The 72089-nt window shown below is 39.8% G+C and overlaps 1 protein-coding gene across 1 annotated transcript; it reads left to right on the forward strand.

Annotated features, from left to right (window-relative positions):
- The first annotated feature begins 9865 nt into the window (after nucleotides 1–9865).
- Nucleotides 9866–48369, forward strand: DKK2 (dickkopf WNT signaling pathway inhibitor 2). The gene is made up of 4 exons (XM_059470451.1): nucleotides 9866–10167; nucleotides 44498–44648; nucleotides 45290–45439; nucleotides 45968–48369. The coding sequence occupies exons 1-4, from the start codon at nucleotides 9910–9912 to the stop codon at nucleotides 46216–46218; spliced, it is 810 nt and encodes a 269-aa protein (XP_059326434.1). The 5' UTR covers nucleotides 9866–9909; the 3' UTR covers nucleotides 46219–48369.
- Nucleotides 48370–72089: the final 23720 nt, after the last annotated feature.

A 72089-nucleotide genomic window follows, 5' to 3' on the forward strand; every position in this document is an offset into this window, starting at 1 on the left:
GTGATTCTATTTAAACTCTTCTCACCTCCCATAAGTCATACCTAGATTATTATCTGGTTCACTTTTCATGTTAAATCTCTTAATATTTACTCTGTTTCTTAGATTTTTCTCTCTTCCAAATAATTTGAATTCCACTGTTTTAATAATTAATTTTCTCTCTACTGATACTTCATGCAAAATTGAGATGGTCAGTAGCACCTTTTGTTACAGTCAATCTTCAGTTATTATTATGGAACTAGGCAATATGAGTGATTTTAGTACCTTTTGTGTCAGGACACAAGTTTATATTTTAGACTATGAACTAATGCTTCAAACCTCTAGGGAAGAATAAAGGATCAAGTCTGGGCTGAAAGAATCAGAAACTTGAAATGAGAATCATTCGAAAACCTCACATTTCCATGTTTCCATTAATTTGTTATGTTATGCTCTGAAAAAAGGAAAGTCAAATTCAAAGACCAAAGTCCACATAGCTTTCTGCACACAAACTAGCATTTCATCTAGATTATACATGTAAATAAAGTTGCAGCTTGCTCCTAAGACATAAAAAGCAAAGGTCAGATGATGGAAATAAAGGGAAAAACATGTAAGTCTGTTTGTTCTGCATTTCTTGGCAGCTAATATAGTCAGTATTCTGGTACTTGTTATGTAGAAAAATAGAGCTGCCTATTGTGGATAACAGCAAATAAGGCAAAGGACCGGTTCTGTTCCTCTTGTAACTCAATCAGTGTCAGTGCACTTGAACCAGGAATTCATTTAGCAGGGGTCTCTGAGTCACCAGCTGAGGTTCAAGTGCTAACTTCTTCTAAGACCCAGAGAAGTTAAGCTGAGTAAGGCTGGCAAAAAGGTTCAATTAACTCTTTCATCTAGAAAACTCTGGGACAGAGGAGACTGGAGCACAGTGATAGATGGAGCCAAGCCTTGGGAAGGAAGCTGAGGCTGAGGTTTACATAGTCATTGTCTTTGAATTACCAAAGGCTGTGAGTGAGGCTGGTTTACCAAGCCAGATGAGAGTAAATTTAGATGCTCCCAGGATTATTTGGGCTTTGAGCAGTGAAGCAAGCTCCCTTCTCACTAGCAAACTGGGCTGCACACCAAAGAGGAGAGCCTCCCTTTTCTTCTCCTCACCTTTATTTGTCATTTTCCTGCACCAAGAATAAAATGGGGAAATAGCTACAGCCAGAGAGCTGAGTATAAATATACACTGGCAAGAGGAAAACTGCAGCACCTTGTTCTGACTGTAACCATCGAGCTTCACAGTTGCTCTCCCTCGCCTGTGCATTAAGCCAGAAATGAAGCCTGCACAGTTCACTAAATGGCTATCCTAATTTTACCTTCTTCAAAGATTTTAGGGGGAAAAATGTACCATAATCCTGCACTTTGCTCCTAGTCTATTTAGAAGATGTGTTTTATTGCTGTCCACTTTCAGTGACAGATAGATCAAAGAGCTATGCTATCTTTAGTGCTGCCTTGAGGTTCTTTTTTCTCTGCTATGCAATAAAATACAGTTGTATCAACCTGTTAGTAGGACCGATTTTGAGCCTGTTTAATGAACTAGCCATTAAGCATTAATTCTTTTATTATGGGCAAGGAATTTTTTCCGTCATATTAGAATCTCCAGATTCTAAAGCAATATACTTGTGGTACAAAAACTGAGGGGTGGGGGGATGGAAGTGGGCTGTAAAGAAGCTTATTTTAAAATATTTATCTCTTTATATTTTAGGTGTTTTTTGAAAAAAAAAGACAGGCCATAAATTGAACAGTCATACAGAGAAGGAAGCAACCACAGTTATTTATAAAGCAGAGGGTCTGCTCTTGCCCTGAGAGTGGGATATCTACAGCCTCTAGATTCACCATCCTAACTCCAAAACCATATATAAGGTAGGTTTGAAAGCCAAAGCATATGCACAAACGTATTTTTACTTTTGGTCTTTTATACAGTCTTCAGTTGTGACTGCTGAAGACAACATGAAAACTGTTTATCAGACAACATGAAATAAATGTAATAAACAACAATCAGTTTTTTCAGTCCTTATTATAGCTAAGGTTGCACAATGGTTTCCATTCTAACCCTTTTTAACCTCATAATTTTCTACTGCTTTCATTTTCCCTTCCTTTCAGAGAAGGGAATTTTCCTTACAGTTATTTTTCTTCGGAAAGTTTGAGTAACTTGGCTCAATATTGCTAAAAATATTGCAAAGAAAATGGGTGTATGTAGGCTTGCTAATTATAGATATTTTTCTTGTTTTAACAACTCTTCAACATATGCAGCTGGGGGAGGGAGAGAGGCTGAAATTTCAGCTATTTCCATATCAATCCAGCCGCCTTTCTGAGCTACCGCGGATTCGTGTTTTGGTTTGTGAGTTGTGATCCTCTGGAAAAGCACGTGCTGAGCGTTCCCAGTGTCGCTCACAGACATCCTCCCCACAGCTCTTGGTGCTGGGGAAAGCTCTGGTGGGGCCAGCAGCATTCCTGCTCACACACACACGGCAGGAGCACGGGGAGTGCTGCCTGGCCATTGCTCTGCACGTGTGGCTGGCACCCAGGGAGATTGTGGGGGAGACGGGGGGTTTAGCTTGTGGTGTCCCAGGGATGGGACCTGCCCCCTCATTGTGTTTGGCTGAAACTTTCCTTTTGGAAAGAACTTCTTTGTCTGATCAGTGCTAAAATACAGGTGGCTTTGGGAGTGTGGTCAGATGGTGTTTAGTTCGCTGACATGGTGAAGGTGTTTTGGACAAAAAAAATAAATAGCTTGAAATAATTTAAGATGACCTATTATTGCATTGGCTTTTGAAGCAATGTTTATCAATGGTTATTAATTTTGATGGGCTGAGAGTGCTTTGCCATCCTTCCAAGAAGTTGGTTATTCCTGCTCCAAAGGGTTAATTGTTGTCAGAGAGGCTGATTGAAACCCTGGACTGTGAGCAACCAAGCTAGTCACAGCACTCTGTGTTGTGAATTAACTCTGACACCATCCTGGCCTGTTTTAATCAGCAAAAGGAGTTATTTATGAGGAATAACTGTAACATTCAGTACTCACCTTTTTCAAAAAATATCAGCAGGAGAAAAAAAATATAAATAAGAATTTCAAAACAGTTTTATTGCATCATTTGCCTTCCTGCTCACGAGGAGCGTGGTGCTAGGAATTAGACCCAAAAATACAGAAATCAAAGGACGTGATATTTCTCCTCCTGTCTCCGTGCCCGGGGCTGCACGCTGTGAGCCTGCCTCTTCCAGGCTGTGGTTGTGCCTCCTGCTCGGGCTGCAGCTGGAGCCTCCCGTCGCGACCCAGCCGGGTCAGGCGGCAATTACAGCAGTGGCTGTGCCTGCTGACAGTTTTGGGGCGAGGGGAACCTTTGGAGAGGAAGAGGTGAGCCGGGGCTGCTTGATGTGGCCGGGCACGGCGTCAGCAGGGGGATGCTCCGCAGCCGGCACCGAGCTCCCGCCAGGCGTGTTGTGGTGGCAGCGAGAGAGCGCTGGCAATGCCTCCGCTGGCAATGCCACTACTGGCAGTGCCCCTGCTGGCAGTGCCACTGCTGGAAGTGCCACTGCTGGCAATGCCACCGCTGGAAGTGCCGCCGCTGCCGGCCCCTCCCTGCGCCACCCTGCAGGGCACCGACAGCGTGTCCCACCGCACTGAGCCCTAAGGGATGAAGGCAGAGGAGGAGGAGGAGGAGGAGGAGTTTTACTCCTATGGCCGTCTGTCCCAGCATCTGCAGCAGGGTCTCCGTGGCACTCTTGACTCGCAGGGTTATGGCTGCGGCTTTCACATACCCTCTGTCAAGAGGGAAAGAGGAGGAGGAGCGGGGGACAATTCCTGGGGCAGGAGTCCCACCTATGGACTTCAGTGCAGCGTGGCATAAGCTCTAATGAGGGCTGTTGATACAGAAATGCTGCCTGTGGAGAAGAGGTTTGTGGTGGCCATGGGTTGCATTACTGTGGATTTCTGGACAGCCATGTCATGGCTTGAGGCCCCAGCTTGTCCTCTGGGGGCTCTGCTGGGGCCACAGTCCCAGGCCATGAGACATTTGCTGGAAGTGCTGGAGTGGGGGCATCCTGTTGCCCTTGGTCCCCATTCCACCAGCCTGCACACTCTAGCCTGTCTAGTGCAAAGCCTTTTCTGTTGAGAGGGTTTGGTTGTGACCTAAATATAGAAATGGTGAAAAAAGGAAATCAATGAACCCAAAAGTCATCCTCAAGGAGGAGATCCTTAAATGTACTTTAGAAAAAAAATAATATTGTTGAGCTATAGCCTTAGCAAAATCTAATTATTGTTTGATGGTCCTGATTTAATTTTTTAGTCAAAAATATAATAAAAGACATAATAGGCCCCAAGAGCAATGCTAGGAGAGATTTGGCCATATCCAAATTGTTACAGTTTATGTGAGGGGCAATGGAAATTCAGTGCAGCTGTAAACCTAAAAAATAATAACAAAAAACAATACACCTCTATGTAATAGAATGTCTTTTGTATGACAAGTATTCCTAAATGCTTTATATAGAATTAAAAACAGATTTAATTTGAAGAACAGGTAATTTTGTTTGTTTAAGGGAAAGGAAAACATAGGACATTAGAGTTAACTAAAGCTGATGTAAATCAAAAAGGGTTCAACTAAAGTCACATGGCTTAAAATATAGATGCTGTAAAATATACAGGATCATAATTGTGCCCATAATATTTTACATTTACAGTGTGTAATTTTGCCCCTTTGGAGGAGGTCAGGTAAAGGATCTCTTCATTACATCCTATTTCTCTTTTGTCTTAAATTTGGTTTATTAATTTCTTGTGTTCCTTCATTTCTTGCTTTTCTCTTGACTTCTGCTAAATTCTGCTCTTTCCAAATATTTAGTCTCTTAAAACTTTCAGAGTCAAAGGAGGGGGAAGCAAGAGGACAAAAGGTTGCTTTTCTTTTCCATGTCTCTCCTGATACCCTCCCCCCACTCAAATCCTATTCTTCTCCCAAGAAAAATGAAAAAAGGCCTACAATTAACTAAATGGAACTCCCTGGCAAAGAAAAACAAAGAGACAGTAAAAAAGGAGTTAAAATATTGACATCTGTGAATGAAAATACCCCAAATTTAAATAAATTTTATGCCTTTTCTTGTCAAGAATAAGTTGTATAACTGGAAAAATTCTGTAAAACTTCTGTTTGCTTAAGGCCACTCAATTGTCCCATTAAATTTATAAACAAGTTTAATTAAAAGAACCAAAGCATTTGTGAAATAGAAGTATGTGTTTGAACCATTTAAACCTCCAGCATTTGTTCAGGGAATGAATACCGGCTTTAGAAATAAAGAGAATCTGTGTCCTGTCTCCTCTCCATGGGTGCAAGTGAGACACATGAAAAACTCTATATTTCTTACAGAAAGCATGCTAGTTTAGCTCCAAAGAGATACAAATGCAGACTTCTGTATTGCAATAAATATGGTTTTTATAATGAAAGGAGAGCTGAACACTTGTGGCCCGCTGATGTAGTTCTCAGTATTTGCACTGGAGGTCTCACTGGCATTTAATGAGCGTGGCCCTCTTGGCTGACAGGCTTCTGTGCCTGGATTGTAACCAGCTCAGCCTCTCCTTCTGCCTCCTGGAATTCTTCAGGAAGAAACTACAGTTAATGTGGAATGTACCCAGAGTCAAGGGATAAGTCCCACCTCTTGAGCATCCCAGGAGGATTTGTGGTTATGTATGCAATGGTGAGGAGCAGACTCAGGATGGCACTTGGTGAGAGATTTCTTGTGACTTTCCCACATGTGATGTAGGATTGATGTAGGATTTGCCATTCACTGGTTTGGTTTTTTTTTTTTTTTTTTTCTTTGGGTAGTGCTGCTTCCATTATTCTGTATGGTTACTTGCAAAGTGTCCTTTTGGACACAAAATACTGAATTGCTCTGGGTGGAGTGACTAACCACACACGAAGTATGTGGGCCTTAGCTTCTCCAGAATAGGCATCAAACTGAGTGGAGAACTTAGAGGTAGACTATGTTTCTGCATGATCTGTAGTGTGGCAACCTCTGCTTAGTGCACTCCATGCACTTGGTTCTCTGGTAGAGGAGCCCCATGGCAAAACACAATGTGCCCTGTGGCATTTTATGTTTCAGAAGTTCTTGATGTTTCTCAAAACCTAAGTTGCAGTGACACAGTCATAAATCTGGAAAGCAGAGATGCTTCTTCATATTTTGCCTCCATACTGGCTTGTTTAAGTGAATATTGTGAAATCAGTCTGTGTACAGACTCTGATGTGCATCAGGGCTGCTGAAGTGAGGAGCACAGGTAATTTACACATCAGTTTGGAAGTCTGTATTTGAAGTAGAAAAGGCATGGGTTGAATGCTAGGTAAAAATGGGGGGAAAAAAACAAAACAAAAAACTCCCCATCAAACTACCAAATAGCTAGTTTCTCTACAGGTACTTCTCTACAAGTACAAGCTTTTGTTAAGGGGAGAAAAACAAAAGCTCCTCCCTAGCACAAATTTGGTGTCCTGCCCATCTACATCTGCTTTCTGTGGTCTTGAGCATCCTGTTGGCCTGGCAGCAGCTGCCCTGCAGTTCCTCTGGAGGGAAATGTCTGTCAGGCTAATGAAGCAATACCTGTTCCCAGTCCCTCAGAGATGCTGCAGAATATCTGCCCTTCAGGGCAGTGAGTCACAAGATAGGTCTTGCCCTGTTGGAAAGTTACCCATTTCTTTTCCCACAAAATTTAAATTAATGCTTGGAAACTTAGTTGAATATAACTGACTGATGAACTTCATACTTCAATGAATCCAGACTGATTGACAAAATGAGTTTGGAGCACCTGTTCTGAGATAGCTGAAAAGCTTTGATCATTCCTTCCCAGTTTTCTTTAAATTTCTAAGTATTGTGGATGTACAAGGACTTTGTTTTTACATCTAAAGATTTGTAATGTGGCTTGAGTTTTCCATGTATTAATGTAAATAAAAATTTTAATAAGGTATTAATAGATATATATTTAATTAATTTAGAGCCTACTTACTATCTGATCCGTTATGTACTGTGTGCCTCTTTTAATACCACCCATGTCCATTTATTTCAAGAAGAGCTGTATGACATTGGCATGCGGTCATTGTATTGTGTTTTTAATGGCATGAATTCTCTTTGCATGTCTCATCAAATTATTTTGTTTTCTTTAGAATCTTCCCTTATTCCAAGAAACTCTGGTGGATAGTACTCTACCACTGACTTAAAAATTTGTGTTTGTTCCTGGGTAAGAGAAACACAGGTGAGATAAGAATTTTCCATGACATTACCTATTAGAGCTTTTCCTGTGGGCATGGATAGCTGTTTGCTTTTGGGTTTGGGAGGGCTGAAGCGCCATGAGGCCTGGGTGTCAAAAGCCAAGTCAAAAACAATCAAAAAAGACTGGCTTACATCTCTTTCCTGTGAAGTAGCAAATTCCTTTCTGATTTTTCAGAAACATTTCCTTAAAAATGTCTCCAAGCATTACCAAGGATTAAGTCAGAAAGGTAATTTTAGTTTATTTGAAGCTGCCCAAAGATAGAAAAAAAGGAAATGCTACAAAGACAAACTTGAGGGCTTTTTTTTTTCATTCTTTGCTCTTTGCCAAGCTGAGTACAAAAAAAAATCAATTTTAATTTTGAACCTAAGTTTTTGAAATCAAGTCCAATAAAATTTATTTCAGTTTCAAATCCAGTAAATACAAACTCGTCTGAAGCCTGAGTCAGAGCAAGTGCCGTACTCTGTAGAAGAGTTTAAAACTCAGTCTTGACACTGATATGTCATTTCAGTTGTTCCTTGAAAACAAAAAAAATTAGTAATTCCCTGAAGAGATCTTTAGATAAAGAAGATAAAATATCCCAAAACTGCCCCAGGAGATGTATTTAAATTCTCTCAAACAATTCTAAGGTTTGAGCTGTGGATAAAGACGGAAATTACTCCATTCTTCACAAGGTGCTCTGTTTAATATAATACAGCCCATGAGGTTGGGACACATTGCTACCAGTCAAATGACGCTAGCTAGACAACATTTGACAGACCTTATCCAAGGTGGTGTGGTTCCTGGGGCATTCCTGCAGAGCTCCCAAGTCCCCAGGAGGGCTTCTGCTCACTGCGAGGGAGCAGCAGCCCTGGAGGCCACAACGGTGCCTGGCTCCTTTCTGGTTTTTCTTGCCTTGGCAGCTGCTGTTTGCGCAGCAGTTAATTTACAATAAATGAAATTTTGAAGTGCACATTTCTTGTTCCCCCCTTTCTGCTATGTAAAGGGTTAGAGTAAGAGGAAATGATTGATTAGAGGAGGGACCCTCCAGAAGAGGGGAAAAGCATGAAAATTCTCTCCACTGTTCCCAGACAAGGTAATGTTCATACAAGAACATGTGGAACAGCAAGAACGCTGTTCCCCTCACCATCTTTTGTTCCCTCCACTCTCTTTCACATGCCCAGGGGAAGGACAAGGGCTTGTAGCTGCTCCATGGCAGTAACTGAGTGCCTCACAGTGATGTTCTCTTCTTTGTTCTAGAGCTTTTGCAGGGAAAAGTTAAGAGTTGTACTGTTCTGCTAATTTTGTGCTCTGTGTCCCTGTATACCTTCTGTTTCTGAAACACGCTGTTTTGGTGCTGCAGCGAGGTGATGTCTTGGATGGTGTGAGTATACTTCGTAGCACCGGGGGTTTTACAATCGGATGTGTGCTCAGGCCGAGGAAATGGAGAAGGTGAATACGAAGTGTTTTGGGTTGATGTTGGCACTGTGGTGTGAGAAGGGGCAGGTGTGGAAGAGTGCAGCGCAGCCTTCTCGGCTGGCCGTGCCCTGAGCTTGGACATCTCTGGCTGGGGCAGCGGGTTCGGCAGGGCTCGCTTGCCGCCCCACGCCCTCCAGCTCTGCGCGTCCGAGCGTTCCGGGGTTTGCCGGGGCGCCTCGACACGCTTGTCCCGGTGCGGCAGCCCGGTGTCGGGGAGGGGGCCCGGGGGGCTGAGCCCCGAGCGGGGCCGGGCACGGCAGGAGCGGGGCCGGGAGCGGAGCACGCCCGGCCCGGGCTGACCCCGCCGCAGAGAGGGGAACCCCCGGGCTGGGGGGAAGGGGTCGGAAGGCGCTGCCCGGAGTGTCCCCCCCGGGGATGGGATTGCTTGCGGGCTGCCGAGGGGCCAGCGAGAGACTCCGAGACCACCGAGTGCGAGGGGCAGCGGCGCAGGAAGCCCGGCGGGGGCTCTGCCTCCCCTGCCGGGTCCCGGCGGGCCGGCCCCGGGGCTGCCCCGCCGCCGGATGCCCAGAACCACTCGCCCCGCACCGACCGGGCTGCAGGAGGAGGAGGAGAGGAGGAGGAGGAAGAGTAGGAGGAGACCGGGCGCTTTCACTCCTGCTGACTGCTGAGGCAAAAGGCAGAAAAAGGAGGAGGGGAATAAAAAGTAAAGAGGGGGGAGAGAGAGTGAAAGAAAACTAAGCCCAGCTTTTGCCGGTGCTGCTTGGATTGGATCTGGTTTGAGTTTCCTCTCTGCTGGCTTGAGCAGCAAGAGAAGGAGGAGTGGGGGGAAGTCGCTCACTCTTCCTCTGAAGCTCTGAAGCTTTAGCAAACGTGCTGGTGCCTGTGCTGCCGGGGAGCTGCCCGGGTGCAGTTCCTTCGCAGCATATTGCTCTCACTGCCTGGACTTCTCGAGGACCTGGAGGAAAAAGACATCACAGACCTGACAGTTGCTCACTGCCTATAGACTTGACACTTTTTTTTTTCTTTTTTTTTTTTCCCTAGGAGATTCTTTTTTAAAAGTATTTTTCTCCCGTGTCTCAGAGCAGCAGTTCCTTGAGTGGCTTTGAAATCCATTGCTTCCTTATCAACTTCAGGCGATATTTAGAAAAACTTTTACCCCCTCTCTTCTGTTCTCATAGCCAAAAAAAAAAAAAAAAAGATAAAAGGACAAAAAAAGATAATCCTTTTTTGGGGGAGGGGAGATGATCGTGCTGATGTGGAATAAGTGCTCCTGCTGTCTCCTCTTACTAGCCGCGGTCCTGATCGTGGAGAGCTCCCAGCTAGACAGCTCCAGCTCCAAGGTGAACTCCATCAAGTCCACCCTGATGGGGGAGGCTCCAACTCAGGCAACCAACAGATCTGCAGGCATCCACCAGGGACTGATGCTTGCTAGCAGTAAGAAGGGCAAAATGCTAGAGCAGATGGGAAAACCTCCCAAGCACTATCACCGGCAAGGAGAGGTAGGACGTGGCTTCATTGCTTGAGTGTCTGTCCGTGTGCTGTATGTAAATAATTGCTGGTCTTCCCCCTCATATTATTTTCAGAGCTTTAATATCCTAAATTAATTAATTTACTTCATTGGGCTTGCCTGGGACAATATAATCTCATAGTAGATGTTAAGAACTGTGCAAGTGGGAGGTTTAAACCATTCATTTTTCTCTGTAGGGTTGATAACTGATGGAAGAAAGAGCAATCTATAAAACTATCATCTTTTCTTTTTTTCAACTCCTTCAAAAGGCTGCCAGAAGCAAAGGAAGAAATTTCTTGATAACTCTCAAGACAGTAAATGAGTTGAATTTGAATAGGTGGGGAAAATTTGAACGTGAAGTAAAAAATTCACAGCAGTGTAACAAACTTGGTTTTAGAAATCACACCTGGCAAGTTGATCTCTGGTATCTTTATCCTTGATGAGAATAAAAAAGCATGCTATCCCTGTGGTATACTTTAAGGTACAGTCCTTTGTTTAATAAGACAGAAAACTAATTCTATGTTCCTTGTCCAGAATATGCTCCAATGATTGTGAAAGTTTTGTTTGGTTATGAGAGTTGGAATGTAAAGAAGATAGAAAAGGTTATAGAAAAGAAAAAGAAGGTTAAGGGGAAAAACCCCAACACTCTGACTTGCTTGTGCAGTCTTCTTTCCTCCCTACCCTGTCTGGAAACTTGCAAGTCTGATAGAAAATAATCTTCATTCAACTGGCTTTGCGCTAAACTATAAAGCAACATTTAAAATCATCAGTCGTGTTCTTCCTCTCAAGTCTTGACTTGGATGGCACGAATGTTCGTTTTGTGATGTTGAAAGAGGTAGACTTCTTCAAAAAATGTAGATTTTATTGGGTATTATTAGTATCTCTAAATACAGCTGCTTTTCATAAGCAACATTGTAGCAGCAAGAGAGTGTGCCAACATTCAGCACTAAAAAGGCAAAATACTCAATGTCTGAAGGGTCTGTACTTGCTTAAACTTTTCTTATAGCAGCAGAGAAGCTGAAAATTCAAGTAATCCACTGAATTTGCTAAAGTGTTTCACAGCAGCTTCCTAATAATTGAATGTTATAATTTGGTTTTGTGTGCAAGCATAGTAACAGTAGTGGTAGTTTTGGTTTTTGTGTCTGAGAAATTTCCAAGCTTTCTTTCCCTAGCCACTCAATTGCTTTATAATTTGCGCAGATTTTGGTTGCCTCTCCTTACCTCTAAGCAAAGTTTAGCAAGAGATGCTGTGATGAAGTTTCATATTACTAAAGTGCTGTGCTCTTCTCTAGTTCACATTTTACTAATTGCAATTACATTGCTATCACCTTCAGGAGATAGAGGTGCCCAATGCACCTTCTTATATGTTCTCCTTGGATTTTCTTTTGTTTTCTACGTATTCACAAAATGTCCAAATACAAGTCCCGTTTTCCCCCTGAGTGTTAGCAGTCTCATGAGTTTTGTGAGTCTCTGCTGCCCAGCTTTTGCCTTTTGGAGAAGTCTTGCCACCTTCCCCCATGTACAACATCCTCAGCACTTCACTGTGTATTCAGTGCAATGTTGAGAATATTTGATTATAATTCACCCAGTTCCTGAAAAACAATTTGTGCTACCCACTGGTTGTGTTTGCAAGATTTGCCCCTAACTTGCCAGCCTGGACTGGGATTTCTGGGTGCTTCTAGTTACTGGCATGAGCTCACAAGGCACACTTCAAGGGAGAGATGGCTCTGTAAGTATCTGTAGTGGTAGAGGAGATGTCATGCCTATTAAGATTTCATGTTTGTAGCATAAGCAAAGACCCCCAGAGAATTGGTGGCTGTGACTCCCAGGGAGTGAAGCCTGACCTCCCATCAAGGGCTGTCAGCACTGAATTTACCCTCTCTCTCTGAGATTCTGTCCCCAGATCTGGCATGGCCTCACACAGATGCATGTGAAAATGACACAGATTTGCTCCCCATAATTCTAGATGCTACTTTTGGCCATCTGCCTGAAGCAACACAGTTAATGCAGAATTGCAATGGAAAGAAGAAAAAAAGGAAAAGAAAAAAATAAAGAAAAGAAAAAATAAAGAAGAGAAGAAAAGAGAAAAAGAGTATCTTTTCTGAAAAGGTTTTCTCTTTGGTGATACTTCCAGCTGTAGGGCTGGTAAGCCTCTGCATTTTTAACAGCGGGGTCATGCATATCAACCAATTAAGACATGATATTTTCATAATCTTTTTTGAAATACTCTCATATTAGGTTAGTATTTAATTTGTTTAGATTATGGGACTTTGCACTGAAGTTTACCATGCCACTTGCAAAAGAGCAGGCCTCTGCATTTCTTTCTAAAACAATCTATTGAATTAGTGGAATTTCTAATTTCTTACTCAAAAGTAAGAGTATCTTTTATATCTTGGCAACATTAGACGGTGAGTTGAGTGTCTTGTTTACAACTAGGAAATAGTTTTAATAAGGACCAAGGATATGCATGTTAAAGATAAATTAATAGAATTTTGCTGTTGTAAAATCTCTGAGCTGTGCTTTCAGCTCTGGATTTACATGTGGTGGAAATCACCAAAACTGATGAAAGTCCCATCAGCCTACAACCTATTTGCTTTTCAATTATGTTAATTCTAAGGACTACAAACAACTTCGGAGTGTTTAATCAGCAATAAATCAACTGATACAATAGTTGATGGCTTATCTGGAGTGTTGATGTTTTTCAGCTGGTAGTTACAGTGCTTCTGCCCAGAAAGGGAAGATCCAGTGCTCTTTTGTCAGGCAAAGTTCCAGTTTAAATTAATGAAAATACTCATATGAGCAAAGCAAGTTGATCCAGCTTGCAGAGAGACTGGCGGGGCAAATGTGGATTTTAGTAGACTTAACATTTTTATGTCTTTCTGAGGAATATTATTTATTTTCTGGTCTTATTCCCTTTACTGCCTTGGATCAGCAGGGAATGAGAAGCACTGATGTGCTAAATCGGTGAGATTTCATTCTCTTCACTGTTCTTTACTGTCACTGCTGCTTTTCCTCTTCTACAAACTGTTAATGTTTCCCCAATTTCACAGAGAATCAGAAAGTGTCTACAGCATTTGCACAAGGGAAATTTTTGCTCAAAGCCAGTATTTTACGGTGCATGCTAATCTAGGTTACTTTGAGGAGGTCAGTATTATATCCTGTCAGCTATTTATTTCCTTTTAAAACTTGATTTAGAGAAATGCTTCTAGGGATATCCAACACCTCAGTTCCATGACCTGTCTGTGAAAGTATTCTGGACATATCCCCTCCCTAGGAAAATATGATACAGTGAACAGGGTCATAATTGAGAGTGAAGATAGATTAATTTTTCTGTGTGTTAGCTATAGCTTCCACTGTGTTTGGGCAAGGTCTCCCACGTGAGTGCTCTAGCTCAGCTATAGAGATGCAGCCTGAAAGGAAAGATAGAACATACTGTACAATGCTTGAAAGGCCATGCCACAGATTCCTGGCATGAGTTGATGACTTTGTAGCCTCTTTAATTAACTTCACCATCTTTTAGACTTCCTGCCACTGGGTTTTAGTCCCCTCTCTCCTCTGAGACATGTCCCTCTGTCAATGCCAGGGTTTGCGCGCCTTCACACTCAATTGCCTTTAATGATCTGGCAGGTTGTGACCTACCAAGCTTTATTTCAAGTTATTTTCTCTCCTTAATCTATAGGTGTTATTATCTTCTTCCCTTCCCACCTCCTGGCCACAAGCTGTCGTTTCAGTTCATCCCCCAGCAAGATGTGTCTCTCATTCCCTTTGTCCCTTTGCTGCTGCATATCTGTTTGGGTTTGTGCTTCCCCTTGGGACTTTCCTTTCCCCATGAACATGTTGGGAGCAGTAGCAATGAAGGGAAGAACTGGGACATCCAGTAGAGGGAACTGACACATCTGTGGGGCTAAGTGATAATGAGGTCTGGAAAAGGGAGACAGGAGTGAAAAGCTGGGACAAGTTTTAGTGCTGCAGAGGCACAACAGACAGCTATCAGATAAGCCTTAGTATTCCAAATGCACTTGATTTAATGCTAAGATGTGTTTATTTTTTTTAAATTCTATTGCAGCTTGAGCTAAGATGTTTGAGACCACAGAAGCCAAACTAAAGAGGCATTTATTCAAATTACTAATTTGATACTGATCTCATACCTATTAACGCATGGACATACATGTGTTTCTTGGACAGGACATAGTTACCCAGAAGGACTTGCTAGAAAATGTTTGGATGATGCTTTGTAGCGAGTAAAACAGCATGAGATGTAGTAATTGAATGCAGTGCCCTGACAATGTTACAATAAAATGTACCAAAGACACCAAAAATGTAACCACAATATCTTAAATAGCTAGCAACCAAGACAGTAAAAATTATTTCTTCATGGGATTAAAAATAAATTAATTAAAATAGCTAGAAATTACATCCAGCAATAGCTGCCTTTAATTTTTTATTTAATAAAAAAAATACAGAATTGCTAAATCTGCAGAGGCTACCAGAGGATTAATTCCTTGTTCTTGCTGTTTGGTGTTAGAAATCTGGGTGACATACTGGTTTACTGGCATCAGTCTTGCTAAATAACCTACTGGCTTCCCTCTTAACTGCAAAAAATGGGGTGCAGAGTATTATCTCCTTCCTGGGTCATGCTTGGTGTCTCCTTCAAATTGCTATTATTAACTAATGTCATAATATAGAGCAAAAGCTCCTATAAAGTAGCTTTACTACCAGTATTTCCTATTAGCTTTGCAACAATGCCTAGAAAATTTCTAGAACTCTGATGTGCTGCTGGGTGTGCAAGTACTTAGGAAGAGTCAGTTTCTGTATGGAAAGTCTGTCAGTGCTTAATGACAACACAGAAGATGATGAAGCATGATTACATTTTCCCCTCAGAAAAGTGAGTCTGATTAACTCATTATGTTTGATTAACTGATGCTTTGCAGATGCAAATATAGCACAAGTTTAATTTTGATCTTAATTATCTCAACACCGGATGTATCTTGCAAGCACTTCGTATCTCATGGCTTGTCAGTAGAGCCTTTGGTCCTTTTACACTTGTTCTTACAAATGCCTCACCCTGGAAATGTTGTTCAGGAGGAATTTAGCTCTGCAAAGGAGGAGCCCCATGAAGCTTCTGCTTCTGTTTGGTTTTCCAGCATGGCTTTCCTCTCCAGGTTTTGTATATCTGCTTATTTTTTTTAAGTATATCCAAACAAGTTTTAGATATATGTAAAAATATTAATTTGGAGAGCACTTTCAAAACAGAGAGCTTCCCCTCCTGCATGTGCTTGCCAAGGTCCCTACCAAGTTCATGCTACCACCTGCATGCACACACGAGCTGTGGCTGGCAGGAATCAGGGTGTGGTGGGACACACCTGGAGCCACCAGCCCCTGCTTGGCCCATCATTGCCATGGGGCTTGTCACCATGTCCTGTCGAGCTTTGTGTTGGTTTTGGCACTGCAGTCATGAAATGTGTAAGATGGATTTAAGGAGCTGGAGTTTGTGTGACACCATAGACATGGTGGAGGCAGCTAGAAGCCATCATTTTGCTCTTCCTGCGCTGGTAAAATTCCAAGTGTATTAAGAATTTTATATTTATTTTTTTCTTTTAGTGAACTGAAGATAATCCTTTTGAAATCTTTATCTTTTACTGCTGTGTTCTAGGTGGTGTTTCTGGTACTTTTAGGTTGAAACCTATAGGAAGCTTCTATGAGCTTCATATCCATGGATGTGAAAGGCCAATAGAAAAGCCAAGAAGATCAGAAGATTTGCTTTGCTCCTCTTTTAAAATGATTCTTGCCTGCAAAAGTTTTTATTTTCATTAGAGACCATGAACTTCATCTCATCTTTTTTTCACCAAGTGTAGGATGTGCATTGGCAGTGTGTGTCCCCAAAACATCACTTTTCTTCAGTGTAACTTTTCCCCTTTTTGGTTGAAGGTCAAATTTATTCTAATGGAAATTGTAATGAACATTAAGCAATTTTCAAATTGTAATGAAATGTGGAAATAGATGATTTATGGTATTTCCCAGCTAATTGCAGAATCCTTTGCTCCAGAATGGGCTACAGAATGTAGTGCTAGAGAGCGAGCAAGATGGCTTAAAAGGATACATATGTTCATACTAAAGGACAGCATAATACTAAATCACAGCAATCTTCAAATAAAATAATGAGTTTTGTTCATCTTGGTTACAGTTTTTGGGGGATAGGCCTTAAATGCATCTATGATTTATACATTTTTGTTCACACAAATAGAACCTGAGTTATGAAAATAAATGGAATACAAACACGCAGTGGGAACATGGAGTTCACTCATTCAGCAGCTATTTTGTTCTTACTAACGGAAAGAGCAGAGCAATGCTACAAAAAAGAAAAAAAAAACTTAAAAGTTGTTGAGTTTCCCCCCCCTCAAAGCACATAAGCACACGGTTCAGTCCCTTGGGACTTTCTTAAAGCTAAGCTTTGATATGATTGAATTTTCATATGCATAGTAATGAATCTTTGAGACATGCATGTTGCACATGTGTAGTGCAAATGGCACTGGTTTAGCATTTTTAGCAGTAAGCAAAGGCAGACTGCTCTGCACATGCTTGGGAATGAGGTGTTGCTTCACTCTGCAAGCCCTCTGCCTCATTCTCTGTGCATCATGTAAGTGTGAACCAGGCTGTGCATGCTTTTAAAAGCATATTTATCGGTCCAATGAATGAGAGGACAGGGTTCAGTTCTACGTGTTTTGGCAGCTTGCCTTGAGTAAAGCAGTGACTTGCTGTCAGCATGATCTCCTCTCTGCAATCTGAAATGACTACGGTGGAGATCTCTTAAAGGAACTGCGAACACAATGCGTTGATGTTGCAGCAGGAAACTTTTATTCTTGGAATCTCATTCTTAACTGGAACAGCATCAGGGAAAGTACTGCATCTGGTAGGGGAAGATCTCCTTTACTTTTCCTTTTGCACAGAGCAAGGTAGCTTCCCAAACTGGGTTAGTTTTTGAGATTTTTTTTGCCATATGTCCCTACAGAAAATGGTGCACCTCTTCTTGGCTGTCTGAAAAGAAACTAAACTGGACATTCTGCTGTGGCCTGACCAGTCAGGATCAGTACATATTGCAGTGTACTTGCCATACTTCTTTGTTTCTTTTCTTCTGGCTTGAAAATGAGAGCAGAGACCCCTCCCACCCAGTTTGTTGTGGACTAAGGATACTGTTTTCTACCTCAAAAATTAAAAGTTTGTGTTTCTTTCTGTCTTCTGGGGTTTTTGGTTGCCCACACAGAGACTGAGCTATGAGTCTTTTACTCTCCCTCTGGCAGGAGTACTAGGTGCGTTCTTCCTTTCTTTTTTAAGCATCATCTCCCTCTCGTTTTTCAGGAGGGAGGGAAGACAGGACATAGCAAATGGTCATGATTTACCAGACCTGCCATTCTTAAATTTCAGTTTATCATCCACTGAGGTAGCAATAATGACACCATCTGGCTCACATAACCAACCACTCTGTGTGAACTGAATGCTATGGCATTGCCCAGTGAGACTGAAAGTTGTTCTTTCAGACCTGTACAGTTGCTGTTACTCCCAACAAAGCTAAATTTCCATTTGTTTATTATTCAAAACCAATTCCTTTGGTAGGGTGAGAGAGTGCTGGTGTAGGTCAGAATTCAGGAATGGAAATTTTTGGAACCAAGGAAGAACCATGAAAATAGGAGGTTGCCATCTTCTCTCCACACTTTCTCCATATGCAGCCAAATGTTGATGTTGCCTCGTGTCATCTTACAGGTAAAGAGAAAAACTGCCTAGGCTTGCAAGTCTACTTTATAGTTTGGTGGTTAGTACTAAACTGCTTAGCTGCATACAATGTTTTTGTAATTGTTTAAATAAATACTTAGTTCTTAAAATGCTCTTTAGGAATGCTTGTAAACTTCTGTTCTTGGATTTGTCCCCATTGCTATCTTCCAGACATCCCACTCCTCGCCAGGAAAATGGCTTTTTAACAAGAAGAATACTCTGGAAATTACTTTCTGAGAGGGTCCTGGCCACAGCAGCTGCAACAAATTGCCACTGAACTTCAGTCCCAATTGATTTTTATTGCTAAAAGGATAAGTGACCAAGTGTATACTTGTATTATAGCTTCATGACAGTTTATTAAGTATCAAACTGTAGTGTGTGATCTTGTCTAACCAGAAGATTAAGGTTTTCCCTGCGAAGAAAAATTTCCCTCAGACTTTGTACTGATGCTTAAGCTGCAAGCAGGTGTGAAAGTCCTGCCAGTCCCAAACTGTTCTGTGGTTAGGCTGGCTTAGGGTTAGGCTGTTCTGTGGTTAGGCTGGCTCTTCCTCTGCTGGGGCTGGCCGGTGATGTGAGCACAAGCCGAGCTATAACAGCATGAGGCAGCTGAGAAGTTAAAGCACTGCAATCCATTGCGTGTTGGTCCACCTCCTGCTGAGGAAACAAGTCCATGGGGGGCATTTCCTGAGCATGAGGGTTTTGAGTGGCAGCACAGCTTCAGCATAGCTCAGATTGTGCTAATTGTGAAGCATTTTTGACATGATTTTCCAAATAAGCAATACAGAGCCCAGGAAGGTAAATAAAGGATGAAGCAAAATCTTGAGATGGTACAGGAGGCATGCTTGTGTCCTTGAGCAGGATTTGCCCCCTGGAAAGGAGGTGCAGGTGTGCTTGCCCTTGTCTCAGCCTCTCTACTTTAGCTTTGAGGATCCCTCCTTCCCCAGACACGCTGGCCTTGCTGTCACTGCTGTAGCTTTGGGGCTTGGGTTTGGTTTTGTCCAATGAATTTAAAAGGCTGATGCCTTTTCTTAAGGACTATTCTCTCAAGTTATCAGTGAAGAATAGATAAGAGAATCTTTATTTCAGGCATACATGTGCACTCCAGGTGCAAAGGGAACTCTTAAACTGTTTATGAGTGCACAAAGCCCCATGAACAAAGAGGGCAGAAAAGAACGTTGTCATTTTGAGGAAAAATATGTTTTAAGGCCCTGTTAAAAAATAAAGCCAAAACAGAGCTGCAAATGGGCTTCAGATTGTCTATGTAAGATAGATTAACACCCTAAAAATCTCTGATAGGCTTGTGCCACAGATAGTCCCAGTTAGCCAAGATGCCATTTGAGTGGTTATCCACTGTCAGGCTCTTGTCTTGGAGAGGTACCCACAAATGCCTTTTCCAATAGGCATGCACAGATAAGCAGGATATCACTGCCTTGACTCTGTTTTAAAGGTTTTAGATGACTAGAAGTCAATGGAGACATTGTATGAAAGGTGTGATAGTGGGGTGTGAGTTCTAGATCTGGGTGCCCTTGTCACTTTTAAGTTTGGTGAGGTTGAAGTCTATTTTACTGTTAAAGGGTCAGAAGGGTCAAGGACAGTTAAAAATGAGAGAAAACACATTCCTTTAACAGCCATGTGAGGATATCTTAATTTGTTTCTAACAGGTTTGAGGTACACTGAGGGTAGCATCCATAGTGATGGTGACAATTCACTACCCAAACAAAAGTGATGAACTTGCTCCCCTCTTGCACTGTTTTCCAGCAGATGCACCAGAAAATTTGGCCATAGACACAATTTCACGCTGCCAAAAATACTACACTTCAGTTCTTTGCTCTGCAAAATATGCTGCTTTATTGCCCTTCTTATCCAAGAAGTGCCACACACTTCTGCACAGAAAGCCATCTCAAAGGTTTGGCCCTGTTTACTGATAGGATGAGTCTGAAATGTATTTATGTACCTACCTCCCTGAATGTTTTCAGTGGGAATTAGGTTCTTCATGCATTTAGGGAGTGTAGTCATGGTCTTTTCCATGCACAAGAGTAATTCAGACAAAGTCGTCTGTCTGAGACTTGGTGCAAGGCATGCTCAGGGACAAGGACCTCTCTTCTCCTTCATCACCTATGTAAGGTAATCCAAGTTTGGTCATCAGAATAATTTGTTATAATTATTATTACAGAAAGTTTAATCAGAATAATTTATCCTGTTCCCTCAATGATGAAATAATTATGTAAAAAATCAGTTATAGGTCATATCTAATGTAGCAGACACGGTTACACCAGCCCTTCTCTCTGGGTTACAATCTTCATCCAGAGTAACTTATGTCTTAAACCAGCATATCTTTTTAAATTTTTTTTTCCTGTAAAGCTGGACATGGATGCAGAGATGTTGCAAGGAGAGCTGTAGTGCTTGTCTTTAATGAGCCTCTTCCTGACCCACCCTGTGTAAAGCAGTTGACACATCATGTGTTGTGCAGCTGGGACAGCTACCCTGGCACATATCTCTGATATGTGAACTTTTTGACTTTGGCCTTTTGGAAGCACTGGTCCCATGCTGTTCTCTAGAGTCTTGTTTAAGTCATTTTCCAGATACTGTGGATATAGGGCCGGTAGGAGCAAAAGCTGCAGTGGAATTCACGAGTACAGATTTAGCTGATTCTGTGAAAACAGATTGCACAACACAGACCGACAGTTTCTGGATTTGATTTTCTCTCTTTCCTTGGTTTGACCTCCAGCGCTCCTTCTGTCAGCTGGTCAGTATTTGGTTCTGTAGTTGTAGAGCTTGTGCGTTGTGTGTGTATGTGTGAATAGGGTTTTTTTTGTTTCTTCAGGTTTTTTTGTGGGGTTGTTTTAATTTTGCAATGTAGCCCTTTCAATTTGAATTTTACTCCCTGATCAAAAGGCAGGCCAGTTTCTGTGAGGCAGTAACTGGAGGGCTTAAAGAGTGCTGAGGTGGCACAGGGGTGAATTTCAGGCAGGGTGATCCACACTGCTGAGCAGTCTGAGGAGACAAGAACAGCCATGGACAAAGTTCATGTCCTGTCAGTGGAACAATGAATATCTCTGTCCCTGTGGTACAGGAAGCTCAGCTGCTCCTGATGCTTTTGACTCTACTGGAAGTGTTGGTTCTTGTTTGCTTTGACCATTTGTTAGTAAAATGGCCACTGCTTTTGCTTTTGATCCCCTTCTGCCCTAAATGACCCTATTGTCAGGAAATCAATTTAAAGAGTAGCTACTAGAGAACATTATGTGAACATTTGATCAAAATCAATTGCTCCATCTTTGGTCTTCGGATACTTATGCCAATGGAGCTATAGCTCAAGTACAAAAACTTTAAAGAAACAGAATTGCCAAGATATAACCCATTTCATAACTGATTAGAATAACAGAAAATTGATCAAAAATAAGCAGGATTAAACAGCCATATTTCACTATACAGGGAGGTTATGAGCAAAGCTTCACATAAACATTTCAGCACGGATGCTGTTCAACTTACTGGCAAATTTTCTGGAAAATGGGCACAGAAATTTTGACAAAAATTTATTCACAACAGTAAAAACTTAAGTGAACCACAGAGTTGCAGTAAATGCCAGTATACTGACCATCTGAGAGATAAATCCCAAGGGTAAAATTCAAATAGTGTAAAGTAACATAATATGGCACCGTGTGATGGCAATTTGGCACATAAGTGATAACCTGTAATTTAGAGTAAATTTAGCCATCTTTAACGGTGAAGCTGCACCAGAGAGACAAAAATTAAATACTAAGAACATATTAAAAAAAATCCAAGTGGAATATCAGGAAGTGAAAAAAAAAAACCAAAAAAAACAGAGGACATTTTTAAACTGGTTCTAATCTCATGGTGCTGAGTAACTGTGAAAAGATATAAAAGCAGTCAGGATTAAATGAAGATGGGACGATCATAACACCAGAATTGCTTAAAAACAGGAGAACGTAAATAGAATGCAAAGACCCAGTTTGGAAAAGGGATGCCCATGGGAGAACAGGATCGAGAGTAGTAAAGTACTGAAGAGTCAGAAGGTGAGTGGGGAACAATTGCTCAGTGTTTGCTGTAGAAGAAGAGCCAAGAGCAGACAGTGTGAAATTATCAGACAGCCAGGAACTACTTTTTCATGTTGTGGATCTCATTGCCACATGATGCTGTGAGAGCCATGTGTGGGAACTGCTCACGTGGAGAGGAGACAGGCACAGAGATGAGAGATGGCACTGGTAGGTGCTGAACTTCCAGCCTCAGATGTGTCTAAGGGGCTCTTGGCTGAAACTGAGAGAGTGCAACTGGGAGAGATCCTTCTGTGTTTGCCTATAACCTTATTCCTCTGAGTATTTGCATATAGCTGGATGCTGGCCTGGCCACTTTTCTCTGATAGGTTATAGCAACTTTTATGTACTTATGCAGTTAATAATTTTTATCCACATAAAATCAATATTTTTTTAAATCAGTATCATAAGTATCCCAGCTTGTTGCCTTAATTTATCAGGAAATGTAAGCATATCTGGTTCAAAGTAAGCATTTGTGTTTTGTGTACTTCTGTTAGGATGTGCATATACAAATAAGATGCAAAAACTTAACTTCTGAGCTGAACCCAATCCTTGGGTCTATGACAGTGGGCACTGATTTTCTTATCCTCTCCAATACCCATGGACATCAGTGCTAACACTCCCATGAATGCCAGTGTGGCTTTGTTATACACATTTTTAGACAAAATGTTAAATAGTCCAAAGAGATTGCTGCAGCAAATGGAAAAGATGACTGCAATGAAAAGGAAATGGAAAGAAGAAGAGGCAAAGAGGCTTAGAACAGATTTACAAAGTATTTAGGATACATAAGTCAGGGGAGTCTTTTGAAAGATTTTTGCTAAAATTTAATCAGCTGCAGAAGTAAATACTTTCCAAAAAGGGTAAGATTTTCAAGTCATTCATTACTCAGAATAAAGATTTTTGGGGTTTGGGGAGGGGGGTGGGGTGGGGGGAGTTGGGGGTGGGGTGTGTGTCTTTTTGCTTTTCTTTCTAATTTCCTCAAGAATTTTGCTAATGAATAAATCCTTCCCTTGCAAATTATCATTATACACAGGGCTGAGTATCTTTAAAGTTTTGAAAAGTCCAATGTTTCCAAAGTTGTTGCAGTTTTGATGGAAACTGCTCTGATGCCAGGGAAGTACCGGGTTGGTTGGCTCTGTCTCCAAATAGATTAAAAAAACTGAGGACAAAGAGCAACTCAGAATTACAGTCAAACTCTAATAACCACCTCTTTTATCTCTGAAGTAAATTTGACCAGAGATTTTAGGAGCCTAAGTAGAATTCAGTGTTGTAAGTCCTGGTATATGTATGTTTGTGCGCATGTCTTTCCCTGCTTTCACCAGATCCTTCTCTGCACCAGGCAAAAGTTGGAGTTCACAAAATATTGTGTTCCCTCTGTTGTTTTCCCCTTGCAGCAGTCTCTGGTCACCATCTCTGACTTAACGAGTATTGATAGTATTAAAAAAATAAGTTTTAAACCCTCCTTTGATTTTCTCTTCCACCTGTAAACTCCGAAAGAGTTAAAAGCCATGGTTAACACACATGTTTAAATACTTTGGCATTCAAACTTGGATTCCAACCATGCAGGTTCAGTAAGAGACTTGGCAGGACTGCTGCCTCTCCACTGTGCTTGACAGCAAGGTGTGACATCTTGTGACCAGTTGATTGATGTGAAGATACTTGGTGCATTTATGGCTAATGCAGCACATGAATTTTGGTAGATGAGACCAAGTCCAGTCTGCTCCTTTCTCTAAAGCACATGTGGAAAGGAACTTGCTATCCTGAACTTGTCTGCTTGCTAAAATCTCTGACACCTTTTTTGCTGGTAAAAAAAATCCCAGCTAATTGTGTGTTATTTGTTAGTTCTGCTGGTTTTGTGCATATGGTGTATTAGCTATCTGAGCAGAGCATTTTCAATGGCTCTGTAAAATCTATTTACAAGGGCCACAAATGCTTTGTTGGTTGGACTTCAAGCATAATACTTGGTTGGCTCAGTCATCAGTTATGCTAAATTTCTATGGCATTGATTCAAAAGAACCTGTCAGTGTATGCCATCTGAATTTCCCCATCAGAAAAATGCTCCTCTTTGAAACAGCTATATGATATTTTAAGGAACTAAAAGCACTTGGAAGATGATAACATAGATAACCAATCCAAACATTTACACAATAGGGAGTATTTTTAGAGAAGAGAAACACAGAAGAAATTAAACGTCATAAAGTTTAATAGGAAGTGCACAGGTTGAATATGGCCCTGCTTAAATCAATATGCTTTTAAACAGTAGTTTTTCTAAACATGCCTTGGAATATTTTTATTTTTAAAAATGCATATCTAACAAAAAAATCTTGGAATAAAAAGAATCTGGGTTTTTTTGTTTAGTTGTTCAATGTAAAAAAAAGGTGCTGTTTTCACAATTGGTACAGATTCTAAGCAGAAAAATGTCATCATTTATTGCTGAAAGGAAGAATATTTGTTTTGAGAACCTGCATTTGCTCTTGAATCAGCAGGTTATGCTGCATTCATTTCATATCCTTCTCAGCTTTCATGCTCTCTCATCCATCTCTTTCTGATATTATATTAAACTCTTGAGTGTATAGAAATTTAGGTTACCAGGATTCTGAGTTAGACTGGAACTCAATTCATCTGACAGACTTTGGAAACTGGGACTGTAATTCCCAGTTCATTTAGATGCTTAATGATCATTCAGTCTTCTGTCTGTGTTTCTACTTGCTCACTCACTTTTTACACAGTAGGAGTCAGTCAGTCTTCAGATCAGAAGCATATGGTATCCCTCCAGCAGACAAACATTTTCCACCAACATTCTGAAGAGAATGAAAATCTAAATAAATAACCCCCAAGGCTGAAAGCAGCCTATTCACCAAACAGCAATTCCACAGGAAAAATAAATGTTCAGCAAAGTGATCTTTCATTTGAAAATTGGATCCAGACTCTACAAACCGAGAAGGGTGAGAAACTGTGTCATATGTGGTGCAATGCAGTTTGTCTGCAAAGTGTGCTGCCACAAGGTACTGATGTTCTGCTTATGGGGAAAAGCAAATTGGGAAAAAGTTAAACAGTTTGTTTGTCAGCAAACTGTTGAAATCATGATACCATGAATATTATCCCTCATGAATTATAAATGGTTAATGCGTATGGACCATCCACCAGCTAGTTCAGAATGATGCAATTCAGAACAGATTCATCTTTCAACACTTTGTTTTGAAAAGTGTAGATTTTTGTTCTTTGAAGAAAGATGGTAAAATCTGAAAGGCAAACAAAAATTAGTCTTTTGGAAGGTCAGACACATAGTTCCATGTTTATCTTTTGCTCTAATATTGTAGTTTCTTGGTAAATTAATCATTGTTGCCTTGTTTTGTTTTTTTTGCAAGGAATTCACTTCTTCCATGGAGCTAACTTCAGTAGTAGTAGTAGTATCTTATTGAGGATGGAGGAAGGAAAAGTACTGTAAGGACTGAAGGGCCAGTTATCCTGTCAAAATGCAGTGTTATAACTCAGCTGCCTTTTCAAGTAGCCATGTGAATTTGAAATCAAAGGGATCTTTTCTGAAAAGAAAAATCACTGTAAGTATTATAACTTAGAAAATACCATTTTTCCTCAGTTGCACTGATTTTTTTTCCACCTGTGCAAGTCATCTGAATTGAAAGGAAATTTCAGCAATATATAAAACTAAATCCCATATCTTTGGGCTTCAGGCTAAGGTGAATTTATGCTTAAATTGATTTAGCAAGTGATCAGTCAGAAAAAAATTTTATGAAGGTAACTAAAGCATTTCTACCTTTAAAATACTTACAAAATTTTGGCCAAGGACATAATTTTAGGAGTGGTATAGTAAAGACAATATCTATAATTTTCCTTCTGTAATAGTATATGCTAGTATGATATTTTTTATATTATATATGGCTTACATATCTGTATATATGTGCCTATATACTAAGACCATTTATCATATGTGGATTAAGCATGAAGTTTAAAATTTACTCTCTGGGGGTTTTTGCTGATACTGTGTTGTTATTAGAACTGCATTTTGCAATCTCTAGTAACAAGAAAACGGAAAACACCATAAAAGAAGTTCAAGAAGTATTGATAGAAACACAAAACCTTCAGTTCTTGTTAGTGGGAAAAAACCCTTAAAGAAATTTGGTCTTTTGAAAACAAAATTATTCATGATTTTAAGATTAATTATTCAGTCTTACTAAATGCTAAAAGCATAGCAAATTTCCTTTTCTAAATAGTTTTGAAGATAAGGTTGGAGTCTGGAAATAAAGTAAAATTATTGTAAAACAGGTTGCTTTAAAAATGGCATAATGTGCTTTCATGTGTATTGTTTTCTAAAATTTAAATTTAGTCAGTTCACAAACAGGATGAGAATTTTCAATCTCTTGGAGATTAAACCTTTCCTGAGATCAGGCTGTGCACTTTTTCTGGTTCACTCATTAACAATAGTCATAATTTTGTGATTGCTTTTTGGTCAAGAACTTTGCTGTTCATGCACATACTAGAGAATATTACTTTCTGGATTCAGGTTAATAGGTGTGATAAATGAGGGGAAATATTTACTGTGTTAAGGAAATTCAGAAAACAACTGATTTTAGATGGATCTGATGGCACAATTTAACATTATCCCTTACTTCAGCAACCTGATTTCAGATGGAAAGACTAATCAGGACATTTGTAGCACAAAGCTAGTGTTTCTTTGGCTAAAGAAGCTTTGTTGAAGCATAAAATAATTTCTGCTTGAAGGGACTGCTTTGACTAGAGTCTCCCCCCCAAAAAATAACCACAGTAATAGGAAGTGTAAGATTGGTCTCATATGGATGTGCAGAAATGTGAATTGTTAACTTCAATCTGATTCCTTGTTACTACTTGTCATATTCCTGTGGAAATTAGTGGAAGATTACAAATTTCTACCAACAGGAAGTCTGGCTCTGCAAATAATTTTATATTCTTTTAATTCCTATCATTTTAAATCACAATGGCACCAAAAAAGCCTGCATTAATTCTTTCCTCTTATAACTGTGCATCTTGGCATATCTGACATCCAGCAGTAGTTAAGAATGCCAGCCAGCCTTCCATGTCTGTTTTTATGAAGTTGTATGCCAGTTGAAACTGCCCTACAAATATGTGTTGGCTTTGTCCTACCCCTCACCTTCAGAGCCACATTTTAAAACATGGCTATAATGCTTTTTTGCTTGTATAGATAGATGTGTTAACTGGTGTTTCTGTGTTGTGTTTATCATAAAAACTCGTTGGAAAACTCAGTTATATCCAGTTATTTCAAAACCACTTCCTACTTGGTAAGGTAAGGATGGGATTGATAAAACAAAGAAGTGTTCATTTGATGTGTGGTTTTGTGACTCACTGGGTAAAACTATTTGTGCTGTGTGACTCCAGTAGGTTTTCAAACAACATCAAGGAGATATTTATTGGCACTGCTGGTTTTGTGGCACTGAATAAAGAATAAATAAGTGTAAAGGAACAGCTGTTTGAAGTTCTTCTAGGAGAATTTAAATCCCATATTTTCCAACAATGTGAATGAGTCTGCATTTGAATGCTAAACCAGAAAGGTTTATGGTGCATATGGTACCTATTTGAATTTTTTAAATGTCTAATTTCTGCCATGGAAATGGAGGCCAGCTTGAGTTATTTATTGTGGGATGCAGAAGGAAATCACGACCCTTTGCAGGGACACGTTAGAATCCCTGCACCATTCAGCCAGTTTTCTCCTGTCACACCTACTTAAATTTTCAAAAAGAAGCTTTAATGTATTGAGTGTGCTCTGGATCTTACTAGTTGCAAGCACTTATGACAGCTTTCAGAGATTGCTGGTGGCTCCCAGTAGATTGTAATTCTAGAAACAGGAGCCTGATGCTAAGCATCACCACCTGTTCCCCATTATTTTCCTTCAGAAGAAAACAATGCAAGTATAAGATTACATACTAATGGAACTCATTTTCACTAAATAGGTACATTTGGTCACATGTTATTTGGTGGCCCATAAAAGAAAAAGAGGAAAATAGTATGCTGTTTTCAAAAGGGAGAGGCAAATAAAACTTAAATTCAGTTTCCTAACTAGGATAGCTAAACCAAATTCTTCCATGACAGGTATACCAATATGCACTATATAAGTACATACAGATTGCTTGTTGGAATAGCTGTGTTTTCAATTTGATTTGTTGTCCTATCCTAAAAGGCTTTGGACTTCATTAATCTCTTTGTAAATTCCCTTTAGAGCTAGATTTGAACCTTTTTGGCATTTGCCCTGAATTCCTATTTCTGCTTTGCTTAAAACAATGCAGGTCTCATCTCTAACCAAGGTTTCTCTACTGCCCCTCAGTAAAAAAAAATTATAAGCAGATATAGCACGGTTATAATGACACTTGCAAGTTAAGTAGCTCTCTGTTGTAGTCTGTTGTTATTTGCCATACACCAGCGTGGTCCCATGTTGTATCTCTGCTCTAAAGTCATGTGACATATATCTAGGTAATGAAGGAATGTTTAAAATGAACTCATCACTGCTTTTCTTATCAGGTGAGAAAAGGGTTTAGTATGGTGTATGCACATGTAGGCAGTACATTTTTCAAGCATAGGAGCATGTGTATGTCTCCCTCCCTGGAATCCTGAACACATCAGCATTCATGTAGAAGCTGTGATAGCCTGGCCTGCTCAGGGTACTCACCAGTCCTGCTTTTGGGTGCAGACCAGCCTCTAAAGTTGTATCTATATATCTGCTTCTTGGCAATTCTTGTTGCTGTTTTCCCTTTTGCTAATATCTTATTCCCAAGACCATTCTGAAAAAAAACCAGCTTTTTTTTTTTTTTTTTTTTTAAGAAGTTTTTCCCTGCTTGTGTTTCTTGGTGATTCTTCTCTGAGAATCCATGTCAGACTGTTGGTAGCCTTTCTTCTTAGTCTTGTTGTTAGCCTCCTTTCTAGCCTTAGTCTTGCTTCTTGCAAACTCTTCATTAAAAAGTGGTGGGTTTTTTGAGATAGCATACTTTTTGACGTGTGCTACTTCCTGATTTTTACAAGCAAGGTTCAGCAGTTCATTGAATGGCAGCAAATTAAGGGTGACTTTACCCACTTCTTGCACCTTTGGGGAGATGAGGTGTTATTAGCAGTGTTTCTTCACTGTTTGTGCTTGGGAGACAAACCCATCAGTCAGTAATCCCATCAAAATTAATGGGGTCATGTGTGGGGGATGCTTTGCAGCTACTTAAATCAATTTTCTGGAGTAGGTTTGGTGGCTGTATGAGGCAGCCGAAATGGAAGTACTGTCTCAGCCATAATTACCAATGGAAAAGACTTAGGATCAGGCCTTTGATCTGGTTTATTCTCCCAGATGTGTTTGTTCTGTAGTATTGGACTGGATTCTTAACTCTGAAGCTGGGGTTTTGCTCAGAGGAAGCAGAAATAGATTTATGGAGTGCTCTATAGCTGCTTTTTCTAAATGAATTACTGCTCTAATGACATTTATTCAGGGACTACGTTTGTCTGCAAATCAGATTATTTAAGTTTTTAAGAGTTTCATTTCAGATGTACCAAATGGATTTTGGTGGACATTGTCAGACCATGACATTACTCAGTACATAGATAAATGGATGTGGTGTTTCTGAAAAATGGACAGACACCGTCTTAGCTTCTCTGTGATCAGAACAAAGCATTTCTATGCCTCTTTTCAAAAGTGTGTCCAAGTTGCTTTAAAATAACTGAAAGTGAATGCTTCCAAACAGCAGAAAATTTACATTTAATAATTTTTCTTCTGCCATGTATTGATGACCGGCTCTTCAAATCTTTGATCATGAGGTAAGTCTGCAATGAGTAAATCTATTTTGAAGCTCAGTGAAACCATGGGATCACTGTGAGGACTATTCACATTAGGGAGAGATTATAAGATCATGGCTTTTTAGCCATTTGATTTATCAAATAACTTTAAAACTTTGTTCTGATTTTGGCTGGGAAAGCCCCTTTTTTGGCCAAACACAAAATTTCCTTTTGTTTACATCAGGTTTTTTTTCTCACAGAGCAGATAGCAGCAGTGCTGGATTCAACATCTAAAAGCTCTCTGGCAGGATGGGTGCTTGCACCCAGCCTGCTAAGCACTGTAGCTTTACTGTTATTCGTGTAGCTTGCTAATAAAAATAGTGATCTGGGAGAGTCATGAGCAGAGTTCTGCCTAATGGAGTCTCATTTAGACTTGTGGCTTGCTGCTTTTCGTTTGAACTTCTCAAAAGTCTTTCTTGAGTTACACTTGATAGGAATGATAAGGGTACTGCTGCACGTTCCTCAGCAAATCTGTAACACACAGGGTGTTTTTCCACTTAGATGTGTGTGTATTTACATGTAAGTTGGGCCTAAGACACAGTCTTGTTTTGAGACCAGATGTGCTTTGACTTGAAGACTCTAAGATCATTAATTTTGATTTTTGGTGCATTGTAAATGACTGTGGCTTAGGCATTGGTAAAGAGCAGCTGACACTGAAAAGAAACGAGGAAAGAAAGTCAGTAAATGTTTGCATGAATAGCTGAAAGAGGTGCTGGGGAGGATCCAGGCATTTGTATTTTGCTCTTAGCCTGCACTCTCTACTGACCATCACTCTACAAATGGCTGGGTCTTAGTGGTGTGGCACATTGTTTCACTGCTGCTAATGCTGATATTTGTCAGTGCCTCCCATCTTGCTTCATTGAGTTTTATAATGAAGACTTAAAACTACAGCAGAGGAATAGGTCAGTGATTGCAAGGGGGTGTGTGTAGACCAACTTAAAGAAAAATGGACTAACTGCACTAGGATGTACTTCTTCCTGTTTTTGTTTTTTTTCCAGGTCTCATGATCAAGCATGGTAAGTCTTGTTAATACGAGCTAAGGAAAAAAAAGAAAATATTTGGAAAGGGATGTTTTGGAGCAGAATGATTATGTTCTCTCAGAATGTGTTAGAAAAACATCCAAATATCAATGTAGTTGTATTTTATGTTCAAGAAATATTCTGAAGCATACACAGGCCTAACTGATAGACTCTACACTTATGACATGTTTTACTGAGGGACTTCTCAGTATCCATGATCATACTCTTTCACTCAGTCTACACGTGGGCTTCAGCCTGATTGCATTGGTTTAACTGAGGAAAAAAAATCTCTTTTATTGAATAAACCTGGGAAAATACACTTACATTAGATTAAGTCTTTGAAAATACCCTATGTGCTATCTAAGGCTTGAGCTAAGTATTGAGTAATTAATATATCCTGTTGTTGCAGGTGGAGATAGCCTGACACTCTCAAACCAAGAATTTTGACTGATAATTTATTTATACTGACAAAGTTTACCTCTCTAAAATATATTATCTCTTGGCTGTTAACCCTTTAAGATAAGCACTGACTTGCCTTTGGGCCAGGACCTGAAGTGACATGCCTAATTGAGGAGCTTTTGATTAAAATGAGAGTAGTGCACCAAAATGACCAATTATGGGTTTTCAGGCAGAATGTAGCACAAGGCTGTGCCCCAGTGCCTCAGCTTAGAGAGATCCTCTGAGTAGGCAAAGTGCTGAATGCTTCTATCTCATATGAACCTTTGAGTTGGTTTCAAGGAAAATCCATCAAATTTAGGAAAATCTCTAATTTTAAACAGTTGTACTTAGTTACTTTATGGGCTGATTTTCCTACCTGGGAGAAACTTCTTAGGACAATAGGAATTGTGCCTGTTTTGAGAATGAGTGGTCTGTGGAAAAGGGGTAATTTTCTGTTTTGGTTTGGGTTTTTTTTTCCCCTGTGATTTTTCACAAAATATGCGAACTCTCAGGTGAATTTAGTCACTTGGCTATGCCAAGAACTGCCTAGTGGGTTTTGCAGCTCTTCCAACAAGAGCAGGTGTGTAACCACCACTATGCAAGAGTTACTTTAGTGCAGGTGGAGGGAGATCCTCAGGGCCAATTGCTCATCAGAGCTAAAGACATGGCCCAAAGGGAATTGTGCTGTCTTCTTGTTTTAGTTCTAACGTATTCTGAGCAATCCTGTCTCCTGGAGATTTAGAAGAGCAGGAAACTGAAAGGGAATTACTTGACTTGGGAAATATCCTTCTCATGACTAGGGAAAACCACCTAGTGTTCATTACTTTTCTGTGATGAAGTACTTTTAATTCATGTCAGCCTGGTCTGTTTTTCTGCCTGCTTGTCACGTAGGAAAATAATCTGTTGCCCAATAGGTGAATCACACTTTGTGTACAGTTAACTATTACAAATGTACGTATATTGTCAGAAATATAAATATGCAAATAACATCAAGGATCCAAATAACGTCACTACTGCTGGTTGAACTACCCAAGACTTAGTTATAAATAGTTTTATCTGTCTATTATTTTTTTCCCTGGAGTGTCATATGAAGTATAGGGAAACAGCAAGTCATATCCTCATATCTACTACTACTGTTTGTCTTCCAGCAAACACTGTAGCAAAAAGTAAGGAAGGAAATCTTTTCTTGTCACGATTACATAGCCATGGTCAATGTTTGATTTCAGCATGAAATTTAAGGAGAACTCTGCTCATAGCCATGTTCTAAAAGATTTTGCCAGTTCTGAGTTTGTCTGTAAAATATGTTTTTAAAAATCAAGTTATTTCTCTAAACTATGCTTCCATGGGTATCACTCAAAAGTAGGATACATTTTTTCCCACTTGGCTGGAAAATATGGCCATCTTGATTTGTGTTTGTGTCTCTCTGTAAAGGAGATAATTATTGCAGTTATTATCACTTATATTTAGCACATCTGAAAAGACGGGTACAAATTCAGAAAAAAAAAAAAAGAAATAATTATACAGTTAAATGAATTGTTTCTGTTCTGTGTACTTATGTGGCCTTGGCACAGCAAGTCATTTATACTCCACTACCTTGTGTCCATCTGCTTAAAGGAAATAAGAAAGAAAAAAATAAAGGCAGACAAAACCAATGAAGTAAAACACTTGAAATCTTTTCTGCCCTTGTTGGTTTCGCTGTGTAGACTGTCTAGCAGGTAAAGAACTGATCATGTACAATTTTAAGAAAGCACAGCACCTAGACAACACAGCACCCAGAGGCTGCCTCTGGGCAAGGTTACAATGCCAGCAAGAGGAGGCCAGATACAGGATGACTCTATGTTTGCAATCCAGGGCATATAAATGTGGAAAATGCCTGCTAATGAAGCATGCAGTACCCTGGGGAATGCAGCTCATGCAGAATAGAAGTTGTCAAGAAGGTGGTGCAATATTACCATGGTTCCTGCTTCTTTGCCTTTCCTAACAAGAATCAGATATACACGGAAGTTTTCACTACAATAAAGTTGCGAGAACTAAAAAGTAGTATCAGGTTGCTGCATCTGGCTTAGCTTTAGAAGTGGAAATATAGTAATGGGATAAATGAAAGGGCCACCCACTATAAAGTGTGGGTGACCAGTATAAGGAAAAAGCACCCCCGTTTTAATGCTTATTTATTCCAAAGGCTGTTACAAAGAAATTGCTCTCAGTCTGATGTAGTGCCAAACACAGGGGATTAAACTTTTTAATGACTTTTTGTTGACCAACATCCAAGACATCGAGGAACAAAAGAATGTTCTGTAACTCCACATAAAGAATATTATTTTCAGACAAGAAGAGAGTACTTGAAAACATAAGTTCAGAAGATAGGATAAAAGGTACCAGGGAAGAGGATAAATGCATGTCTCAGCAGCAGAACAGTTTACTTTGAGGGTGGAGAAGAGATTTAGAGCTAATTCCATGTTAAATGTCAGAATTCAATGTAATTGCTTGCTAACGATGACTAGAATAGAACAGTGTCCATTTTGGCTGCGTTCAGAAATTGTATAGGATTATTTTTCTTTCTTTCTTTCCCCTCTCTTTTTTCTTTCATTTCCTCGGATTAGGTGGAGTTTTTTTCCATACAAATCAGATATTTTCTGAAATCCTACTGTTCTGTCCCTTTTGTGTTATGGTCCCTAGCATTAAAGGAAGCCTTGCTTGAAAATGGAAAGGGGCCCATAAGATTGAGAAGAGGGTGTAGTCAGAGTACAGTGTCTGGAATGAAAGATGGTCCCCCAGTGACTATTGCAGACTGAAACTAAGAGCAGTCTCTACTAACTCAGGGGCTGCAGACATAAATGTAGTCTGAAGCCACCCTGTTCTTGCCTCCTGGACTGCATGTGCTCGCTCTCTCTTCTGAGAATTGGGGTCTGGGTTTGTTTGAATTAATAGTGAAGTCATTACACTATGTAAATATGTTAGTCTTCATCTGGTTTTACTCACAAGCTATTCTTGCCTTGCTGTGCTGTTCCTGTTTTCTTGTTTATGCAAAATTAACCAGGAGCATTTTAAAAGAAAAGGGGGTAAAAGGGTGAATAGTGTTGAAACCTTGATTGCTACGTTATTTACCACAGGCTGAATTTGGTAGGCAGTTCCAACTTAATCATATAATAAGAGTACAATGGCATTTTTAATGGAGCTTTTAGGAATCCTTTCCCTTTGTCATCTTTGGCCTTCATTGAGTAAACTGTGATAATTTGCCTTAATAGCCTAGAATTACAATTTTTCATTTTACTCTTACTGAAGAGTCAGCTGAGCAGCAATATGAGTCTAAGCACTTCACAGAGGTTGCCTGTGCCCTCAGGGGGCTGTGACCAGGTGTTTTCCCAGGACAACTGGTTTTCTGCAGGTTCTCCCACTGCATAGGCACTGCTGACTCCTCATCCAAGCAAAACTGCTCCTAGAATGAGTCAGGATGAGAAGCTATACTCTCATACTGTAATCCTTCTTGGTGCTATGAAAAGGAAAGCCCCCAGCTGCATTATTGACTTGTCCTGTTTGTCAGTCTCACTCGTGCAGACCAATTGTAAAAACTGAAGAAATAATAACTTTTTTTGTTTCTTTCTTTTTCCTTAAAACTCATGGACTTCTGTGGCAATGCCTCTGAATCATCTGTTGTACAAGAGATTGGAAAGTGGGAGCTGTTGCAGGTACCTCAGAGCTGGTTTGTTGTTCTGACATTAAAGCTGATGGAATTTTGACATCTGATTTCCATTCTCTGTAGGTGCTTTGGCATTCTCAGCTCCCCCTGCAATGGAGCAGTCACAGCCATCATGTTGCAGAGGGACTCATGTAGAAGAGGAAGAGAGGGAAGGTGTTTGGAATATCAGATGTCAGTGGTGGTTTCTGACGCAAAGAGAAAGAACTGGGGGTTGGGAGAGCCATATGAGTCAGGTGTTCCCACACAGATGACCATCAGGGAAGGAGACAATAATGCTGGCATTCAATGATGATGTTAGATTGTGGTCAGCAGTCTGCTGAGGTGGAGACTGCAGTTCATCCTTTTCAGACATAAGGCATCTGGCTGTCTCTCCATCTGCCACAAACTCATGCTTTCAGGGCTCTCCTTTTAAATATGAGAAGCAGAGAAAGCGCATTTTGAAAAATGGTGTCTTAAATGCTTTGAATTCTGCAATGCAATGTGTATTCTGTAAGGAATAGCAAAGAGTCATTTCCAGGGTGAGGACTGCCGATGCTGCACAAATGTTTATAACCTGAAAACATTCTCTCTCCAGGCAGTGTAGCAGACAAAGAAGAGTTTTTGCACTGACTTCAGTAAGACAGGTTTTCCCCTCATTTTTCTAGAATTTGTGAATGTTTGAAAGCAAAGGCAGTTTACTTGCTTAGTAGGAATACTACAGAAGGTAAAGCTGTCATCTCATTTTTCTTGCTCTGTATACATGCTTGCAGAGATGGCTCCCAGTAAGAGCTCCACCTTGACAGTGTGCCATGATTTGTAGATGTTCAAACCCAGGTGTTAAGCAGTAACTCGCTGCCAGTTTCCAAGAGTGTTATTCTACACCCAACCACATCATCTATTTCCCTCTGTTTTAATGCCTGGTACTTAAGGAGCCATAGGGTCTGCTAGCTGTTTTCATCTGAAAACGAGTGGGGAAAAGGCAGAGATAAAAGGGCAAGAACAGTCTGCTGAAAAGACTGGACATAGAACAAAGTATGTCTTAACAAACCTTCATTCTTTGAGCAGCCTTTGGTGATGCATTCGAAAATGACATAAAATCAAGACTTGGAGGCTTTCTGTCGTATTGATTTAGAGCTACACTGTTGACTTCAAAGATTACCCAACATTGTTTTGATACTCTGTTGTGATGCTGCTGCTGCTGGTTCACCAAACAACATGAATCAGACACATTGAGACAGAGCCTGTAAGATTTGAGGTCAAACTGAATGTTCCCCAAATTTTTGTACCTTCTTTAATCATCTCTTCTGTAAGGTCCCAGTTCTACAGAGCAGGAAGCCACCTTCAAAATCAAGCAGAGTAGGTGGCTCGTGATCTCTCTAAATGTTGAGGAGGAAACACTGCTATGAAATATCATGGTCACAATACCAGGTAGACAGGGAAAAGCTGAGCACCTCTGTATGTACACTGTGCATGGGGCAGGAAACATAGTTTGCTTCCTTTGAGAAAAGAGGATTCAGCAGAGTGATGCCAATATGGACCTATGGGTGATAATTTGTGTTAAAGATGGGATAGAATTGGAAAACTCATAGCTGTGCTCCCTCAGGGACAGCAATGTACATGCTGTATTCTGGAGCAAGTTTGATGCTGTTCTGTGATAAGCAATGTACATCTGTGCATATTTTGGGCATACTGTGCTGCCCCTTAAGTTACTTGTAAATGTAACTCATTTCTGGTTTTACCTGCTTTTACTGAGGTCAGCTTCCACCTCCTTCACAGTCATTATTTTAAAATTTAGAGAAGTATGGTGAGGAATTGAAGGTGAATTAAGTTCAATAAAATTTTAAGGTGGATTATTCTAAATGTGTTAAACATTTGTGTTTATACTTTCATGCCACATGTAAAATGCACTGAATTAAGGCAAGTTAAACTGAGATAATAGTATCCTCCAGGAAATTTTGCTGATCCACTTGCATTCTTTCAGATTACCTTCCTCCATATGTCTTTCTGAAACCAGGGCCAGCTTTAAACAGATACTACCCTCTCCCAGTAGGACACAAAATGTAGGTAGTTCTTAAGAGAAGATGTAGATTAATAAGCTATAGAATAGGTTGGAGTGATCTAGATAGTCTAGACCTAAAATGCTTGTTGAAATTAGTTATATGGGCTGAGAGACCCATAGGGTCACATTGAGTGAGATATCATTCAGGAAAATCTTTGGAGGTTTTTTCCTGTCTGCACTGGGAGAGTCGCTGCTAACACTGACTAGAGCTGTGTGAAATTGGGCAGCACAGCTCCCCTGTTTATTTGGAGGTGTCTGAACTTTCTTTCCACCAGATGCAGCTACACACTCCCCCTGAGCACAGCTCCCTCCAAAAATGCCTAGTGCTTGCAGAACAGGATGTTGTTTTCCATGGCATTATTGTTTGGACAAGGAAAACTTGCGAGAGGACCCCTGTGAGTCTTGCCTCAGTTGGTTCAGAGGGACCTCAGTGAGGTTTGTTTTCTGGTTGTTAAGATCTGAGTTTTCTTTGGCTCTAGCAAATCATGAGAGCTGGACTACTGCAGGTCATAGAAATGTTCTTTCCCTGGTGGTCTAGCAGTGGATTGAGAATTCCTTTGAAAAATGAATATTTATTGTTTAATAATGCAGGCTTCTGGGACCATTATCCACACAGTTTGACGGAATGATCTTTGGAAGCTGCAATATATGTATCCATGATGTAGCACTCTGTGAATCAGACCTCATGTAACAGCAGTGTTGTGTTAAATTGAAGAGTTAAAAATAAATTATCTCTAGAAGAAAGTGCTTGTACTGAATCTAGAGGCTGAATATGGCACTTTTCTCTTTAGGTCTGAGAGAGAAATGGGTCAGAGTCATATTAACAAAAACAAGGTTTGGTGAGAAAAATTGAATCATTAAGCTTGCTACGGCAACTGAAAGAAGTAAAACTGTTTCATTGCAACTACTGTTAAGTTTTTCTTTTAGGAAGGATCTGTGCCACAGCAGTCACTGAGAGTTGAGAGTTTCTGGTTTCTCAGTCTGAGACAGGATCCATGTCTGGAGCTGTCTGAGAGCACAGCATGATTTCCTCTGTGGGATAAATTAACCGTGGCTTTGTGCTTGCACACAGTGAGATCCCTCGCTATCATCTATGCCTCTGCTGAGCTAAGAATAGAAAAAAGCAACATCAGCAGTGCTGTGGGAAAAATACATCACTCCAGATGGCTGCTGATAAATGCTTTTCTTGTTTGGGATTAATAATAAAATAGTAAATAATGGTAATTTCTCTTGCACATCTTAACCTATATGTCTGCTTAGCAGCTAGGAGAAAGTTAGGCTGGAGTCTGTCAAAGGTGGATTTTTCTGGATACACCTGAGAAGCTCTCAGTAAGTAGTTTAGTTGCCTTGCAGGGAAAAAGACAACCCACAAAGAGTTGGGAGTTTGCTTTGTTTGTTGGTTATTAAAAGGCTTTGAATTCCCCTCTTACCCCCTCCATTCTGCTTTATCACATTCATATGGTGCTGGATAAAGAGCTGTTATTTCCATTGTTACTAAGGTTTGTATCCTGTGAGATCATGTTAGGATTTCTCTCAGACTTCTGAGAGAATCTTCACTCTGTCTCCAAAGAGGCGAGTAGGACAAATCCCACATGTGATGTACTCATTTAGCTCTACAGGCCACATGTTGCATACAACTGTCCCACCAATGTTGATCTGTTAAAGGCCAAAACAAATTTGAGACCCAACTCAGAATCAGGCCCAACTGGGGAGCCAAACAATGACTTGCATTCTTTGTAGTTAGTCTTGACAGCAGGCTACTTGGTTAAAGCATATGTTTGCATTTCCTAATTTATTGGCATGCTTTTAATTTGGATTACTAATTCTTCAGAGAAAGAGAAAAGAAAAAGAAAACATGGCACCCCTGTGGCTATTTCATATGTTTGCTCCATGGGGATCAAGTCCTTGCTCTGAAAGATAGTTCTGTCCTGTCCAAAGCAGGATGGGAAGGAGAGACTCTCACCATGACTGAGCCAGTTGGTTGCTTCATTGTGCCTGATGGCTTTGGAATATTAAGCAATATGCCCAAGACTAAAGGCAAATAAGCTCTTTTGTTCATCTCTCAAGTGGAGGTTGGAAACTCTGTCCTCTTGCCTATAGTTCAGGACAGTTTTGATCATGTAGCCAGCATACTGGCTACAGAGAATTCAGCTTCCATCTCCTTCACAGTCATTATTTTAAAATGTACAGAAGAATGATTAATTGAAATGGAGAAAATAACTTTTTTTTTTCTTAAGTAACAAGTGAATAATAAACTGAGTTGCAGTACCAATTCATTTGTGGCAACCAGTCTCACAGACATTGTATGAATATAAAAGGTTGTGTAGATGTGATATAGAAGAGATTTTGACAGCAGATGTCTGTAGTATGTGGTAGCACAGCCTAGTGGCACAGGTATTTGCACAGGATATTAGTAAATAAGGATAATATGCACACAACTGAATAAAAGCTTAAATTAGTTTTCTGACATATGGGTACCAGGGAAGCAAGGCCATTCCTGGGTTAATATATATGTCCATTTCCTTTAGTCCCTTGTCTCACCTTTGCAATATAGCTACTGCCTCAATGTCAAGTGAGAGAGGATGATGAAGGACTGACCTGGTAGCTCTGGAGAGCTCTCACTTCCTGGCTATACCACTGGTTGTAGCTTTTCTCCTCTTCCACTCAGTCTCCACTATAATCAGGAAATGATTGTATGGACCAAATCTGGCAGGGTATGCAGAACAATACATGCAGTGGTACTGTCATTTCTGTGGTACATGAAATTCATCTGTCTCACTGAATGCTGCTTGGCATCCGCAGTGAAAGGCTAATGGACAATCTCCATGCTGTTTCTTCTGCTGGGAGGGATAGTAGCCATGATTTTCTGCCAGGACTGACTCTGCACTTGGATTTTATGATGTGTTTTTTAAAAAAAGTTAATTGCTTTTGGGGGAATCACTACTGATATCTTTTCCATCAAAACACCTATTTGGGCACAGCTCCTGTCAGCATTGAAGGCAGGTCTGAAGCCAGCAGTGTCTCAACTGCTTGTGCTGGATAAGTGATGACACAGTCTAGGTAAAAATGCCAGTGACTCTTCCTGCCTTTCACTGACTTGTAATTACCTAGTACGGTGTGGGGTACTTCAGCATAAAAACAAATGAAACATCCTAATACGAGCAGATGAGAGCCTGGTGATTAAGACACTGGCTGGGAATATGCTCTTCAAATATTTGCTGGAGGCCATGCTGAAATTCGAGACCTTATCTCCCAAAGCTCAATAAAGTATGTTTGCCATCAGTCTTCTCACCCTTCAGCACATTACAGTGTCTGTCTTACTCTTCCCCCTGGAGTGCTTCTCCATTACGTTTTATAGTGCCAGACAGAGAGACTCAAATTGTTTGACTTCTTAGCACAACAGTCTCACCACTTAATATTGCTACAGCTTGCAGTGAAACTCTGTGGTACCTATAAAATATATGTGATAGCAAATGATTCCAGTAAAAATATCAAGAAAGTGTCATTGCACTGAGAAAAGGGGCTAAGAGCTCCTCTGTCAGAAGGAGAAAGACAAAGGTAAGCATAAACCTCACTGCTGCATGATTCTCAGATCGTGGGAATGACATTACCCACTTAACCATAAAATGTAGACAATCAGTTCCTTACACAGCCTTCCTGGGAAGTTAATATAAAAAGGAAGATCTTAGTGCTTGGAAGGACTTGTTCAACTATAAAAATCCCCAACTTTTGTCCTCTATCCTCTGCATAAATTTCCTTGAGTATTTCTATCATGCATTCATGAAATTTTGAATATAAATTCAGAAGGGAAGGAATATTCTCTCTCCCCAAGAGAAAAGTTTAACATCTCAGTATTGTTGTGACCTGACTGGTAAGGGTTAGTCTTGGTGGACTGATGCAGGTGACATTTTGGCGCAGCACAAGCAACACCCATTTCAACATCTAGCCTGAATCCTCCAACATTGAAAAAATCCCTTTGCTGTACAGTTTTGGACAAGTAATCAACAGTGTCTTTTATACAGGGATACAAAGCTAATTGGAATGGCTTAGGAAAAACAATGCTCTTAATCAGACAACACATTCTGAAAATGTGACTCATTATCACAGAGGACATCTAGTTCATGTCATGCTACGGGTGACTTGATTGCCTGCAAGCGGGATAAAAAAATAAGATTGTTTAAATGCAACTTCAGAGAGTGCTACGTATTTTATCCCAGTTTCATCTGGTTTCCCATGCTATCAAAGCTGTGTTTAGTGGATGGAGATTTACAACCAGAAAATGATATGTGTAGCTGAAGAATGTGAAGGGATGATGTGCCTTATAGAATTAGTTATCATTGCTGGGGAAGTAGAACTGGTTTACAGCTTGCTTCTTCCCTCTCCATCTGGGACTGATCTGTGTCTTTGTGTTGTATATAGGAAATGTTCTCTTCAATTCTCTGAACGTAAAGACTCTGTTCCAGGCACTGTGGTGCAGGAGATTTTGGAAACCTTGACTTTTACATAGATAATAGTTAACATGCACGTTTTTACAAGTATGTTTTCTTTACCCTGTATTTTAAAGAAGTATACCTAGATTGACTCAACTGACAATAAAGGAATAATTATGGATGCATTTCCCTCCTGCTAGCCAAGGCTAAGTACACAATATGTTATTTTATTTTTCTGTTTCTATAATGAATGCTACACAGCAATAGGAATTACTCTGCTGAGAGCAGGAGTTATTTCTATTCTAATGAATGTCTAGTGACTAGGAAACAGATACAAGGCTATAGAGGTATTTTTGTTTCAAGGTCCTGTGATTGATAGCCAGGCTATAAATCGATAGTGATTTTGGCAGATCAAAATAGTTGGTGGCAGCAGGCATTTGCAAGAGGGTTTCTTGTATGGCTGGCTGGTAGCTGGTCTTTTGAGTGGACCTATTAGTTATTATCTAAGCTACATGTAACAGACATTTTTTGATGTGCTGCAGTCATTTGCCTTAGGTAGGTCAGTTTTGGCTTATTGCAATTCAGAAGTATCATTTTTATTTAGGAATGGGCTCTAGATTGGGAAGAAAGGCTGGGTTCTGTTGATTTTCCTAGCAATTTTTGAAGTTGTCTTTTGTTACTTTCACCATTCTCAAGGACAGAGCGTAGAACTGACAATTAGATGCATATCTTAAAATATCTTTTTCATGTCACTCAGCTTAAAAGCCAAAAGTAAAACAATCACTAGATATGGTATGTGAGAGCATTCATTAGCACCATTCAGGATCAGGGAAGTCTTTTTTTTAAGAAGCAATTTGAGGAACCAAAATAAAACTGCAAGTAGGCTTCTTGCTGACAAGTTGCAGGTGTATGCCACATGCCCATATTGGAAAAAAGATGCGGTTGTGAAGGTCTTGATGACAGACAAGGGTCTAAAATGCCTTCATCTCCAGATTTCAGCCAGTCCATCTGTTTTTTATTTGCATTTCCTCCAGCTAGCAGAGTTAGTATTTTCCAAACTCAGTCTAACCATGCACAAATCTATATAAAATCGCTTTATTTTTGCATTGTAAGATCCATAAGTTAGTAAGGTACAATTTACCTAAGGAAAATCTTACTTTTATGGTAACTATATAATAAATTTTAGGTCAGTTTTATTTATTAGTTTTGGAAAAATGAGGGACAGGAGTGATGAGATTGAGGAAAGAACACTTTAGCTCCACTTAGAATAAGTAGAATCTGCTTATGCCTTAAGAGTACCAAAAAGGTATTACTATTTGTCTTTTATTGGTACTTCTAGCTTAAAAGATCTGGCCTTCTTTGATTTCATATTCTTGAGGAAATGTCCATTCTTAAGGCTAAAAGACTTCCACATAGTTCAGATTACTCCAAACAGCTGCACCCTGGAAAAATTCTCAAAGGCACATATTCAGAGGACAGAAGTAATGAGGCAACAGCACTTGGGAAATACCCAGCCAGCACTTTTGGTACTGTAAAGTAAATTTTGACAAACAACTAATGAAGTCACATGAGAAATGGCATAGTTTCCCCTCCCACTACTGACATGAGACAAATTAGGTTTTCTTTGAAGACCTCTTGTTTCTTATGTGATTCTCAACAGAATCACATGAAAATAGGTAAACAAGAGTTTCTTCACCTAAAGAAACAACTTTCAAAATGTATTCTTAAAGACCTTGAAGTTTTTCTTTTCTGAGAGAAATATATGTTTTGATTTCAAAAATTATTACAGAAAAGTAATCATGCTACACTGGAAATTAGTCAGTTGAGCTTTTTTTAGAGGGGGGTGAACAATTAATTGAAAAATAATTTTGAAAAACAATAGTTTTATTTACTTGAAATACTGGAGAAAATTAGTTGAGGAAATGTAAACGTAATTTTTCAGGAAGTGCACAAAATTTATTGTCATTTTTTTATTTAAACAAATGCTTCAAGAATAATTTTGAGGAATGGGAAAAAAATCTGTAATTAATTTTACAGGCAGTAAAATTAGATTGAAACAGATAGCATAGTTGTAGCTGTGTGGGAGTCAGCAGAAAGCATCCTGGAATGTGGCAGTGTGTATCATTGTGTCTCTTTCATGAATCTTCTCTTTTCCTTTTTTAGGATCAAAGTTTTCGTTATCTTTATGGGAGAATGCAGTGCTTTTGCTTTTGCTTTTTCCTTTTTAAAGTCTGTTTTCCTATGAGGTAATGCTGGTTTTGATGAATAGAGAAGAATTGTATACCCATGTATCTGCTTGTAGGGAATTAAACATGCAAGATATTTTGTGCTCTGTAATACATTCCATGGTGCATACCATAGGGTGTTGTTTAGCAGGTGGCAAGTATAAGGAGTATACTGAGACTAGAAGGGAATGAAAGGTTATCAAAGTGAAATGCTGGCCAGTGACATTTGGTCACTTCCAAGGAGTCCCACTGGTGTGGGCCTGGGATGAGTGGTGCAGTTACAGACATTTGAATAAGTGTGATGCAGATACTCATGGTGACAACACTGAGCTTACTGATAATAAAAACCGGTGTGTTTGACATCTGCCAAAGGAAGAATACCTCCTCAGAGTTTAAAATTAAACGCTACCTTTTGGAGGATGTGTTTCAGTACTGTTACTGGCTTTCATGGCTGTATTGATTGTTCATTGTGGAGTTTTAAGCTCTTGCCTATGAATCATATCCCTGAATCCACAAAAATATGAATTCTCTTGTGCCCATATACATTTGAAGTAAGGAAAGATGAAACCATGAGCAAGCTTCTCTTATTCTTTATGGAATGACCAGCAGTTGTGTGGGCTTAAAGATTGCTGTGTGGCTGCAGTGGAGCACCCCTAGTTGCATCTCCTAGCCCCATGAATTGTTACCTCAGCTACTGTTTTATTTTGGAGGTTTCAGCGGCAGTTTGTTTTCTTGGTTTTTGTTTGTTTGCTTGTTTTGTTTTTTCTTTTTCTAACAGGCTGCATCCATTCCTTGTGCAAAGGCGTGCCTCACTGTAGACCTTTCTGTTCCCCTCCAGGCCTATCCCTGCAGTAACGACAAGGAGTGTGAGGTGGGGCGGTACTGCCACAGCCCTCACCAAGCCACGTCCGCGTGCATGGTGTGCCGCAGGAAGAAGAAGCGCTGCCACCGGGACGGGATGTGCTGCCCCGGGAACCGCTGCAACAACGGTACGGCTGCCAGCCCTGGGCTTTCCTGCACAAAATCAGCCTTCTTGACACCATCTGTTGCTATGAGTGCTCCCAGCAACAGTATCTTTTCCTGGGTGGTAGATTTTCTTTTTCTAAGCCAAGAAAACTTAATTGTCTGCTTTGTTCCACTCTGCTTAATTTTCTTTAATAGTACAGGGCTCAGGTACTACCAGTCTTTTCTTATATTTTGTGATGGAGAAACACAAAATGCTGCCTAAAATCACAGCTCTACATTCAGTGTGCTTTGATTCCCTGGAAGACTGCACAGAAGTCATATTGTAAGGAAGCAAAGGAGACTTAATGAATCCTGAATCTACTCTCCCTCGGGAGAGTTATAACCATACTGATTGCATTTCCATGGAGACTGGAGAGGGATGTCTGTAAGAAGCTCTCCAGGGGCTCCGACCATCAAGCCAGAGTGACAGAGAGACTGTCGGACAGTGAGCGAAGCAGATCTGTGGTGAGCCTAAGTGCCAGGAACCAGAGATGAACATGTGATTAGAGCTGAGCTTCACTGAGGCCAAAGCCCGGTGCTTTCATCATCCTGACCTGGTCGGGGCATGTCTCTCAGCTGCTTTTCCTCTCATTCAAATCTTTGAGTGGCTGTCTTTTCCTTGCAGGTATTTGCATACCAGTGACTGAAAGCATCCTTACTCCTCACATCCCTGCTCTAGAAGGGCCACGCAACAAGAAGAACGGTCATTATGCGAGCAAGGATTTGGGATGGCACAACCTGGGGAGGTCCCGATCCAAGCTGTCACACATAAAGGGTAAGATCACATTTGGACTGGACTGCTCTGTTCTTCAGGTCATGAATCATGTTATTGGTGTTAAGATACAGCAGTGGAAACCAGAGATAGGCAGTAATTTCACAGGGAGTGAATGTCTATTGTGAGAGATCACAGCATGACTCAGAAAGTGATGTAATGTCAACCGACAGTTCTGTGATTGAAACAGCATCTGCTTTCTTCTCTGTATCAGATGTGGACTGACAATCATGTTATCAGTTGTGCAAGACTGCAGACATCCTCCTCTTGTAGCAGCCATGTAATTGAACACTTGTAATTCTGCTTACAATCCTGCAGCTGAATTTCTCCTTACTGAGTCATATGGCAGGTCTCATGAATTACACCCTTGAATCTTGCTAATTAATATTTTCTTTTGTGTTTGCATCCTTCCAATAGCCACAGGTGGAAATATCACCTCTCCTTTTTCTCAGTTCCATTTGCATAAGTCTGCACTGAATCTGTAGTTTCACATTTTTCCATGAGGTAAAGTAATTTGGTTTCTCTTTTTAGGACACGAAGGCGATCCCTGCCTACGGTCATCAGACTGCATTGAGGGACACTGCTGTGCTCGCCACTTCTGGACCAAAATTTGCAAGCCTGTGTTGCATCAGGGGGAGGTGTGCACCAAACAGCGCAAGAAAGGCTCCCATGGACTGGAGATTTTCCAACGATGTGACTGTGCCAAGGGTTTGTCTTGTAAAGTATGGAAAGATGCGACCTCCTCTTCTAAATCAAGACTTCATGTGTGCCAGAAGATCTGAATGAGGATTGGGAAGATAGTATTGAGTGACTGTGGCTTTATGTGTTTATGCATTATGGCATGGTGGAAAAAGGGGACTGCAAATGAAAGTGGAGTGGCTAAATTAACAGTTAGAGTATAAGTCACACCAAATGCATTTCTTTTTGAGCTGGTGGCAAACACAAGTGTAGCTGGAGTTCACCTACCACGTGGTTCTCCTGTAAATAATTCTCCAGTTTGTGGGAAATGCTACTATGCAAACAAGTAGAGTGGTAATGAATGTCACTTACCTCACTGTGTTGTCCCACGATGTTTCAGGGGTTCAGTGGGTCTACAGTGGGTCTACAGTGTGGTAAGGATTTTCTACAGAAATTGTATACCTTGTACACCTATAGGAAGCAGTGCATGCCAGGGAGACTCATCTGTCAACACATTATTGGCCACATTGCAGGTGTGAGAAATGGAAATAAAGTTACTGTGAATGTCCACATGCCCTCGTTATTCAGGGCTGACATTCAGCAAGGAAGCACTCCTGCAGGACAAGAGTGCTATGTTTTCCAGGCCCTTATGAAGAAGGTGAAAACTGGCCATCTCAAAATTTCAAGAGAGCAGCAGTTTACCTAAGAGGAGGCATTTAAACAGGGTTTTGTTTCCTATACATGGGTAAATTGAAATGCTTTATGTAGTTCAATGTCATAGTAAGGCACTTAATTACTTGTATTTTTCTCAGTTTACTGCTAATATGCGTTGGGTTGAACAGATGAAGCAAATATGTGTGCATGCTGAATCCAGAATTATATACAGGCAGTTCCTCATTAGTCCTAAATATACTTTCCTTGCCTAAGCATTCTTGCATTATAGACATTTCCAAAAGAAATAGCAGTGTTGAAGTGCTTAACATGAAGATCTTTGAAGTTTTTTCTCTGTTGCTGTTATAATATAACATGTTCAACTAACATTTGTGGAGATGTTTTGAGCATAGTGCTACAAACTCAATTTTTGCATCTTATGGCACTCTGCAGCAGTATAATGGATTTGTTCTCGAGACAACAGAGGAAAAGGAGTTGGGTCCTGTGAGCATCTCCTCTCCTGCAGAAGAGGATGTAAGAAGATGGCATGACCACAAATGACTTGTTAAACATTATGTGATGTCACAGCATACCAGCCTCCAGCATGTATTCAGCCTGAAACTGATGTGCTCTCACTCTGGAGTGTTCTGCCAGGAATGACAGAAATATGTAGACTGTGGAAACAGCTGCCAACCCTACGTTGTTTGTGTACTGGTTAAAAAAGAACAGCCTCTCTCCTGTGACTTGTCTCCCAGGTCTTTTCAAACTTTTAAAATTTTACTTATTTTCAAATATTACTTCGTATAAACTTTGGTAAAGAGACTGATATTACTTTAAAGAAGTCTGATTCTATAATTGACCTACTGTTAAGTTGTAATTACCCATTTTTAATTACCCATTTTCATGTTCTATGATACAAAGATAAAAAGATACTTTTCTGTTTATTCAGTTCTGCACTACATGGGTAGGCCAGTATGTAGTTTAACTTTGAAGATCACATTACCATTATCTGACACATTTTTCCACCAGTGGGATGCCTTAAAGCTTTAGCTTAGCTACACCACTTGACTCAGCCTTCCTAATTAGGACACAGACCTCAGCTTCACTGCCCTTATCTTTCATAAGAGTCTAAAGCACAAGAGTATTTCACACTCCTCCATCCCTACTGGAAACAGCTCTTCTTACTCCAGCATTTTCCAACATCACTGAAACAGGAATAAGGCTCAGAAATTGCAAAATACTAAAAAAGTCCAGGAACCAATTTTACAAGTTTTATTTACACTGACACAGCACATACTCAGAAGAGGAACTCAAGCACTCTCATTGCTCAAGTGCTCACTACACATAAGAGAAAATGAGCAGGGGAGTTGCAGAAATGGGGTCCCAGCATTTTTAGCTCTTCTTATTGGCCTACCCCCCCATTTTGCTCTTGCAAAACACAGTTATTTGGGATAATTTATTTACAGGAAATGTTTAATGAGATGTATTTTCTTATAGAGATATTTCTTACACAAAGCTTTTTAGCAAATATATTTGCAGCCTGTTGAATTTAATGTAGAAAAATGTATAATAAGATTAAATATATTAAATTTCTTTTCACATTACTCCCCAAGTATCTTACCCATATTTTTTTCCTCACCTGCTGCTTAAGAAGAATAGTTCTTTACAGAAAGACATGCAAATCATTTGAAAAAAACCAATCGTGTCTCTTAGCTATGCAAGTAAAAACATCTGATTGTACTTGTGTCTGTATGTAGGCTGAGTTCTGGTAAAGAACATGAAGGTCATCTTGAAATCCCCATACATCATTTCCACAAAACTGGTTTAAGTGACAGCTACCTGTATGCTTCTCTTGGGTTGGTTTAACCCTAAACACTCAAGAATGCATCTTGAAAATAATGCACCTGGTTGTGTCATGTAAAATCAAGCAGGTTAAGTGGGAAAGGTATCCAGACACATTTCCTGGATAGCGATACATACCAGAGGGACTCATGCTGGATAAAGGTGGTATTCAAATTACACAGCATTTGTTAGAGGCTACAGCATGCAAATGCACTCCTGCAAAATCTATAACTTGCAATTCTGAAATAGCAACTCACAGCATTCAGCTCTAATAACATGAAACAATCCATGTGACACAACTGCGAATACTGTTAATAAAACCAGCCAAGTTTTGATCCCAGGAAAACTCCTGCAGAGCACAATAAATATTGCAAAATAATGCCTGTGCTTATTGAGCAATGGTCTTGATATCCCTGTTACATGTTTCTGGTAACCCTTTTCTGCAACAGATGTACATTTGGGGATGGAATGGTCTCCAAATCACACAAGTGATCGTATAAAATGAAAAAGTTTACCTACTGTCATTTGCAGTATTTGGTTGGTAGGCCTTTGAAAATTCCAACACTTTTGACATCAACTTAATGAAGTTGAGAGCATTTTCAGAGCCCAGTGACTTCGGGAAAGACTGCCAAAGCCTTCAGAGTTTTAATCTGGGAACAAAAACAATAGGCACAGGCAGTTCCTTGCACACCACAAATGCTGCGCCACACAGCTGAATAGAGTAGTGTGCAAGCAGTTTCTAAAGACTGAACTTTGGTTGTTTAGAAGACAGTCAGTCAATGTTTTGTGGAAATATACATCAGTTTGAGAATAAAAGAACAGCTACATTTTGGGATAATTGCTCTCACTCACTGTGTCACTCATCACAGGAATTAAGAATGAGTTTGGTTTAGTAACGTTTCAGAAATCTGCTGTCATGACACAAGTACACAAGATGTTATTGCTGAACAATTCAAATAATTTTCCTATTAGCCTAGAATAGCCTCAGCAATGCAACATCTCTTTGGAAATGCTTACCAACTTTCCTAAAAATAATGGATTTCTACTTTGTAACTACATATATTTGATTTACAGTATAAATATGGGTGTGTATCTATTACTGTACTATTTGCTTTGTCTCATTTTGTTTGCAACCTATATTATTTATGATTTTAAACATTTTTTAATGGAAACAATTAAAATGATTTATCTGCTTCTATAACAACACTTTCAACTGCTTACATCCAGCATCTGCCACCTAAACCAGAATTCACTGAAATTTAAGCCATCTTCTTCATATTCTGACTTTCCAGCTCATTGTCTCAGCAACAGCAAAAAAAGCCCTCACCAAACACCCTAAAAGATCTTGGGCAGAGGCTGAGAAGAGACATTCCTAAACTATTGCTTCCCTTTCTGCTTTTACTTTGGAGCTCTGCATCATCACCTCCACTAGCAAAAGTAAGTGCTATCAAAGAAAATTTGTATTTTTCATCCTTTCCAGTTTGCTTTCGTTCTAGGAAAGAGGAGATCCTGAAGCTCAAAACCAGCAGAAACTCATAACAGAGACTCTAAGCTCAGGATTTTAAGAGTTTTGAGACCTATCCTCTAACTTTCAAAAATTTAATTGTTAGAGATTATGTAATATCAAGACCGCGTTTATAAAAAATAAAGAAACCTTGTTCTTTGGGTTGTCAGTCACATGTTCTGAAAATAACTGCCCACAGTGGTGGAGTAAAAAGAAACACTTCCTCCTCACCCAGGCAACCTTACCTGTAGTCCCTGACAAAGGGAGAGCGGTTGTTTTGGATTTCTTTTGCTCTGGGCACAGTGTACACAAAGGAATCATTAATTTTGTTTTATAATAAAATTATGGTTTCTTACCTTGTTTACCGGTCTGAGGTATGATATCTTACTTTTGCTGCATGAGACAGGAGTGAAGAAACAGAGTCAGTTTCAAGTTCTGTGCTCCCTCATTTAAATCCCAATGTTTCACTGAGATGAACAAAGACTTTCAGCTCAAGTGCCTTGTCAGCTAATACAGTTTTTCACATGCTCACCACTACCAAAGAAGGCTTACAGTACAACACACATCCTGTATCCATTCTTGCCATTTGTTCAACTTTGCCTGGCTGCTCTGAGTTACTGAGAAGCCCCAGATGTCTGCTGCATCCCCCTCTCACTGCTCTGCCAGCTTTGCACAGCCCTGCTTGTGGCAGAAATGTGGAGGTGAGGGGAAAGCACCGAAAAAGCTGGAGGTGTCAAGGGTGGGAGCCAGCCCAAAGCTTGAAACGGTGGGGACAGGGGGCAAGCTACCTCAAAAAGGGGTTAGATGCTATTGCAAACACTGTGAACATTAATGGTATCCCACACAATAATTAAGAGCAAGGCAAAGGCAAGTGCCCTCTCCTTGTTCCTGAGCCACAACCCCACAGTACTGACCCGAAGGGGGGAAGCATGTTTTAGTGACTCAGGTCCTTCAAAAGCTGAAGTGTTGAGCCTATTTCCCCTGGGAGTAGTGTGCCTCTCACCTTGGTCCTCTGTATGTCCAAATCGCAGTAATTCCAGAGGCTTTGGTTTCAGGCACATTGTTTGGATAACATTGCTATAGCTCAGAGCCTGCCCCTGCAGAGGGATCCCACTGAAAGTCTTTGCAGAAGGAAGGAAGAGGCAAAAGCAGGAGACAACTGCTCTTTACAGAGCTCCAGCTGGTCCTGGAGCTGTTATTTTGGCCACCACTGATGGGACTGACCCAGATGGATGTATAGCATTGGATAGAGCTCGTTGTAAATTTGTTTGTTCTGGCAGCTCCTTGAGTTTTTTTTGGAATTGCTTATTGTTATAGCATGAGTGTCAATTACTTATTTACAGATGTCTGGTACCAATAAACTCTGCTTTTTGCAGTACCAGCTTGCAGCTTGATTTAGAAGTGGTTTGCTGCCTGCCAGCTTCCTGAAGCGGAGGAAATAATCTTTTAGAGGAAACTAAGATTTGAATAAGCACAGGGGTGGGTTTTGTTAAATTTTTTTTCTTTCCTTGTTAGGAAAAAAAATTAGAAATAAAGAATAAAACACCATTAACACACAAAGATTTCTTGACACAAGTAGTAGTTTTAGAGTCTTTGGCAAAGCTTGTACTGTAATTCTCCACTGCTGTTATCAAAGTTGGCTGAAGAGTAGTTAACAAATCAGAAATGTATACCAGTGTGGTTGCTATGGGATGGTTGTTCCAGTTTTCTATTCCTCATAAGCTAGTTATTTCTGAGAATACCTTATTCAGCAATATTCACTCAAACTTAGAAACTTTTTTTTTAAATCAAGTATTAAACATTCAATTATTCAGTACAATTTTAATTGCTGGGCTCACAAGTATTGTTTTCTTCCTTAGTGAAGGTAATTTTTAATGGAGCCATCAAAGTATATAGATACATTCAAAGTACTGAATGACACAGTGATTTCTGGAAGAAATTTGCCAGGAATTTTGGAATGCAGCACTCTAATGAATCCAATGACCACCCAAACCTTTAGAAAAATCCACCTCAAAGTTATTTGGGCAATGTCTTTTTCTCAATATCTGAGCAGTTTCGGATATTGCAACAATGCTTAAGGGAAAATCTTAATGTATGTGCTCTCAAAGGACAGTTAACTCTTCTGTTTCAAGAAACATTTAATTTTTCTGTGAAGTTCAGAGGAGGGTGATAACTGTGCTTGCCAGTGCAGCACACAGATAGCTGGTAATACTGTACATTTTGAGACTTTTTGGATTAAGTTATAAAGACGTTTTAATTACTTGAAAGCCAGTGCTCTTTATCCTGGACCTTCCTTCCAACCTGTGTGGAGATCAATGGTTATGGAGGGAGCATTCTGCAGGTCATAGATGAATTTCATTAGATGAATAGGAATAGAAATTTCATTAGAAATTCATCAGGATGGCTGTAAATAACTCTGGACCAAGAGGCCTTCCCTCTGCTTCTGCAGCTTCCAGCGAGAGCTCAAAATGTATCAAAACCTATTCATTCATGAGATTAATTTTGATTTCTCTGCATCTCTGGATTTTGCCTTTTGACAGAGTCAGATGTGAAAATGGCAAAATACAATTCTCATACTTTCTCCAGCATCTAAAGTCTCACAAAATGACAGCATTTAGAATCTCACAATAATAAGTGCCATTGCAGAACTTGTTTCCATGAGATTTGCAGCTCAAAACATTGATCCAAAATGTTCAGAAGCTTTGAAGTAAAATACAGAATTCCTTATGTTTATTCAATTACCAAGTCTGAAATATGTGGAGGTTCTTATGTTAAAAGCTCTTGTAGAAATGTATCCTTCTGAGACTGCAATTGAATACCATATTGTGCAATGCACACCATATTGTGCAATGCACAAAGTACATACTCAGAAAGCAGAAAAGATCAAATTAAGGAATTTTCTTTCCACATCTGATACTGAAAACTAAAAGTCACCTATGACAGAGTGTGAATATTCAGCACTCGTATTGTACAGGAACTGTGTTGATGATTCAAACCAAAAATACAGAATTGTGTTAGCACAACTCACTTGAATGCTGGAGTGACACCAAGACTGCAATATTATATTCAATATAATAAATAAATAAATAAATAAATATAAAAAGATATATGCAATAACTAATTTCATGCCCTCCTCACTAATTTTTAATTAATTGTTAACTAATCATTGCACTGCTGTATACCTGTCAGCATTTACAGCAACAGGACTTCACCCATAAGAAAATTACTTGTTGAAAATATTTGGTTGTAAAAAGGTAATTCCCATAATGGCACCATAAACCTGTCCATGCAATCTCTGCGTTGACAGTCATTACTATAATTAGTAACAATCAATTAGGCAATCAGGAAGACACTCATATGAAGGAATGTTGCTTTGCATGCATTCATTTTAACAAAAGCTGAAATCACTTACCTATAACAAGAGTCAACTTCCCTGGTGTTGCCTTTCCCATCTGGACAAAGAGATTCATTTTTATATGACCAAACATATTTAATGAGCTTCTCAGCTGTGTTATCAGAGCAATTGTCCTAAAAACAACACAGGAAATTAGTTTTCATTTATGAGCTCAAATCTAGTTCTATTTTCGATTATATGTTCACATATTTGCATTTTTCTAAAAAGATAAACTGTCCTAATTTTCAGACTGTTTCAGGTTTACTCCACCTCTAACCCAGTTTCAGAATTTAAATCAAAGTAATTTCATGGAATGTAGAAGTAAACAAAATTGAATGTTCATTTCTAGTTTCTACTGAGCACTAAAAAAATCTAGTAGACAAATTGTCAGGGAAATGTGAGATTAAGCCTTCAACAGCTTGAAATAAATGCTAGAATTCCTGTTTATTTCAGTACGTTCTGAGTGTTTCATTAAATACATCTCTGTTACACAAATACTTTGAGTATATAGAGACTGACCTGGTTACGATCCCCTCACTTCAGTGATCAGGAGTAACAACATTACAGGAACAGAAAATATCTGCAGGAGAAGATTCATGGAGGGGAATAAGGAGATTTGGTTTAAGGTTGAGGGTTTATTGACTTTTTAGAAAGAAAATTACTGTGAAGATGATTATGAAGTGCTATAAAGTCATGAGAGATTGAAAGAAGGTAACCTGATGCAATAATTAAAAATTCTTCATGTTAGAAAGAAGCAGTAAGTCATCATAATGCTCATGTGCATAATGAGATACTTTATTTTACCTTCTTAGCCCATTCAAACAGTGAAGAATACTGTCCTAAAGCACAGCTCACACGTGATACCAAATAATATTTCCCCTGAAGTCATTTCTCTTTGAAGTCACTAAGCTAGAAGGTGGCTGGTTTCATGTTTAAATACATCTGTTTTATCCCTATTTGGTTTAAATTGGATTTTTTTCTGTCTGGATGAAGAAGACACATCTAGCCACTCACATTTCCATTCATCTAGGGGAATTGGTGAGACATGTGCATGTTTGAACATGCACTGAAACTGCTAAAGTGATACAGCTCAAATCAGCTTCATTGACACTTGAATTAGTAACAGTGGAGACACTCAAATACTGTAGTTTAAAGCTCGTCAGAACTAGAACTTGTGGAAAAATCTATGGAAATTTTTGTCTTTACTCTTTTACTGCTTCTATTTGAGGCTAGAAAGTGGCGTTTTTATCAGTCATTTTTATTTTTGGATAGCTCCAGATAAAAATTCCTTTTGAGTACTCCTTCCAGCTCTGGGGCCTCAACATAAGACACACATGGACCTGCTGGAGTGAGTCCAGTGGAGGCCATGGAGATGCTCAGAGGGCTGGAGTACCTCTGCTCTGCAGACAGGTTGAGAGAGCTGGAATTGTTTAGCCTGGAAAAGAGAAAGTTCTGGGGAGACCTTACAGCACCTTCCAGTGCCTAAAGGGGACCTACAGGAAAGCTGGAGAGGGACTTCTTACATGGGCAAGTAGTGACAGGATAAGGGAGAATGGCTTTAAACTGACAGAGGGCAGGTTCAGTTTAGATGCTAGGAAGAAATCCCTTCTTATGAGGCTGGTGGAGCACAGGGATGGGTTGCCCAGGGAAGCTGTGCATGCCCCATCCCTGGAGGTGCTCAATACCAAGTTGGATGGGGCTCTGAGCAACCAGAATTCATGGAAGTGTCTTTGCCTGTGGCATGGGAGTTGGAACTAGATGATCTTTAAAGTCCCTTCCAAGCCAAACAAATTTTTTATTTTACCCTTAACCAAGTGTTAAATATTTGTGTTGCATCTTTTTTTTTGCCACAAACAAACAACCCACTACAACACTGACATTTAGAAAATTTCCTTACGTGATAGCATGAAATGTAGACTCCATGCCTCCCTAAGTCACAGGAATGGTTTCCAGTTCTTAACAGGGAAATATTAGCAATGAGAAATTAATTTTAACTTGCTTCCTGTTTGATATAAGGATTGAAAAGATATTTTCTTTAGAAAAAGTAGTTTGGATTATTCCTGGGAACTTTAGTGAAAAAGTTTTGTAGAAGACTTTTTGTATTAACAATAAAAATAACAGCAACAACAACAACAACATGATAGCTGTAATAACAATATTTTTCTAGTTTGCTAGAAGATTTTACTACATTTTTAAATATATTATTTTTAAGGCTTAAAAATGTACAGGACTTAAAGGATTTAGCCAAAGAGGAGACCTGGCACAGGATTCCTTTCAGCAAATTTTAACCGTCTGAAGGTCAAACCTCATGACAAGATTATCCAGACAAGAGCCACTGAAAAAATCATTCACCTGCCCCATGTCAGAGCCTGCTTCTGTAGAAGACAGCCTGGTGCTTGCCTTTTTTTTCCTGTATTTGTACAGCACTTAGCACAAGAGCATACAAATTCACAGACAAAAGTCTATTAGAATCACTAATTTTACTAGTCTATATTTATATTTACAACAAATTACAGATGGGATCATTCTGTTAACAATTCCTAGAGCCAAATGAATACAGAGCATTGTCCTGCCTCACACTACAACAGCTTTCAAGTTGTTTCATGACCCTCCCATGTTCAGAGATGTTAAACTAGGAAGTATGCCTGTTGTTAGTAAGTTGGAAAATAATTAGGAGTTTTCAAACCAAAAAAGGCAATAAAAGTATTGAAGAAGAAAGAAAAAGAAAGAAAGAAAGAAAGAAAGAAAGAAAGAAAGAAAGAAAGAAAGAAAGAAAGAAAGAAAGAAAGAAAGAAAGAAAGAAAGAAAGAAAGAAAGAAAGAAAGAAAGAAAGAAAGAAAGAAAGAAAGAAAGAAAGAAAGAAAGAAAGAGAAAGAAAGAGAGAAGGAGGGAAGGAAGTGTCGGAAGGAAGTGTCGGAAGGAAGGAAGGAAGTGTCGGAAGGAAGTGTCGGAAGGAAGTGTCGGAAGGAAGTGTCGGAAGGAAGTGTCGGAAGGAAGTGTCGGAAGGAAGTGTCGGAAGGAAGTGTCGGAAGGAAGGAAGGAAGGAAGGAAGGAAGGAAGGAAGGAAGGAAGGAAGGAAGGAAGGAAGGAAGGAAGGAAGGAAGGAAGGAAGGAAGGAAGGAAGGAAGGAAGGAAGGAAGGAAGGAAGGAAGGAAGGAAGGAAGGAAGGAAGGAAGGAAGGAAGGAAGGAAAACCTCATACTCTGCATAAAGGTGATCCTAATACAGGCTCTGGGAAGCTGTTCTGCCTTTTCAATGAGAATGTGGATCAAGCTGTGGGTATCCTGGAAGACAAGCTGCAAACACAAGCAAGCTGATGGCAGCTTGGCTCAGTGTCTTCTCACAGGGAGGTAGAATTGCTGGTTCTGCATCTGAACATTTCCATCTACAGCCAAAACACTTTAAAGTGTCTTGCCATCACACTTGATATCATGCTAACTGCAGAAACTCTTACTATCTGCTGTTCCCATCCCATGAAAAACATGACTTCACTATAGTGGCATTACAAACTGCTCCTCAAGCAACGTGGTAATTTAAATTCCATTTCCCATATGGACAAGGCAAACAAGCTGTAGATGGACCTTCCAGCTATTCCTTCCTTTTAATAACTGATGCATGATGGTCATATGCTAAACTCATTCGTCAATCTTATTTTTTTATCTATTGCCTGGAAAATGTAGCAACTTAACCCTGGATGGATGGAAGGGCTGTGAATTAAAACCAGCCTGCTTGGAGAAGTGAGGACAGGTGCTGGCTTTGGCCAGCAGAGCAGGTGGAGGAGCTGATTGTGAGCAGGAAGGGTGCAGACAGACACACTAATTAGGAGAGTGATAAGAGCAGGGCACTTTGTGTAGCCAGTTTCAAACCCTGCAACCTTTCGCTTGAAGCACCCTGGCTGAGCCCAGCCATGCCCAAGGAGCTCCACCTGCCCTGATGATGTGCTGGTGAAGGCTCTGCACACCCGGTGGTCGCTGCTCCTGGACCCGTTCCCAGAGACGTCGAGTTCCCAGCTTCGGTCCAACTGGCAGCACTAGTTTGCTCTAACGAGACCCAAGGTGGAAATTAGCTGGAGAGGTGCATTCCTGCTCTCCTCCTGACCAGTGCCTCTCAAGGGAGCTGCTTGCATGCTGCTGTGGCCGTGTGAGCTGAGCCATCAGCACACGCCACCCTGGGACGAGAAAAGTGACACAACCCAGCCATCACACAGCACATGGGGAGGGGTCAGGTGTGATGGCTGGGTTGCGTCACTTTTCTCGTCCCTGGAAGGAAGAAGTCATGTGCACCTTTGGCTTTATTAGGGGAAAAAAAAAAGCCTTAAAGACTACATTTCTATATAATTTTAAAAAAAAAATTCCACCTCTTTTAAGTGTTTTCAAGCACTGACATCATGTTTCTAACAAAAAATAGTGCATGCAGTTCTACTTGTATTAGTTTTGTCCCTCAGGGACTTTTTCATTGTATTTCAAACACATCTGAACTAGGAAAAGCAAGGACAAATTTAAAAAATTTGTATTTGGAGACACAAACTGGGAAACTATTTTGGAAATGGATTTGATTGGTGAAAGGAAGGACAGTCACTTTAACACAATACATAAAAATGGTTTTGGAATATATTAGACAATAAACAGGGTGAAGAAAGATATTTACACTACTTAGCTGCTCTAAAGCAAGGCATGCTCTTAGCCAGAGTTGAAAAACACAGATCCAACAATCTAATTTACATATTTTGAGCTTAATAAAAAAGGCTTAAGCTTTTAAATTACTTTAACCTTATAGAAAAAATTTCAAGGGCTAGATTTCTACTGTTTTTTCCTGTATATGCAGTAAGCTAAATGAATCTTGTCTTTGAATGAGTTCACATTTAAAAGGGTAATAATGATTTAATTGAATTTACGATTCTAGGGAAACAAACAAACTTTCCAGTTCTTGTTTCTACAAGGCAAGTGTTTTGCAGAGACAAAACACTTAATAAGTTCTAAGATACCAGTCCTGAGATGGGGGGTATATTTAATGTGTCTAAGATATCTGAAGATGTTGAATTGAGACTTTCAGAAATATTTACCTTTTAGTAATTCTCCTGGCTCTTAAGTTGAATTCTTCAATAATTTACATTAAATATTTGTTTCTTATGACTGCTCCTGCAACCTGCCCCTGTCATTAGCAGACATACCTTCAGAATTGCAACTTGAATTTATATCCTTTTGATAAACTTCTAATATCTGGGTATAAAAAGAGTCCATTTACTCTTGTAACACTTATAGACGCTGCATATCATACCACATTTCTTACTCAAGTGCAAGACACTCTCTGCATGCTTGAAAGCCTGGCTCAGGTTGGGAGAGCAGCTTTTCAGGGCTCGGTCAGGAGGAAGGAGAGGAGAGGAGAGGAGAGGAGAGGAGAGGAGAGGAGAGGAGAGGAGAGGAGAGGAGAGGAGAGGAGAGGAGAGGAGAGGAGAGGAGAGGAGAGGAGAGGAGAGGAGAGGAGAGGAGAGGAGAGGAGAGGAGAGGAGAGGAGAGGAGAGGAGAGGAGAGGAGAGGAGAGGAGAGGAGAGGAGAGGAGAGGAGAGGAGAGGAGAGGAGAGGAGAGGAGAGGAGAGGAGAGGAGAGGAGAGGAGAGGAGAGGAGAGGAGAGGAGAGGAGAGGAGAGGAGAGGAGAGGAATCCTGGTGCCCCAACCCATTTTGCCCCTGCAGCACGCCGTGCCAGGGGCTGGGACACCTCTGTCAAGGGCAGTGTATCCCCTCAGACAGGAATTCCTCTGACCCAAGCCACAGAAGCTTTGCAAAAGGAACTTTGTGGAGTCAACAACCGGGCACTGACACCAGCAGAGGAGATGTAGAAAAAGTAAAAGCAGGAACTGAAAATATTCCCTCTCTTCACACTGGGCTTAAGCCATTCTTGATGCTTGATCCAAGCTTGTTCCAATGTCATCTCAGTCCCTCCACCTCTGCAGTGCTCCACAGCCCTTATCTTCTCTTTCCCTATTCTTTACTACAAATTTCCCCTATTCCTTGTCTTTCTAATCCCTAAACAATATTCTTCTGCCAAAAAGGGAGAATTAACATGCCATTTATCACAACATTAATGGCTATGTATTACCATTCTCCCCCTTTTGTCTATTCCTATACTACTCTCCAAGGCAAGAAGATTACCTCTTACCCTATGCTTTGTATTGTGCCCAGCAAAATGTGCCTGGTTTTGGTCGGTCCCTCGTAAATAACACAATCAGTAAAACCTCTGCAAGAAGAAAAGCAAGGAAACTTCCTCACCAGGATTTTTGATGGTGATGAGATATTTTCTCAAGCTGTACTCTAACAGAAAATACCATGTTCTCACTAAGTAGAAAATTCTATTTTAGTCATTTGACTTAAATGGGTGAGTTGTTTATACTCACAGCACAGGCTATAATTATTTGCTCATGGCCTGATAAAATGCTTCAATTTCAGAAGTTTACCGCCTTTTCTTTTTTAATTTCTCTTCACTACTCAGATAGTACAGCTACAATACTTGGTTTCTTGAAAACCCAAAAACCAAAGCAACCCAGACTTCCATTTGTCCCAAGCTCCTGCATGTCATTTTTCTAGGACATTTTTAAACAGAATAATTACACCAAGACCCAAATAATCTATGTAACATCATGAGAAATCAGACAGTATGAGAAGCATTCTGGAAACCTGTGAAACTTGTTCCAACGAAGCTATAAAAACAAACTGCCAGCAGTGCTTGCCAGGTTTCCTAATGTTCTTACCCATTGTCTTTCCCAGCAGGCACTTGAGGCTCTTCAGAGCTTCCATTTGCCCAGCCCTGGTTCCTGTGCGCGGTCAGTCCTGCCCCGTGGGCACGTCTCGCTGCAGATCCATCGCTGTGCCTTCCCCAAGGCATGGTGAAACGTGCAGCGCACACCATCTGGCTCCTCAGCCTTCTGCCTTCCTGGCTTGCCCTTCCCTGAGCCGCCTCCTTACCCTCCTATGGACACTGTCCCTTTGTTATTACCTGCAAGAGCCACAAGCCCTGTGGGTTTTATGCTCCTGGCCAGGCTTCAAGTTCTAGCGCTTCCCTTGCTTCTCACCCTCCGCACACTAATCAGGGTTTCCCTGGTGGGGTCTGGGATGTAGATGCCTGTTTAACTTCTGTCCTCAGCATTTCAAAACCATTAGTCAGGGCCTGGACTGTGGCCATCAGAATACGAGAACTGTAAGGTAAACAGTAACTCCCATATTTTCCTCACCCCCTGCATCTGGAAGACAAATAATGAGTCCCACAGTGTATTGTTTATTCTCATCCCATATTAATTTTAGTTATAATGGTCAGTTAATAGCCTTTTCCTGGACATTAGGTGGAGCATGGCAAGGTACCACAAAGCATGGAGATGGGTACCCTGAGATGGGAGGATGGCCAACTTGTGCCTTCACACACTTCACCATATTCTGAACTTTATCTCCAACTAGCAATCCTGGTCATTGTCACTCTAAGTTACCTGTGACAGTCTGTACTACCTGCAAAATAAATGCTTGATCCAGACCAACCTGTGGTCAGAGCAAGCTTCTCTGAGTTAAACCCCATGAAATCCCCAGGTGGCCATGCCTCTACCTGCCCTGCTATAAATAACATCCAGCCCCACTGTTAAACTCATCTGCAAGCACTGAGCCTTCAGCTCATTGCTGTTAATTCATTCAGGCTCCCCTCTTCTTCATTTTAGGTAATGTCAGGCTGCTTCTCCCTTGGGTGAAATAATATGTTCTCACTAATGCCCAGCTTGTGGGAAGGACAGAAGACAATGGGAGCTTGTAGAAGACAGAGACAGTCAGAGAAACCTGGAAGACAATCTGCAGCTCCCCTGTCAGTCTCAGGCTTGAGACTATTGGGATCTATTGATTTGCTTAAATTTTCTTTTGGTAGCAGCCCTTTCCTAGAATGGCCTTCATTTCTCTGATCATTTACCAAATCACGCCACTTCTATATGTGCAAGTTGCAATGCTTTTCTTCATTTTAACTTGTCCCTTTGCTTACCAGCATCAACTGTTACTGAAGATCAGCTTCTAAAACGTGCTTACATTTATATTGCATAACTTGCATAAAATATACTATAGTTTAGCAAACTATGTTAAAATACAGACTTGTCAAATTACATAAATCCTAATAAATATCCAGACCAAAGCTGGGTCTCTTGTACTCACATCTGTTCACCTAACAGACCCAGCCCCTGTCTTTATCATAATAATAAATCCTGGTCCTCAACAAGTGCCAGTGAGATGTGCATGCAAGTTGATTTGTTTTCATCAATGCAATACCTAATCAAATTCTGGTACACATTAATAGTGATCTTCATCATAAAAAAACCCAAAAACAAAACACGGAACATGTGAAAATGGAAACAGATGTTTTCCTAACTACCATAATCAAGAAGACCAATTTACAGAGTAGAAAGTTATTTGCATGGTCAACAATGATGTAACAGATCATGTATCTTCTGCTACATGTTATAACAAATACCTCATTTTTTTGCCTTAGGATGAAATATAAGGCTCTTACCCAAATAGACTGAGGAAAGACCAGTGAAGGAATTGTACAAAAACATTTTTTTTTTCAGTTTTATGCTTATGTTGTTTTCAATATTGCAATCTTCATCATTTACTGGTAAATAAAAAAAAGAAAAATGTTATAAAGGATGAAATTGTATTTTTGACACAATCTATTGCTATTAAAATGTTTATGAATCACAAAAGCACTGGATCTTGATTTGTGCCCATACTACATGCAAAAATTTGGCCTTGAATGCAATGGAAATCAATCCCTTCTTGGAATAATATTTTTTATATCATTTGAATCATGATTTGATACTTGAGGGCATCAAATTTTTATGAAAAATCAAAGAAAAAAGAATTAAAAGGAGCAGAGAAGTGTAACTGTATCTAATATTTAAACAGGAGGAAAGACTTATGCCTCAAGACTCCAAGGTCTAAACTACTGTCACATCTCACTCATTAGATAAAACATTAAATCTCTCCCTGTTCCCAAAGAAGTAGGAACATAAGACCACAGACAAAAGTAGTTTTACTAGGAGAGGTCTGCACAGAGAAAAGTTGTTCCGAAGAGAGGCTTGAATGACACAAAGGGAGATCCTTTGTGCTTGACAGATGGAGAGTGGGACGGCGTCATAAAGATGTTAAGCTATGACAGAGAAAAAATAGTAAAATCAGAAAGAAGTTACTGGTGGTCAGCAGGGAAGAGCGTGTAAGTGCTCTCTGGGGAGGTGCACCCCAAGCCCCTAGAAGTTAACAAGAGATTAAATTCATCTTTGTGTAACTGGAATATAGACTGGAGCCAAATAATTTTGCCCTTAGCTTCAGCACTGTCAGGACTTCCACTTATTTCAATGCATCATCAGCATAAGAATACATTTAGCCTTGGTGCTAAACTGCAGTCCACACGAGGAAATGTCATCCAAAATCAAACTTGATACTGAGCTACGCTGATTTATGACATGTGTAGATCCAAAATTTTCAGAAAGAAACCTTCAGCTCAGAAATAATAGAGGAACATGTAATTCCTGTAACGCATCTAAATCAAGTGCTTACAGGAGGAAGCTGGGGTCCTGACAGCCCTGGGGGGAGGCTAAGTCCTTAATTCAGGTGGTCTGAATCATCACCTGGCAGGTCTCCTGCACTCCGCAGGAAGCACCAGCGCTGGGGCTGGGCAGCCCCTCTGCCATGTCCTCGGAATGCCTTTGTCCAGATAGAGAGGAAGCAGAGCGTTGCACACATCCTCAGGCTTTTTTCCTCTGAAGATTACTTGCTCACTCTCCCACAATAAAGTTTAAAAATGTTAATGGAGAAACCTACATAAGTTAGCATGAACAGAACTGCAGTCACCTCTCAGTTACGCACTTGGCGTGTTGCATAGTTTGTGCACGGAGCACAGAACAGCTCTGGCACAAGCATTTCACTGGATTTGCTTCCCTAAGGAGCAGATTCACTCTCTCTCTCTACTCCCCACAAACGGATGTAGTAATGAAGTAAGCTGTCCCAGGCCAGAAAATGCAGATGTGCTGCTCTGCGTGCTATTGACACCCAACGCCGCGTCCAGCGAGACTGAAGCCAGAAACATCCACCACACCCAAAGCGTCTCTGAAGAATCAGACACGTATGCCCTTCCTCCATCAGATAAAAAAACCTGAGAATTATAGGTTTTATTAACTGCTTTCTCCATTTCTTTCCTTCTTGCCTGTCAGCCCATTAATCTGAATGAAGGCCCCTCTGAACACTGTTTCTAACAAAAAACGTCTTCTCAGAGATATTTTACATTTTTCCCAAGAATCGCACTTTGGCTACTGCATGGTCCACCTTCTGTTTCACACACTGCTCATCCTAGAATACAGCAAAAAGCAATGATGATTGCGGGGAAAGGAATGCTAGAAGAATGATAGGAGAAGGAGTGATTTTCAAAAAGTAAAATAAACAATTTCTCTAAGTCTCCTGCCACTCCTCTTTGCTCCCTCTCCCTCCCTACCTGCTTCTATCTCGTGCACAAACACTGTACTTTGGATAAGTTACAAAGTTTTGCACAGAATAAAGAGCAGTTATTCTTGCTGACAGTACTATATGAAGCCAGTAACTAGGAGTAACTGGGGCCAGGTCCTTTGGGAAAAAGGTCAGCAGAATTCCAAGGTATTTTTTCTGTCAGCACTAAGCAATCCGCAGGGAGTCAAAATTTATCATTATACCGGACTCATGCTTGAGCCTATCAACTTTTTCTTCCAGGAACTTTGGTCCATATATAAATATAGACTAAATATATTCTTACATGCTGAAATGCTTGGCTTTTGTTTTTGCCACAGGCATTCAAATATAGTTATAAAACAATGAACACAAGGAAGGATATATGGACGAATCAGAAAGAGTGCTTAAGACATAAATCTATGGTCTAAGGAAAAAAGTTTTTCTTAAACAATGTGTAACAGATTATGAACTTGATTTTACTATGAACTTATATTTACTCATTTGACATTTGCATTCAGCATTTTAAAATTAATCTAAGTTTCTTTATAAAATCAATATAATTTTTCAATCATATCTGTTTTCTGTGAAAACAGATTTTATGGAAACACATGGAACAGGAAAAAAATCAAAACTCTGTGTAGAACTGCACATGGTCAAAAACCTACAAAATGCATATGCAGCTTCATTGCTAATAAAATCATGCGACAATTATTATGAAGCCTGTTCTTCCCTTCCCTCAGAAGAGCAGAAGAAAAGGCAAACCTGAACTTTTGCAGAAACACCCAGAAAATCACCTCAATAATCCTGTGCTGAGTTAGTTAATTTTCTTCCCAGTGGCTGGTATGGGGCTGTGTTTTGGATTTGTGCTGAGCACGGAGTTGATAACATAAAGATGTTTTTGTCATTGCTAAGCAGACTAAAGAGCCAAAGCCTTTTTGTACAGCCATGCTGGCAAGGGGACTGGGGGTGCGTGGGACTGGGAGGAGACAGAGCCAGCACAGGTGACCCAAACTGACCAGAGGGATATTCCAGACCACATGACATCATGCTCAGTGTATAATGTGGGAGGAAGAAATAGAAAGGGAGGGGCATTTGGAATGATGGCGTTTGTCTTCCCAAGTAACCACTGCATGTGATGGGGCCCTGCTCTCCTGGAGATGGCTGAACACCTGCCTGCCCATGGGAAGCACTGAATTCCTTCCTTATTTTGCTTTGCTTGTGTGTGCATCTTTTGCTTTTCCTATTAAACTGTCTTTATCTCAGCCCACGAGGTTTTGGCCTTTTACCCTTCCAATTCTCTCCCCAGTCCCACTGGTGGGGGAGTGAGCAAGAGGCTGTGTGGGCTTGGCTGCTGGCTGGGGTTAAACCATGACACATCCATACATTCCCTTGGCATAAGGTAACCAGTTCCCCTATGTACAACTTCCCCTCAAATTCACTCCATAATTCTTTTTTCCCAAGAAGAGGAGACTGAGAAGAGTCCTTATTTTGGTTTTTAATGTCCTCACAAGGGGAGACAGGCACTGATATCTTCACTCTTGTGACCAGTGACAGAACCTGATGGAATGGCATGAAGCAGAGTCCCAGGAGGTTTAGGTTGGACATCAGGAAAAGGTTCTTCATCCAGAGGGTTGTTGGGCACTGGAGCAGGCTCCCCAGGGAAGTGGTCACAGCACCAAGCCTGCCTGAGTTCAAGAAGTTCAGACAATGCTCTCAGCACAGGGTGTGACTCTTGGGGTGTCCTGTGCAGGGCCTGGAGCTGGACTCGATGATCCTGATGGGTCCTTTCCAACTCAGCTTATCCTGTGATTCTATGACAGAGTAGCTAAAACCACAGAAACTCAAGGGTGGTTAGTACATCCCTTCCATTTTAAAACCAAATAAAGAGCCACAAACTTTCTCAGGTCCTCAAGAACTTGCTCTGAGCCATGGGCCACTCATACACTTTTAGTTCGGCATCAGTCCAGCAAAGCACTTACACGTGCACTTAACTTTGAGCACTTGAGCAGTCTCATGGATTTCTGTGGGACTTCTCACAAGTTTGATGTTAAGTGAGGGCAAAAGTGACTTACCTGGACCAGTGCCATAAACTGGAAAGCCCATACTGCTGAGACTGAATGTTTTCATGCATGAAGTGCCTGTCCTATTTTGTGGGAATGGATACTTAGAGATAATGCGAATAATCACAAGAACCTCTGTTTTTTCAGGTACAGGAGGGAATGAAAGATTTTTTTTTTGACAGAAAAGAAAACAAACATCCATCCAAATTGGTATAAGAACCACCGTCAGGTGTTGCGTCTGTGTTTCCTAGGACAACGAAAATAATATTATTGTGTTTCCAGAGCAACACAAATGTATATGCCATGATGCAAAATACATTCACAGTATGCAAAGGAAAAAAATGTCTTATATATAGTAGCATAACAGATGAAAGATCCTTATCCAGCCCAATGACAGTTTTCCCTCCCAGTAACCCAAATAAAATAAGATCAATCTAGCATTTACATTTTTCTGTTTCTGTGCTATGCACTGACACAGATCTACTGTGCATCCATGAAGCAACCCACATATTTTTGGGGTTTGAGCCCAATAGGTGCTTTACTTTGTGTGGTTAATGAAGGACATCAGGCAGGAGCTGTCTTTTTCCTCTGTTTCCAAATGTAGATTGGAAATGCTTTTCTGACCCATTCATTATTTTAATTTTATAAGTGTGGAGCACTATAGAATGGACAAATAAATATCACCATGGGCAAAAAATGAAGCTTGAAACTGTAGGCACAGTGATGATTGGCTGGGTCTTGGCTGCCAGACTGGGCCCTAGAGGATTCAGCAGTGCTCAGGTGCAGAGCAGCTCTGTGATTCACACACAAGCAGCCAGCAGGGTGAGAGGGGTGCAGCACACACCAGGTTTTCCAAGAATCACCCCTGTGGTGTAAAATAGAATCAATCCCATGTTGTATTTGCTGGTTTCATTAGAACAGCCTTACAGGGAAGATTTACCTGCACAAAGTCTATGCCATGCATATGCAGTAACTCCTAAACACATCATGTACACAAAGGTTGCTGCTTGTATCTCATGGACCACATTTTTCTCCAGGATGACTCTGGCAGACATAGAAAATCTTTATCCATCACCTATGAAAAACCACAACCAAAATGGTCACTCAATCCTTAGCAGAGGTGCCAGTAACTGAAATGTATGGAGATGAAAGAAGTGATTTTCCCTATAAAACCATCTTTATGATGGTGCATGCTGACTTACTGTTGCTCTAAAATCTGTGAGGAAAAGGAGAAATTGTTTTCATTACTACCAGACTACCCCCAGTTGAACTGTGCACCAACAGGATCTTATCAACTGTGAGTGGGATATAACTGAACCAAACTTATTTCTGCTTTGAAAAAGTCATAGCCAGCATCTTCTAGGAGTCAGTTCTTCATAGCTCTGTTCCTGATTTTACCATGAAATGTCAGCCTCAGGTTACAGCAAAACTGAAACAGAACTGTGGGACAACGCAGGAAAGGTTGGCTGGCTGAACTATTTGTGAAATATAATTATTTCATTTTTGATGAGAAAAGAGTGATCAGGGTCACAGATACAAGTATTTACAAGTGCAAGCTATTATCCTAAGAACTCTAGGATTTAGCTAGGGAAAAATACATTTACTGGAATGAACACTGACAAGTAAAATATTTAATCCCTAAAGTTTTATTTCCCCCTAACATAAAATAATATTACTTTGAATGGTCCATAAATAACGTTAATGGAGAGATTTTGAATGGTAAATCTCTAATGATATACGAGAGAGAACTTAAATAGGTTTAACTGGGCTCTTTCTCAAACTTGGCAACTGTGTTACAAATGGTTTTAGGGTTTTTTAAGCAGCAATATAATCTGTTATCTTTTTGGATCAAGTCCTAAAAAAGCTTTTTGTTCCAAATTTGCAAACACCATCAGTGCAGAAGCAACTAGAAGAAAAGCATTTTTAGTGCCCCTACCAAATTCAGAGAAAACACCAGGAGAAAACACCACTCTAGTGCTCTGTGGTGTGATGGCAGCTCTCTGCAGATGCCAATGAAGGGTTGTGCAAAGCCTCCACTGGGCTTCAACACATGGAGTATGTAAAGGGAAGCTTTGTAGCAAACTTCTGCCCACAGAGCTGCTACCCGAGTCCACATCTAGAGCCTAAATGGGTCAAATGCTTCTTTTTAAAAATTAGTGTTCTGATACAGCGTTACTCAAAAATAGTCTGAGATAGTCAAGGGTTATTGATCATATTTTTGTGAGTTAAATAAGAGAAACAAAAAGATGGAGAAGAGTTTGTCCAAATTAGCATAGGAATGCTTTCCTTCCCACCCTCTGCTGAGCCCCTTCTAGTCCTCAACTCTGTGCCTCGAGCAAAACTAGTAACACTGGGACATAAACCACAGGTCAGAATTTGAGGTCATGTGAATTGACAATATTCCCCCCACACGATAATTTTAAGCAAAATAAAAATTCCATCAATAGTGAGTCATCAACAGAGGTTCAGTCTAAGATCAGAAACGGGACTAAAACTGTGGCTGGAGGAGGAAACAGCCCAAAGCACTGTCTTAGAAAGCGTGCAATGAATTTATGTGGAAAAGGCTTCGGCCGCACACACACAGCAAAATTGTGAATTAATCTATAACCTTCTCTGGTTCACATGCTGAACAATTTTAAATGCAATAAAATAAGAGTTAAATTTACTGAACTGATGATATATGTATGCCACAGCTTACCCCTCTGAAAATATAAAACTCTATCTTATATAATTTAGAGAAACAATTCCAAAAAAGCATGTTGCAAATAAGTAAATTGAAATCCCTCTAACTAGCAACCTCTTAAGCATATAGAAGAAGAGAATTGTTCAAGAGTATAATTATAGAGGGAAGTCTGGTTTTAATTTTTATTTTGATATTATTTTGATTTTAGTTATGTGTCACAAAAAAAAAAACCTAAATTTTTATTTAGCATGCATTACCTTGGTTAAAATGCCATACAGAGGATTTTACTTAGCCAATGTTAAGATACCTTAATTCCAGCATTAGAAAGAAACACTATTTAAAAATACAATAAGTTTTCTACTCCAAAATTTCTGAACTACCTAGATGTTATAATTTATAAATATTTCTACACTATGAATACAAATTAAGAAAAAATATCCACAATCAGAAGTTCCACCTCTCATCCTTCTTATAACATAGACTTCCAGAGTAACTTTCTTCATCTTTATCAGCTGTTGTATCTAAATATTTTTTCTAAAAGACTTCCACAGTATTAGAAGTCTTTTGGAAAAAATATTTAGATACAACTAAATTAGATAAATTTAATAAATGAAATATTTAGATACAACAACTCTAAATTGTGCATTAATCTCCTACAGATCACATATTGAAATAAAAGCATTTTTGACTACTTAGAATTATAGTCAACTGAAGTCCATGTTTCAATGCTTATAAAGATGAGTATTAGGTTAAGGAAAACTTATGTCTTTCAAAATTCAGGGAAGGAGGTATATATTCAGAATTTAAATTGAACATGTACACGATCAGAATTTGTATACAAATCAAACTCCTGGCCAAGGTATTCTAAAACAACAACAGCAATAATAGTCAGCTCAAATGAGATCAACTTGTACTTTTACTTTCTCTGCCTCAATCAATAGTATTTATTCCTTTTTTATTTCTGTGTAATTAACCATTTAGATAAAATAAACTCTGTCATCAATGAAATCAGCTCTAGCAAAGTCAAAATATTATTCAGTGGAATTTTTTCCCCAATTTTCTTGCACAAAAATTAGGAATTCCTCCACTGAAAAGACTTACTTGGGTACATAGTCATCAAGAAAAAAGAATTCAAAGCCAGTGGCTGAACAGACTTTTTGCAAACAGGCAATCACTGTGGTTCATTTTTTTTCACATCATTTTTTTTGCAAACGGGCGATCGCTGCGGTTTATTTTTTTCACATCATGAAATGAAATTTTCAAGGTTTGTTTTTCTCTAATGGCCATTGTAGAATAGAATACCTTCAGCATCATATTTTTTTTCCTTACATTTAAGTGCAGTATGGGAGAAAAACAATACTCAGGCTGAATTACATCTGCTAGTGATCATATAATTTCATATTCATACATAATCTTCACTACAAAAAGATTTCATCGGTGGCTGTGTTTCATATAACAAGGACAGCAATTACTCACAGAATTTTAACACCCCTCAAAAAATAAAAAATCCCCTTAAAAAACCAAATTAGATACATTGGAAATAATGTGTGCTACAAATCTTTTTATCAAAAAGAAAGAACTTTTAAAATAAGTTTTCTTATAACTTCTCAATCTACTTTTTGCTTTACTTTTCCTTTTGTATTTTTTGTGCTTTCACCAAAATTCTCCCATTGGTCTTGAAGCATGTAATGATTTCTTTGCTTTCAGATAAGGAAGAGAATTTAATATTTTTAGCAAATTAAAAAAAAAAAGTCGCCACATTTCTCCTTCAAATGAGGAAATTATGCATTCTATATTTAAGATCATCAGTTTTGCTTCAAAGGTCAATCTATTGTACAAATATTCTCTCCTATTTTGAAGATCTTGGATTTTTTACAAACTCAAATGAAATGAAGTTGCTAAAATTAATGTGTCCCAATTATATATGCTCATCTTCTGATATTTTCGTCTTCAGTCTCTTTGGTGGAAAATAGGGATACTTTGTTTAGCTACTCAAGGCAGTGACCTTAAAGCTAAGTACAAGACATTTGATTTTGACACTGTTTCAATTAAAATACTTAAGCAGAAAGAAACTATGAAAAGATAACTATACCCAAATCCTAACATTTTACCTTTTTGAACCCCACAAGTCCCCCAAATTGTTTGCAAGACTCTCTGCAACAATAATTGGTATGATGGAAGCAGTTCCAAGCCATTTAGTAGGACAATTAATGTCTTGGATTTAATGTTGAGAAAAAACAAAACAAAACACAAAAACCAAAACCAAACAAAACAAAAAAAACCACAAACAAAACAAAACCCAAAAAACCTAAACAAATAAAAACAAACAAACTCATTGTTTCATGTGTAATTTTTGATCAAATTTGTAGGACATTGCCATAATCCTGAGGTTAATACCTCTACTGAGAATCCCAATGAAGTAACTTTTCATGGAATGAAAAAAATTGTTTTGCCAGAGGAAAAATATCATAATATACCTTTTTCTCCCAGTTCAAAGTCACTGTTCAGTGTTTGCTGAAGGTTTGATTTTGCAACACCTTGAGCCTGATTCAGTTGGTGCCAAATTCCATGGAACTGCACCTCTTCCTTCAGTTAACTATTGGATCATATCCCATCACAAGACAAACTATTCCCTATGATTAACACTTGGGAAACACAGCACTCTTGGTGCCACAAAACATTTGTATAAAGGATTAAAATGCTTTCAAGATGTGAGAAGTAAAATTAAAAATTAAGCTTCAAACAGTACAAGGTTACTTTTAATCAAATACATAATGCAGATAAAACCTTATTTTCATGTATTTGTTTTGTTTAATCAAAAATACTGGTTTGGTATTCCAGAAGATTAAAGTTTCCTTACATCTAACTATGGCAATAAATCATCTGTATTTTTAACACATTTAAAAGTGTTGAGTTCCCTGTGCCTCGGTCACACAAGTTCAGAATTTTCCTACATTTAAATTAAGATCTTTGTCATTTCCAGATTCTCCAGGAATCTTTTCTCATAGGTCAGATTAAGATGTTTCTAGTGTGCCAGAATCATCATCTTTTTCTGTTTGTTTGTTTAAATGAGGATTCCTGTAGGAATTCTGTGAAATGTCAGCATAAAAATACCTTTTTTTCTGTCCTTTGACTGGAGTAGGGCAGCTTGAAAATTCCTAAATTCGACCGCAGCTAGCACTTCTCGTCCTGCAGGGATTCCTGCAGTTCCTGTATTCCTGCTTTCACTTCATTTTTTAAGCTGTTACAGATACCTTTTTATGAACTGATATATCTTCACAACTACTTTACAGGCATTTTGTCCTTCAGAATATTTTGCAGACTGAGTTTTCATCTTTCACTCAA

Source organism: Ammospiza nelsoni, chromosome 4 (genome assembly GCF_027579445.1).
Source record: "Ammospiza nelsoni isolate bAmmNel1 chromosome 4, bAmmNel1.pri, whole genome shotgun sequence".
In the NCBI taxonomy this organism is placed as follows: Eukaryota; Metazoa; Chordata; class Aves; order Passeriformes; family Passerellidae; genus Ammospiza; species Ammospiza nelsoni.

Bases quoted from the DNA above. Each gene is read 5' to 3' on its own strand.
- DKK2 (XM_059470451.1), top strand. From the start codon at position 9,910: ATGATCGTGCTGATGTGGAATAAGTGCTCCTGCTGTCTCCTCTTACTA. The intron at 10,168-44,497 runs GTAGGACGTGGC...GTTCCCCTCCAG, and splicing joins ACTATCACCGGCAAGGAGAG to GCCTATCCCTGCAGTAACGA. The intron at 44,649-45,289 runs GTACGGCTGCCA...TTTTCCTTGCAG, and splicing joins CGGGAACCGCTGCAACAACG to GTATTTGCATACCAGTGACT.